The sequence below is a fragment of the Ammospiza nelsoni genome, chromosome 5 (genome assembly GCF_027579445.1).
Source record: "Ammospiza nelsoni isolate bAmmNel1 chromosome 5, bAmmNel1.pri, whole genome shotgun sequence".
Taxonomy (NCBI): domain Eukaryota; kingdom Metazoa; phylum Chordata; class Aves; order Passeriformes; family Passerellidae; genus Ammospiza; species Ammospiza nelsoni.
The window spans coordinates 49258054-49329854 of record NC_080637.1 but is presented as its reverse complement, the minus strand read 5'-3'; the positions used below and the strand labels follow the sequence as shown (position 1 = coordinate 49329854).

The 71801-nt window shown below is 40.7% G+C and overlaps 3 protein-coding genes across 3 annotated transcripts in view; 1 reads left to right on the top strand and 2 right to left on the bottom strand.

Moving 5' to 3' along the window:
* SLC25A17 (solute carrier family 25 member 17) overlaps positions 1-10722 on the bottom strand; it is a 16062-nt gene extending 5340 nt beyond the window's left edge. Inside the window, exons 1-6 of the mRNA XM_059472094.1 lie at positions 10546-10722; positions 6815-6875; positions 5763-5829; positions 3217-3368; positions 2090-2206; positions 1242-1387 (exon numbers count right to left, since the gene is read on the bottom strand). Of these exons, the coding sequence (XP_059328077.1) occupies positions 1242-1387; positions 2090-2206; positions 3217-3368; positions 5763-5829; positions 6815-6875; positions 10546-10719 (717 nt within the window). The 5' untranslated portion in view covers positions 10720-10722. The remainder of the gene's footprint in view (positions 1-1241; positions 1388-2089; positions 2207-3216; positions 3369-5762; positions 5830-6814; positions 6876-10545) is intronic.
* An 8428-nt stretch (positions 10723-19150) lies between these two features.
* Positions 19151-42194, bottom strand: ST13 (ST13 Hsp70 interacting protein). The gene is made up of 12 exons (XM_059471745.1): positions 42044-42194; positions 37406-37463; positions 36104-36173; positions 35929-35999; positions 35342-35408; positions 34692-34776; positions 32098-32208; positions 30762-30864; positions 27079-27195; positions 26277-26340; positions 25045-25139; positions 19151-20926 (listed from the first exon to the last, which is right to left on the bottom strand). Exons 1-12 carry the CDS (start codon positions 42151-42153, stop codon positions 20798-20800), a joined length of 1080 nt encoding a protein of 359 aa, XP_059327728.1. The 5' UTR covers positions 42154-42194; the 3' UTR covers positions 19151-20797.
* Positions 42195-42572: 378 nt separating this feature from the next.
* On the top strand, positions 42573-59295 carry XPNPEP3 (X-prolyl aminopeptidase 3). Its single transcript, XM_059472799.1, has 10 exons — positions 42573-42752; positions 44236-44352; positions 46856-47263; positions 48993-49195; positions 50039-50101; positions 51448-51561; positions 53846-53931; positions 54424-54607; positions 56041-56161; positions 56966-59295. The coding sequence occupies exons 1-10, from the start codon at positions 42692-42694 to the stop codon at positions 57130-57132; spliced, it is 1524 nt and encodes a 507-aa protein (XP_059328782.1). The 5' UTR covers positions 42573-42691; the 3' UTR covers positions 57133-59295.
* Positions 59296-71801: the final 12506 nt, after the last annotated feature.

The following is a 71801-nucleotide window of genomic DNA, read 5'->3' as shown; positions in this document are numbered from 1 at the left end:
TTACAGTGCATCTCAGTCTAACAGTGAGAATTAATCACTGAACGTAAGTAGATGCCCATATCAAAACAAGCTCAAAATATATTCTAAAATATATTGATTGCAATCAAAAATACACTTACACATGCACATTTTTAAAAAGGTCAACCTGCTATATTTAGGACAACCAGGAAACAAGCACATAGAAGAAAAATGTTTTTCAAAATAAAAATTACCATTTCGAGCTGGAAAAAAAATTATACCCCCTCTTCACTGATCACGGACAAAGAAATGTCCTAATTTAAGGTGGAACTAAGTAATTTAAAAGAAACACAAGAAATAAATACATAAATAAGTATGTTATTAGTCAACAAGAAAATAACAATGCAGATGGAAGCTAAGCTCATTGTTCAAAAATGTGCATAATGTAATGGAGTAGATCCATCAGGTACAAATAGGCTGCTACAGCTGCAGTATTAACTAAAGACAGTAAAAAACCCAAGCCTCATTGATGATGTAAAAATAATCTCACCATGTCTTGGGGGAAAACAAGATGGCTTGGTAACATACTGGTATAACCTAACATTCTAAAATCACTAATTAACAGCAAAGCATCTTAAAGATATAATATGACATTATCTGAAAATGTAATACAAATGCTTTCCAGTTTGTTGGAACATAAAAGGAACAGGAGTTCAGCTGAGATTCCGTATCTGATATAGACAAGGAAAAAGAAGAGCAGTATAAAGAAGGGACAGAAAAGCGATTGCACTTCTATTTAGAAAATCAGGAAGGAATGGTTGCAATGCTACATTTAATTCTAGTGTCCATTTCTAGAAAAATTACATTGAAAATGTAATTATTTTTGAGATCTTCAAGAAAAAAAGTAATTATTTGCTGCAAAAAGTGTTAAAAGCAGACTTCAAAACAGTCAGTATGTAAATACTTATAAAAGATACATTAGAATTGAAATCTCTACTTTTAATCAAGACCTGTGAATGTATGCAAGGAAATGTGGAGAAGAGGTTCAGTTCTATTTTACAGGTGGAAGAATTAATTACAGGAATCTCTTCCCTAGGGACATGAAAGATTCCCATATAATTTCATTATGCTGAACCCTTTTTAGACAAACTAATTCAAAAAACCACTTGAAAATACTAGAACCAAAACCAAACCCATTATTCTGAATTTGTTCAAATGATGCATATCAAAAATCCTGTCTTGTAACAGAGCACCTTCATCACCTGGCCTCAAAACATACTCACTTGCAGCTGCTTTTTCAAAAGCTTTCGTTTAAAGCCTTCATAAAACATAAACTGTATGGCAGGATTGAAGACCAGCAGCAAGGAGGGGAAAGTACCATTCCACAGAGCTAAGACTCCTTCATCTCGGACTATTTGATGAAAAGCATCTGAGACAAAAGGTGAGGAAAAAAATTATTAATATTTTGAGTACAAAACTCTGAATATAAAAGATATGAGAAGTTACTCTTAAAGCCTAATATTCCAAGTGTATAAAAATCCACTGCAGTCCTTTATGCAAGCATTTTAACTAAACTTTCATTTTAATCCAGAAATTAAGAGAAAGGTAGTGACAAAGGACGTTCTTGTTTGTACCACCATTAACATACACAAAACTAATCATCTGCTCAGGCAGCCCCCTCTATTTTTTTACAAGTGTGGAATCCACATTAAGGTCTTCCAAACCTTCTTCAAAATAACAGTAATGTTATTTGGTTGGTTGGTTTTAAAAGAAGGACAGCCTGAACATGTGATTAAGAGATTAAGGTGAGTGAAGTTTAATTTTCAGACTGTCTGTCCAAACTCAGACTCCCAGCTATCACTTCATGGAGCTCACTACTGCTCCATTATCTGTATGATAACATATCTGCCCCTGCAAAGGTCTTTTAGTTACAGGAGTGCACACCGCAAAATCTTAATTCCATCACAAACAGCCAAGTCTGGTTTCCTGTAAAACTCAATGACTGCAAAGTGACAGAGCAGCACAGAGATTACAGGGTGAAATCGTTCATAAAGAACAGAAGTCTTCAAAGTCCTTGATACATTTCACTTCATGAACTTCTCTTTGGTTGAAGACAACAACAGGTGCTTACCTATTATGCCTCTGTAATTGGTTGGTACAATGTCTTCATTTCTGAATTTTGCTCCCTGCAGCTTCAGGCGTGTGTTCACCACCCAGAGAGGGGTGGTCAGGAGTACATTCACTACTCCTAATGCAAAACACAGCACAAAGAAAATCAGCAGAGAATATTTCAAAACTTTTTTTAATCCCCTTTTCTTCCCCTGATTCACATGCTACTGAAATTTCTGGTAGGAAGAGGGAATAAAACCAACACAACATATGGGAAAAGTAAATGGTAATTCGTACCCTAATTCCTGTAGCCTTTGTTCCAAAATATATGGAATTTTACCACAGACATAGAGCCATCTTAAGAATTTCCTCCCTTACTTCCAGCAGCTATTCAGACAGTCACTATACCTACACTGAAAGTATAAGAAACTACCAACTCCTCCCCAACCCCCAAAAAATCCACAAACCCAGGGGTCTTTTTACAGGTTGTTTTTTTTAATCAGCTTGATTCTATGCATTTGCATGAGCAATAGTCCCTGAAGAATATCACTGGCAAACACAAAGCCCACAGTGGTAACTTTTCACACTGGGTGTGCTAGAAAAGTCACAAATGTTATCATCCCTTCAAAGAAGGCACTGCAGCATCCACATAAGAGGACAGAATAAAAGAGCATTTGGTCCCACTGGACCTGTATATAACTAGGAACTTCCTGTCACTTTCAGGTGACAACCCAAAACCAAGTCTGAAAACTGACACCCAAATTCTTACATTAAAATTTCTTACTGTAATTGAAATTAATTCAGAATTGGCATATATCTTTTCCTCTGGAAAAAACCCAACTATCACCTCTCCCTTTTCTTCAGCATCCTAGTGCTGAAGCTTAGATACCTGGTAAGCACCACATCAGACACAAATATCATGCTAAGCCACAAGACCACTGCTTTGTGCCAGAATTCACAACAGGAATGGTTTATACAATTCCTTAGGAGGCAGGGATGACACAGAGGAGCAATCACAAAGAAGCAGGTCTGCATACAGTGGGAGGGGTGAGCACTCAGAGTGGCCTCCAAAGGACTTCATAAAGAAAATCATTAGATAGAATATACCAAAAATACATTCTTGACAAAATGGAGATTTTAAAGTATTACCTGCAACAACCCCAAGAACCAAGTCTTTTCCAGTGGTTGAATGCTGACCTTTGACCCAGAGGGCTTTAAGACTATTAAATGTATAAAAATAAACAAAATTGGAGCAGCAAAGGCTGGAGATAACAGGAAACCATCCTCGATATGGTGCCAACCTAATGGAGAGCAAAAAGTCACAGTAAGAATCAGTGAAGTATTTATGTGGCTGATCTGGCTGATTTTGTGTGCTGGTGGAGGATCCCAGAGATACAAGGCTGGAAGTACTACCTAGATATGTCTTTATCAGCAATGGTAACAAACCATACTTAACTCCCGAGTAAGGAAAAAAATTATCTGGATTCTCACATTAAATTTAAAAATTGAAGATTAGTTACTGAAATCCATATACTCCTCCTAGGAGAGTTTGGCAAAGGATGCAACCTGGGGACAGAAGATACACAGGTGGGAAGAATTTCTAACAAATGCCTTACTGTAAAATCTAGGGCAAATCAGTCAGGTAAGTAAGAAAAAGACATTACCTAGCTAAATTTAACTAGATTAATCACAGTTGAAAAACTGAATTATCATCTAAACCTGTCTTGATTTAGGAATGATTTCGCAACATCTGCCTAACAAAGCTCTCTTCTCTAACAGGCCTGATGATCCTGAAAAACAGGGACACTTCAACAGCTGTCCTACATTCCCAACATGTTCTACAACACATCCAAAAAAGATATGGATACACACCTTCACTGGAGTTGCACAGAACAGGTAGAGAGCTGGTATCATGTTAAAAGCATAAAAAAATCACCCCAACAACAGTAACTATGGAGGCTCTTCAGAATTCATTAAATACTAGGAGTATGTAGAATTTAAGGATCTCCAACAAGACTGTAAAAGATGCAAGCCTGGTAAACACCACATCTGACTTTGCTTAAAATGTAAATGCTACTTTTTCATCTCAAATCCATGAGTGCTTCTCCCTCCCATGTAGCTGGGAATACATCTTACTGTTACAATTGCTTCTGAAGTTACAGGCTTAGCTAACCAGACAGTTACAAATTAACTGACTATGCAGTTATTCATAAGCCAAATTACAACAATTTTTACATTACCTATCTCTTCTGTGCTGGAAAAGAAAGAGAGAAACATCCTCTAGGGTTTATGCCCTCTAACTGAGTGTTAGTTTGGGCTTGATTGATTTATTAGGAATGACTTCTGATGATTTTCAAATGAAACATCTTGTAGTACAAAACATGAAACTAAAACAAACCCCATGAGTTTATTTTAATTACTTAAGTTGTCAGTAGCAGCATACATGATTCACTGCAAGAAAAACTTGGTGTACACTAGTGAACACCTTTCAGATCACTTAGAAAAGGATGGAAGAGCAGGGAAAAAGCTGTCTGAAACTTCTGCAGCAAGTCCTTCAGCTCAACCTATTTGCTTTATCTAGATGAGAAGAGCAGTCTCACAAAAGTATGGTAATGAGACATGACTCTACAAGCTAATGTGAACAAGATGTTTATGATCTCACATCATATTTCAGATTTGTTGCTGTTTGGACTTTTTTTTGTAACTTCAGACACTTCTCTAAATTAGAACCATTGCTTTGTCAGGCCTTCCCAATACCTTTGGAAGAAACAATGTTCCTCTCTTGCCAGAGCTCCTGATTTTTCTCTCTTACAGGCAAAGTAGGATGATCACTTTAGCAGTCTTTCCACCTTGGTTAATTACTTCATTTTTCTTTTTTACTTTTTTCTTTTTTTTTTTAATTGAAGTTTACTTGCCACCCTCATGTGACAGAGGTAATGTGGGAATGTGAACAAGAGAGATCAGCTGGCAGAGAACTCTTCATGCATACATCTGCCCAAGTTCAAAGGTGACACAGCATTATGGGCCAAGTTAAACTTTCATCAGCTTTAATGTCCTGCAAGCACCGGTCTACTTAGGAGTTCCAGAGATTCCGTTAGGAAAATACTTCTAACAAGGAAAGGCATAAAACTGTTTTTCCCAGCCAACTCAGCTCAGACTATGACAAATACTAAAGCACAGCACAGCTGAAAGTTAACTGTTTTTAGACAGATGTTAAATCCCACCAGCATAAAGTGTCATGTGTTGTTTACTTCTACATGCTTAGGAGAAAATAAAAACCTTCCAACTAGGAAACACGTCTGAGCTCTCTTGAAAGTGGCTCAGTTATCCAGGAGTTTCATCTTGGCCATTGAGAAATTGACACACCCAAGAATCCAGGCAGACAAAGCTGGTTGATCAGGTATATGAAGGTACATTTGCATTTCTGAGGAGGCACAGCTACCTCACTAATGAAGGCACAGTTACATCACTGAACAGATCAATTGCATAAGGTGCTCAAGAAAGTTAATCCTAGTTAGCTAAAGATGAACACATAAGATTATGCAAGTCATATCACACTTGTGTGGAGACATTTCAATCTGGAACAAAAATCTGTCCACACAGATACAGGCTAATTGTTTCACTTTAAAAGCACATTCAAATTAGTTTTAGAGCTTATCTCCATGAAGACAAACAGAAAATCAGTATCTACTCACAGGCCTTCCTCTTTGATTATTTCCAAAAGGACGGCCGGTGTTGTCTTTGACTTCCGTTTCTCATCAACTGGAAAGCAAAGCAATCAAACTTTTAGATTATTCAAAATTTTAGCACGCTTTTTCAAGTCCTTATCCTTGCAATTCTGAATATACCCTACAAGCACATGTTTCTTCTTCCTCATAAAGGACAGAAATACCCTATTTCTCCTAATTTTCATTTGCTAGGTAAGGCTAGTTCCTTTTTTTATTCTTCCTCAGACTGACAGGTTCTGTTGTGCTCCAGGGTATCTCTAATCACCAATTCCAGTAGTTGCAACATGAACTCAAACTAGGTTCCCCTTAGGTAGAGGGCTAGAATTGGGCCTGCCTAACTGCTCTCAAAATTATTCCTTGGACATCAGACCAGCACCAGTAGCAGAGCAATCTCCTATAGCTCATCTGCAAACAGCTAAGCCTCAGCAAAGCAGGCTCTTCCTGCACTGAAATCTATTCATTTCTCAACCCATACTTCTGACAACCTGGCTGATAATCTGCCTCCAGTTCTTAACAGAGCTTTAGTCATAGCTCTAAAATGCTTGCTGAGTCTGAGACTTTAGATTAGAAGATAGAGTTTCAGAACACAGTTCATATTCCAGTTGCATTTCTGTAAACATTAGATATTCCTAATCCCAATTCTAACCCTGGATTTTCCCTTTAAATCATCCTCTCAATAATTCTGTTTTTCATTATATTGCCCCTGCATTTCAAAGTGTTCTCAGCAGCCAAAAACAACAACACACAAATATAATCCTATGCAATCTTTCATCTCTGTTTTTGTCTTTGGTCTTAGATAATAATTTAAAAGCCACAGAGCACATAACCTTTTCAGCTAATTAAAATGTTGCCCAACTTTCAACAGGAAGAATTACCTTTACCTAGAAAAACAGTGTTAATGTGACACAAGTAAGACTCCTGTTCATGTAGACCACCCCCACTACAACCTCCCTTACAAATGCCCAGGCCAAGATGAACAGAAATGCCATTGTACAAAGAAACTAGATTTTGACACTTACCCTGAAGTCTAAGTCTAGCTGTATCCAAAGGAAAAAATACAGTCATTGCAGTCATACTGCCCTGAAAAACAAAATAAACTGGCTGCATAGTGTATCAGTTGCTTATACAGTGCCTGCTAGACTTTTGTAACTCTTTGCTTCTTGCCCCCAAATCAGTCTGCTGAGTAAGTTTAAAAAGGGGATAAACTCCACACATAACATATTTTTGTCCCATACTTACAAAAGAGGGTTATTTTTCTCTTGCATTAGATCAAGCTAAAATTAAAACCATTAAAAGCTTTTTGCCAAAAGAGAAAGTTTTTGAAGCCTGAAAGTTGATCTAGTGGCATCAGAAAATAAACATTGAACTTTCTCTACCTCCTATTAGCCTCAAAAAGGCCCTGGCTTGGTGGAAACCTGTTTCCCACACATCAGGTGGCTGCTAAAGCTGTGGAACCTCTTCTGTTAGCAGCCATGCCAACTGTTAAAATGGTGGGAAGGTCTGGGATACAGCAAGTCACTCAATGCTGCTTTTAAACTACAGTGCACAGTGTGACTCGAGCTTTTCTACAGCTATCTCATGCCATACATTTAAGAGAGCTCTGCCTCTGGAAATACCCCAGCTCCTCAGCAGGCTGCTTGCACCTAGCTCTACAATCAGCAACAGAGGATTCATTTTTCTGGTGATGTTTCCACGCTAAAACAATTCTGGGTTGAGTTAAATTTCTCCAGTTTTTTTAACACTAGGTAGCATATGTTAAGACTTGGCCACAATTACCTGGTTATTTTAACCCATTTAGCTTGGGCTCTTGCCAAAACAGTTCATTCTGCTCTCCCACGTACTTGTCCTGTGTTGTATCATTCTCACCTACCATGTACCCAGCTGGACAGCAAGTGGATTAACGAACCCATCTGACTGAATATTTCTAAAAAATATATCTTAGTTATAAGGTTAGTGCCAGCACAAAAAAAAAAAAAAAGTGCCAGAAAGAGCCATAATGCTGTTCCTAATGGGAGCTGCATTACTGCAACTTTGAAGACAGCCTCAGAATGCAGTTACACCTACACACAGAGCAAGGCTGCACAGTCACTACAACCTGCAGCCCTCCCCTGCTTCCATCCTCCAAAGTGAGATTTATCCTGGATCCCAGGCTCAATGCAAGGCACCACGCAGCACCAACACACACACACACCTGCACAGAATTAGAAATTGGAAATGAGGAAATAGCCAGGTAGTGTCACACAGGACACAATGGATGTGTGGCCACAAGACACAGCACAGTCTGTTTGGAAAGGATCTGCAATGATCACCTAGTCCTGCTGCCCCCACCCCACTTCAGGGCTGACCAACAGCTCAAGCACCTTAAGTGCATTTCCCAAATGCCTCAAACACTGCCAGGCAGGGGCACTGACCAACTCTCTCAGCAGCCTGTTCCAGTGCTTGACTTGTAATGAGACAACTACACTGACTTAGCAGATCATTGCACATAAAAAACAACTTGTACCCTCTCCCCTTCTTTTGCTAAATTGAGGGAAATAGAAAAGCCAAGTTACTTTTCTCTTGGGTTTACAAATGGAACAACTCAACTACATGATGAGTAGGCTGCCTGAAGCATCATAGGGAAGAGACAGGATTTCATGGCTAGAAGAAAGGAAAAGAGGGATAAACAGGACCAGTCCTTTCCCCAACAACAAAAGCCCTCAAGAGGGACTTAGATTCCTTGCTAAACTGCACTGAGACCAGCAGGTAAGATTATGCTAGTGAGTGCAGAACACACGCTGCCATGTGTTACCCTGCACTGCTGGAAGGGTGAGGCCTCACTGTCAGCCTTCCCCTCACGCCTGTCAGCACTGGATCTCGGGGCTTTGCCAATTCACATTACCACTGAATAATCACAGGGACAGGTACAGGCTGGTCCCTGTAATCCCAGCCTCTTGGTCAACTGTATTTGCATCCCTGCCTCCTCCAATCTGGTGGCATAACTTTCTGGGCACTACACAATGATGCAGACACAGAAACTAATCTGGCTGAAAACTACTTTTTCCACTGAGCTACTTCTTCAGGACATCAGTTCACTGGCCAGTCACAGCACCCAACAAACAACTGTGCAGTAGCCAAGAGGTGGCCAGAATAAATGGCCTGAGGTGATTGCTGCCAAAAAGATGTGTGCAGGACCACAGCCTGAAGCTTGGATTTATAAAAAATAGTAACAACAAAAAAATGTGAAACATATAAAAACGTTTCATTGCTATTTTTCAGCCACCATTTAGCTAATGAAGCAGCCTGACTGCTCTATAATACTCCCATGAAATTCTCACCCCTAAGCTTTGCAACAGGAAGATTATGTTGCAGCTACATGCAGAGTTAAAGAATACTTATGTAATTCAATTAAAGTTCACAGGAAATCAAGCACTGTTTTGTGTTGGTTATTTTTTTACTGTTCACAAAAATATTCCTTCATCTCAAATTTGACTAGGTTGCCTAGAAGGTATATCAGCTTTCAGTATATTAGACTACAAACAAAAGTTATCATGTTGTGGTCTCACATGTGCTCCTGATGCATTAGCTCAACACATTTCTGAGTCTATGACTGGATGTATAAGCTTGGTTCACACCACAAACTCTGTTCAGGGGCACAGCCTGACTACAGCAATCTGTATTTGAAGGGAGAAGCTAACAGCAAGGTCTAGAAAGTATCACTGACTTCTGCAGAAGCCAGCAAAAGGAAAATGGGTAGTATTTCAACAATGAGATCATTTGAGAAAGCTCCAGTTTTTTGAAAGTGGAAACAAAATCCCCACTGCCTTTGATGTTTAAGTAAGCAGACTTAAAACAATTTAAAGAGCAGACAAAAATCTTGCGTTTATTTATAATAAAACAAAAACATCCCTTAAAGCCTTGTTTTTCCTTTTAGAATCAGCCTTTATAACAGAAACACTGAATTGTCACGGTTGGAAGGAGCCCCTGGAGATGACCCAGTCTCACCCCCCCCCCGCATCAAAGCAGTGTCACCCAGAGCAGGTGACACAGGAATGCATCCAGGTGGGTTCTGAATGTCCCCAGAGAGGGAGACTCCATGACCTCCCCGAGCAGCCTGTTCCAGTGTTTGTCGTTCAATAACATTTAGCAACTTTCATCCTATAGGAGACACGAGGAGTTCTTTCTATCCATCAGTATGCCCAATCCAACATGCACTAAAATTCTTTATCTGTTGGAAGCAGAAGGCTGATTTACTTTTTAGAGCTAGCACTCTGAAAAGAAAAATTCAAGGGCTGGGCACACTAGGAAATCTACATAAACTAAATGCGACTTTTGAATTTACAAGCACCACATGAAAAATTAAATTCAGTGATGGACAGATACCTCCTCCGGCTGCACTGTGCCCGCTTTACATTTCGATCAGCACCCAAGAGCCGCCTCACCCTCCGCACTCCTGAGCTCGTACGAGGCCGCGGCAGGAGGGCGATGCTCGGGGCAGCTCTGCGATCGCACAGCTGAGGCGCTGCCCCTCTGATTGAGCTTACCGAAGGGATGCCCAGCTCGGGTGCGCCAACCCGGCTTTCTGAGGGGCAGCTCCCGCTGCCTCAGAGGTGCCTCCGGCTGCTCAGGCCCGGCCTCCAGCCCGGCCAAGCCCCGGCCCGTTCCCCGGCCCGTCCCGGCCGAACAAAGGCAGCGGGCGGCCCGCGCCCCCCGCCAGGCCGGCACGGCCGCTCCGCCCGCCGGGCCCCGCGCCCCCCGCCCGCTCGCTCACCACGGCGCCGGACACGGCGTGCACCAGGCTCTCGTAGGAGGCCACGGACGACATCGCGGCGGCTCTCGGCTGCTGTGGCTGTGGCTGCTGTGGCTGTGGTTGCTCGGCCCGGCCCGGCGGCCCCGCGGCCCCGGCCAGCTCTAGGCTGCCGCGCGCCGCCCCCGCGCCCGCCATGGCACCCGCCCTGTCACGTGCGCCCGCGGCCCCGCCCCGCGCCCGCCCCGGCCGGGGGAGCGGCGGGGGAGACCGGGATCGTTCGTTCGTGGGGATTTTCAGGAAAATACAGCACCGGGCCACCCGGGAAATGCGCTCCTGGTCCTTCCTCTGTGGCTACAATAGCGCCTTTTCTCTCCACCAGCAGCTTCGCTTCTCTTCGAGAAGAGGCCACCGAGAAGGCACCTCATCAGTGGCTGTCAGCTTCTGAAGGGAGGGCGGGGAGAGGAGGGATCCAGGCTCTTCTCTTCTCTTCTCTTCTCTTCTCTTCTCTTCTCTTCTCTTCTCTTCTCTTCTCTTCTCTTCTCTTCTCTTCTCTTCTCTTCTCTTCTCTTCTCTTCTCTTCTCTTCTCTTCTCTTCTCTTCTCTTCTCTTCTCTTCTCTTCTTCTCTCTTCTCTCTTCTCTCTTCTCTCTTCTCTCTTCTCTCTTCTCTTCTCTCAACGGGCAGAAGCTGATGCACATGAAGTTCCACATGAATATGAGGAAGAATTTCTTTACCATGAAGTCACCACACACTGGAACAGATTGACCAGACAGGTTGTGGAATCTCCCTCACTGAAGATGTTCAAGAACACTCTGGACACAATCCTGTGCCATATTTAATAGCAATAGTGCCGTTATTTACTCTTTTTTTATTTTTAGCAATTTCACTTGAGAGTCACAGAACAATCTGAGTTGAAAAGGACCCAGAAGCACCATCATGTGCTCTGGGATGACGCTGTTCAAACAGGGAGGCTGGACCAGATGACCACTGTGGTCCCTTTTCAACATGACTCCTTTTGTGAGTCTGTGATTCCCTTTCCCAAACATTAACATAAGCATTTAATTACAACGAGGAAGCAATACTAAACTTCACATTCTGATTCTGCTTTTTGCTAACTACAGTCCCTTCTACCTACTTAAAGTCTAGTATCTTCAAAGTATCGCTTTTTCAAGACAATAGTTTCTTCTTATTCCATATGGACCAATCGAGTCTGATACATTTTCAAACACCTGGAGAAAAGGACCCCGAGGGGATGTTCTTGCACTCTACACGTTAATGGATGTTGTAGCAAGGTGGGAGTCAGCCTCTTATCCTAGAAAAAAAAGCTTCAGGAAAGAGCAGCCTCAGTTCACCAGGAGAGGTTTATACTGGATATTAGGAAGAAATTTTTTTTAATGAAGGCATTAGCCAGCACTAGAACAGGCTGTCCAGGGAAGTGGTTGAGTCACTATCCTCAGAGGTATTTACAAGACATGTAGATTTTGCACTTGGGGACATGGTTTAGTGGTGGATGTGGCAGTGCTGGGTTTGTGGTTGGACTCAAACTAAGAGGTCTTTTCCAAGCTAAACAATTCTATTATTCTATTTTGTTTACTCCTTTTCCCAGTCTGCAAGCCCTTGCTCCTCCTTTGCTGTCATGCTGAGAGCCTGCAGCTGAAGCACAGCACTACAAACAGAACATCTCCTGTGGTAGCTGAGGCTGGAGTGAGAAGTCCCAGCAGGACAGCACAACAAGTAGCTGGCCAAAGCACAGGGGAGCTGTGGTTCACTGCACTTAGGGCACAGAGACAAAGCTATCACACACAGTTTGGGAAAATATCAATCATCCTACAGCCTCCTTTTCAACTTTTATGTAGGAGAGGTTCCACAAGTACGAAGGAGCTGAGGAAATTAAATGAGTTTGGACATGCCCCAATTCAGAGCAGTACTTGGGAGATGATCCCCATGTCTGCTCATATCCTGCTGGGTTTTTTGCCATTCTCATGTCTTATACTGGTTTCCAGATTGCTTCACGGTTTTGTCTGTGTTAATAATCACTACCCTTTTGTTAGTTTCACCTGTACTTCAGAAAAAGACTATAATTAAAGATACGAATTAATTTTAGCTTTGTATCATGTTACTTCTGGGCTCTTTGGTTTCTATTGTTAGAATCATATCTTGTTCTCTCTTTCTGAAAGAAAGAATGACTTCATAACTTTTTCTTCATAATTGCAATTCCTAGTCCTTCAGCCTCAACTCCCCAACTGCCTCTTGTTTGAACTGCAAGAGCTCCTAGTGCTTACATCTCTGGTAGGAATCACCATACCCTCCATTACTTAAACAAGGACAGGGCTGTTGTAACATTACCCTCTTCCCAAGAGTTTCTATCACACAATTGGGGTAAGCCATTCCCTTTTGAGAAGATATTCCTCCATCAGGTGGCTGTTAACAGATCCCTTGTCTCTACCCTTCTGTGAGGAAAATCCCACTATTTTCTCTGAGGGAGGGCAGGTATAAAGAACACAGGCTACTCTACCTAAACCAGGTGTTTCAGTTGGAGAAAAATAATTTTCCAGTGAAGTTCTCCAGCACATTCCTGTACTCAGACTTTAGATGCTGATACCAGCAACCTAAGAGACCACAATTCTTTTATACAATGTTGATACCACTGATAGACCCAATTTTTTTTTATAATGTAAGATCCCTGTGCTGGATGCACCCCTTCTGAGTGAGTGACAGTACTTTGGTTGACCAAAAGGAGACCTGACTGAAATCATCCCTGCAGTGCAAACCCTGAGAATCATCCTAAGCCATGTCTCATCCAGGAACAAAGAGTTCAGGCCTCTCTTATCAGGAGATCAGCACCAGCCTGAGCTGGAACTAGACAGAACTGAAACTGCTACAGCTGCACACCTGCACGTACACCAAAAGGGGCTCTGACTAGGAGTCTGACATTTTAACCTCAAAATAAATGTCTGCAGCCCCCATGAGCCCACTGGGGTCTCCTGTACAGCAGCAGGCTGCTCAGCAATGATGTCCCCTCAGACAGGGATGGCTCTTAAGGTTAATGCTTGAGGTTGAAAGAGCCCCTTACCAAACATCTGAGATCTATAATGAGCAGTGACATTTTACATTAATATAAATCTAGCTATAGCTGAATTATTAGATGTACAGTAAGTAGTAGTTTGACTAGAGTGTAAATTATTGTTTAAACAATAATTTAAAACATTGTTAAATCACTTTCATTACTGTTCAATTATTGATTAATAACAATTCTATCATCATTCCCTTTTCATTTAGGTGTCAATTAATTATCTTTGACCATCATTTAATCATTAATAAAATGGTTTTAGTTACACCCACATTGATACACTCTTACTAACTCACCTGTGACACACTCCTATGTATAAAAGACTCAGGCCTTAATTTAGAATTAAGGTGTACACAGGTCACTGGCTATCTCCTGTCACTAAAGCAGGCAGGAGCAGCTTTACAAATCCAAGGAACAAAAAGTGACCACACAATCAGGTCCATGAGCTTTTGGGAGGAATGCCTCCAACAGGACACAGACCCCCATTACTGCTGTTCTTTGGGGTTTTGTCCCTCTTGTGTGAAGGGAAGCTTTCACCAAAGAGTCAGTTCGTTCTGCAGACTGGAATTCCATCATAAACATGCACCCAAATAACTCCACCCTATTTCAACTGTATTTAGGAATATTCTTAATACAACACCATGCCCTGTGTATATTGCAAAACAGAGCATTAACAGGTAACACAACAGCTGCAATATTCTGAAAGCAACTTGCTTTATTGTTGGAACACACAGACCTAGTGAAGCTCTTCCAGAAATATGAGGGCACGCTACAGATTAAGTTAAACTTAATGCCTTGTATTCTACCGAGGGAAAACAAGAGGCACGTACCTAAAAACCTACATGAAAGGTTTCCTGAAGACATGGCCTTAAGGTCTTCACATAAATGCCCCAAATCCACCAAGTTTCCAGGCAAACACATAACATGCACAAGTGGGGTTTAAGGAGGGACAGGTGGCCCAAACCACCTACCTTTCCTCAAATCTGCCAATTCTACTGGAAAGCCTGGAAGAAGTGAACTAAATTAAGCAACTACAAGTACAAACATATTCTGTGTACATGAGCTACAGCTCTGTCATTTCTTGCTTGCGAAATTCTGTAGGTTCCCGTACAGGAAATTAATCAATCTTGAGAAACTTTACTCTTGATGGATTTTCTTTGGCTGACCTAAACTTTGTTTCTGATTCATGACAAGTAATGAGGATACTGTTGGTGACTCCAGAGGGCAAATTTACTGCCACTGCACTGTGTGCTACCTTTGCAAGTAAAGAATGAACTCTGAACTTAATCTACCCTAGTACTCTTCTTATTCTAACATTAAACAAAAATAGAAATACATATCTCCTTTATTTTTGCCCAGAAATTCAATTCATTAGAGAGTCCAAACATGTCAAGACAGAATGACAGATTTTAATTACTACTTTCAAAATTACCTTCTGAATCTGTTGTAAAACTTTATCTCTCAGAGAAGGTGGATAAACCGGATCATACTCCCAGTACATCACAGATAAAAGCAACTAGAAATTAACAAATGAGATTGCTTGTGCTGACAATTTGAGTTCATTAAATAGAGCAATTTGATCACACCATCTTGTCAAGATCAGGCTTAGGTATTAAGGCCAAGGTAAAAGAAGCCTCTTCCAAAAGCAAGCACTGTAATCATACACAGATTAAATAGCGCATGTGTGTTTGAACTCTGCATGAACCAGTTCTGACTGAGCCTCTACAATGAAGCAGAATGTTCCCTATGCACTTCATCTAGGTCCAGGGATATCAGAAAAGTTGAAAAATTTTTTTTTTTACTTACTTGCACTTGCCACTATTACATTTAATCTCCTATCATGGTACTTGCTCAACCTAACTAGACCAAATGTCCCTCAGCCACCCTTAGTTTTGCATAGACTAAGTAATTGTCAAACACAATTTTTTCTTGCCTTGATGTTGCTTTTTCCCTCAGACACTTGATAAATGTTTAACATCTGTTCTAAATGTACATTTTTCTGTTTGTTGTTTTTTTTTTTTTTTGTAAAGGCTACTAACTAATTCCAGTTCAGAATCTTGCTTTATCTAGTTTGTAAAGTTTTCACACAAGAGACTAGAGAAAAACTGTGCCAGATAAAAAATGGCTTCTGAAAAACCTTTTTTTTTTCAAGAACTTTTCTTCATTGTAGAATAACACAAAAGAAAGTGTGAGGGCAAATAATCTTATAGAACAGTTGTGTTAATTTTTCCTTATACACTCTTAGCAACAAGCCATATTTTAGACCAATTGTTAAAAAATCCGAAATAAGAAAGTACAGGAGGTTTTCTCTTCCAAATAAGAACTAGACACTAGTGGCTAAACATCAGAATGAATTTTCTCTAATGAGAGGCAGTGCAGCTGGCAGCAGCTCAGACATTTCACTCTCAATATAGTACTTTGATATTTTTCCATCTATTTTTGATGATTTCCTATGATGATGATCTTGTACCTTCAGCCCATTTAAAAGCTAATTTTATTGAACACAGATTTAAGCTATGATATTTTTCCTTCTGAAATGTGAAATGCAAATTCAACTCATTTCTAGAACTCTTACCCACCACTGAGACTGTTAGAAAACGAAATGTTTCAATAATAGAATTCAATTTACTATTACCTTTAGACCTCACTTCCTTGTTACTTACTTGACACTTGAGTAATAAGTACCTTGTTTTTCTGAACGCCTTTGCTCCATAAAAATTATGTGTACCATCTGGACTGCTGCAGCTGCTGTACTTCAGGAAGAAACTGTAAGATAAACTGCTAACCTAAACCCTGTAATACTTCACATTTCTTTACATACAGTAGCAACTCACATTCCTTGTAACCTCTGAAATAAATGTTTATACATTAAAAAAAATCTTGTGCAACAACAAAGGTGCCAAAGTTGTAACCCACTTAACAAAAAGAGATGTTAACACATTCTGCAAATACATTTATTTATTTATTGATAAGATCTCAGGCTTGTCTGAGATCATACATATAGGATACAGCTTTCAAAAGAGTGTTTGTAAGCAGACATATACAGTAGTAACACTTTGTTAGCAAAATTACAAATGAACATCTGGATTTGGTTATTTATCAAGATTCAGATTTACAGGAGAGTCTGAGCTATTTACATTCTCTGGGACCTCAGGACCTCCAGTCAGCAGGGACAAGGAAAGGTTTGTCTTACACAAGTTCCTGTTTGTGAGGGTCACATCAAGTGAGTATGATGTACCCAAGCTTTGATTCACAAACTGATCAGTGACTTGTTGCCCAGTTGCTTAAATTTATTTTTTTTCTTGCTCCATAGTTCAGATCTACCAGCAACCACCGGATCTGCTTCATTTATTTGCCACATTAAAACTGTTTCTGCTTCCTCTGTATTTGCATTTTGTTATAACACTACTGACCTATGATTTGTGTTGTGGTACAGAACATGGAGGTGTCTGCATTCAATTGGACACCACCATTTTTTACTCCACCTCAGCTCTATGGTAATCCAGAATTACTTTCTTACAGTGCTGCCCTCACTCCATCATGTGTGAAGCAAGGTTGAGGCCCACCTCTGCAGAGCTCTGCATATGTTTCACAGGACACCTTTCTCTAGGCATCAGAAGAAAACACTGCTACTGTTTTCCTAGTGAGCCACCCTCCAGCTCCAGGTTACCAACCATTGTCAGCACCAGTGACTGCCAGGTCAGACTGCCCTGGAGCAAACAACCCTGCAGCCTCTGCCTTGAACATCCCTCAGCCCACCTGCCCTGGGGGATTTCAGAGGCTCCAAACACTGCCAGTCAGCAGCATGCCATGATCCATGGGAACGTACAGCCAAGGCTAACCTGGCTCCAGCTCCCCCTGGCTATGTCCAGAGTCTCCCATCCCAATGGGTGAAGGATTCTGCTGGCACAGCAGGTGCCATGAGCTCCCATAACAATCTTATTTCCTCCTCCATTCCACAGAAGAGGGATGTACAGGCATACGCAAGAGTATGGCTTATATGAGCTTTATACAAAAGCCCTGAAAGTCACACACAAATAAAACAAGGCGGCATTTAAAGACAGGTATTTTAAACTACATATACTACTTGCAAAAAGCTGGTTCTGTAACATGGTTTTACCTTTATGTGGCTTTTTAATATTTATTGACCCATTCTCCTCTGACCTATCACTGCTCTACCTGGCTTTGTCCCATCTGCCTTCATCCAACTTTGAGACTCATCCAGTCATTGCCTTCCCACAAAGACAAAACAAGTCACCTCAACAAGTACCAACAATGAAGGGAGATAAAATTTCCAAAAATTTCTGGTAAAGGCACCAAGCTTTGCATTTTCCACATTACTATGCAAAAGGACTCCCTGTGAACTAGAGCAGCCTGGACGTGGCTACTGAGATGACACTTGCTTTCCCTTGGGACAGCAGCTGAACCAGAGAGGACACTCAAGTCACCAGGACTCACACAGGAACAAGGCTGTGAGCCTCTCTACCAGTCAGCTGCAGGTCATCACAGCACTCCTGGCTCATTGAATCTGGGCATGGCATCAACCAAACAGCTCAGTGCAGGACTTGTGCACAAGGCAGGAAGGCACACCTGAGCCAGGGGCAGGGCTGGCAGCACTCTGTCCCAGCTGACATGGATATGCTCTTGCAGCTTTCAGAGACAAACTGCCAGCAGAGCTGATTATTGCCACTGCACTTACAACAACCACCCCCACTCAATGCTCCCACAGAACAAATAACCTGAAGGATCTGCCAGTAAATACAGGAGCAACCAATGAAATTAACAACTTCCTCATTTAGCTACTTACGTCCCACATTTGAATTTCCTGTCTTTGCTCATCTCTTGTGCAGTTAGCTTTCTGCACTTGCACTTCTGTTCAAACCAGTTTAGCTGCTTAGATGTCCACACACCAACTCAGGGAACTGAGATGAGGTCCAGACAGTTCATCAATTTACTTGCTGAGTAACACTGAAAGCAAAAAAGCTCACACACAAAAGGAGTCACAGAATGTGTATTCTCAAGGAACAAGAATTCAGCTAAACTGCTAAAGCCAACATCAAAATGAGAGAATGCTTTTATAGAATCAGTCAACTCTCAGTAAGGGCAACTGATGTGTAAGCAAGCAGGCAGGACACAAATATGACCATTTCTATTAGGTAGGAGAAACTTCCTACTTTTGACTACTCATGGGAAGACAGATACAAACAGCCAAGCTGGAATAACAGGAAACTGTAGGGAATAAATCTCTATTCAAGATACTCTAATTTGTGCACAACACATGCACTAGCCTGAATGCAGAAGTCAAGATTTAGCCTATATTGAGGGGTGACCTACTTCAAATATCTCTTCTTGGGAATGGGAGATGAAGACTATGACCAAAAGCCATGCACACAGCAACACACAATTGTATTTTGAGTTCATTTGGTCATGAATATAAGCCCTTAGGCATTTTGTTCCAATTTAAAACACAAGTTATACATACAGTTTGAATAAAGCACTGCCACATTTAATTTAAGCAAAATAGTTTTTATCAGAAAGTTACACACACCCAAAAAGCTGTGTTTTTCAAAACCATACTTTATTTTTAAAGGCTAAGAGAAGTATTCAGAACTGTATTTCTTAAGCAAAAAGATTCACATTTCATTGTGCAGGGTCATTAGTAGGAGAAAAAGCATTTGGGGATTTACTTTTTTGCAACTGCTGCAGAGTTCCTACATCAAACCAGATTTGTTTAAAAATGGTAACATCAGTTATGGCTCAAGATACAGAATTACAAAAGGGTAACACAAACCTTGAAATTCAAGGGGTGAACAGGTAACTATGGTCATTTTTTCCACATAAAGATATTTTAGCCAAGACAAACAGAAGCAAAATTGTCTTTATTGTTAGCCAAATCCACTGAACATCATCAGGACAGACACTGCATCAAAGATAGCCGTGCTGATAAATGCACGTGTTAGAAGAATGTTCTGTCTGTTCCAATTACTTCATCTTTTCCTCTGTATCACAAGCCTCAAAACCATGGAGGTATGAAACCACAACAACAGATTTTTTTTCTTAAACAAGAGGCTACAAGAGAAGATGGAAGACTACAGAATGTGGTGAAGAACAAGTCATCACCCTACAGAGACAGCAGGACTTTGACCAAGAAATTTTAATCAGTGAGCATGTAAGAATCCAAAACGACTCAGAACCCAGAGCTGCAATTTTGTTGGGTGCTCTCCCCTTCACCAATGTGTAACTCTGCATGTACATGTTCTGGATGGCTTGCATTCAGTGGGACAGAGGTAGTGATGGGAACAAGATTCCTTCCCTAAAGTTTCCAAATAGATGCAACCTGGTAAGCATGGCCCCAAAGAAGGGTGAGTGCAGCCAGCAGAGGGCCTGCCAGCTGAGAAAGGACAAGAGTACAAGCACAGACAGGAAGCTGCTCTCCCATACCCAGACTGATAAATAAAATGTTACCTAAAGGTGCTGGACAAGAACCAAACAAGTAACAAAACATCTATGGCCTCAGCAATATGTACTCCATGCCAGGTTGTGCAAAGGGTAGAACTGTACCTTTGCTGCACAGTTGTGGTGATCAAAATGATATAGTATTTGCAGTACTGCCAGAAGTTCCAGTGTGTAACTAGCTAGCCTGATTATACTGATAATAGCTTTAAAAAGCCTATCACCCATTTAAAAAAAAAAAAAAAAAAAAAAAAAGTTGTATTTGTGGACAATTCCTTTATCCAGTTAATTCTTCAGACTTGTCCCACCTGCAAAGGGGGATTTTTCTGTCTATTTTTCTGTCCTAAGGGGATTAAGACAGATTCAGTCGTTCAAGTTCTTTCCCCTTTGCTCAGTGAGAGCAATAAAAAAAAAAAAAAGAAAATAGCATGTTTTTATCTTATACTCCTGGAATACTACAATTTGTTATAAGAACATTAATTCAGAGAAAACTGTCTGTAACACTTACAATGAAAGGTTGCAACTGTTGGACAAGAAGGGATGGTTGAAAACTAGGTCATCTGAATATAATTTGAGTTCTAGAAACCAGTAATTGAATAAAGTCAATACCTGGGGCGAGAGAGCAGTTCTCTTAGAACACCCCATTTCTCTTCTTAAGAAGATCAGAGGTAAAATGGTTTATTTTATTGCAACACTGGTTAGCCAAATCCAATCCTTGCCATTCAGGTATGATTTTTAAGAACCAGGGATTTTATGGTTTACTGCCAAATTTGGCAGACAATTTACTGATGAGATTCATGACCTTGGGATTGCTCTGGTACTTGGACATATTTGCTGGATTCTGGGCAACATCTTGGAATGCAACCATAACTTCTGGATCCTGCAGGACAAAAGAAGAAAAAAAAAAGAAAAAAAGGAAGAAAAATTAGGACATTTGTAAAACAACTCTTCAAAAGTGATTATGTAGTTCCACATGAATCCAGTCTTGCTCAGCTTTTACAGGACAAGACTACATTAGACTTCTGGCAAGAATTCTCTAAAGACAACCCAATAATACAGTGCATGCTGTTAAAACTGTGTCACTGAGTCATTACTGAACTTGTTACACTAATAGTTCAGTGTATGAGAAGGGGGATCAGATAAGACTTCTGTTTTCCCAGAACAGGAGCTATCAAACACAGCCACACCTACCTACTGTATTATTTCTGTTCAGGCATCTTTCACATGCATTTTGAAGGAGATAGGAGTTTGATGTGTTAGCATGCATGATAGGATAACTCTGCTCTGAGCAACAATTGATTCTCATCCTTTTCTCATTTTTTCATTCTAGCAGCAAAAGCCTGAGACTGTTGGGTTGTGAGCAGACAATGTGGCAATGTTTGGCTTTTAAAATCCATCTAATTCTCAGTCATTCCTCAACTCCACTGAGAATTCACACTTGGAAAAGAACCTTGTTGTCTCTCATCACACTACTCTGTTGCAGCTGATAAATACATCCACATATTCAATAAAGTCAGTGCCCAAAAAAATAGCTCCATCTTCTCCATTTAGTATGAGAGGTAAAAAGTATTAATGCTTTTTTCCCATACTTCTAGTATACCTTGGGGCTCCACCAAACTTGAACTGGTTTAACTTGTTTTACCTGTGTATGTTTTGAACATAATGACTCTGCATGTAACAATTTTACATCTCAGCCTGGAAAAATGTTTCCATTATAAGCAGTATCTACAAAAAATTCCAATTTTCTTTAATTCGACAAAGCAGTTTATTATGTTCAATATAATTCACAGATGTTAGCTGTAATTTCATCTGCTGTCCCTTCTAGGAGATTTAAGTGTTTTCACCAAAAGACACACTGCTTCCTAGACTTCCAACCCACTGCTACAGCAGGCATGTCCTTTGGAAATCATCACCACATAACCAGTGTGCTCAGAGCTGTCTGTGCTACAATAACATCATCCTGTATCTATTCTAGCATCAGACTCAGTCCAAAGCTGTTGAACAAGTCTGATCCTAAACTGCATCTGGTAGGTGTGGACTCTACTGAAAGCACCCACACACCTCAGTCATATTTTATACAAGTTGGGAACCAAGAGTCCAGTCTTATGGGAGGATTTACAAATGTGTTGTCTCCTTCACAAAAGATAATCTGCAAAGTATATGGAAAATAGAATGCTGAAGTTCAGAAAAGAGAGATTAGATATTCTCTCCACTTTACAGGATTCCCATGCAAAAAAAAAAAAAAAAAAAAAAAGGCAGACTTTCACAACCTCAGACTTCTTGAATTGATTTCAAAATAGGTATGATATATGATTGTAAAGATTGTCATGTTGTTAAGTCTGTGGTTTCATTATATATGAATCTGGAACAAAAAGCAAAGTAATCTTAGTCACTAGTTTGTGTCAAAGCACTCCTAAATGAATGTTAAATCTCCAGTTTTATGCTGTGTGTTTCACTTTCCTATAAATTCACAGCAAGTAAGTGATTCTGTACTTCTGTGACTCCTGGAAGCTCTCAACCTTAGAGAGTGCTTGTAACAGCCAAGGTTTGACAGTGATGAGCAATACTATCAAAATAAAGTGTAAGACTGAGGATATCAGCATTTCTGGAGGGAAATGTTTAGTGCATAAGGTGGAATGGTAGCCATTCTATTAATGGTACTAGGGAGACATTCAGTTTTCTACTGCTCTGGTCTTTAGTTGCAGAAGAAAAAATAATACTTCCAAAAAGAGTATTATTTTTTTTTTCCAACTTGACACATTTTGTTGGAAGATTGTGTCTAACATACGGCTACATGTCAAATAAGGAATCCATAGGTTCATCTTGCACATCATTCCTTATAAAAAGAACTTCTACTTGACTCCAAAATGCAAATGTCATGTGTCTAGAGAAAGCAGTTGTATATGCAAGATATGAAGTACTAGACAACCCTTCAGATATACAAACCAGTAAATTAAAACACTAAAATTTCACTCAATTCTTCTGGAGACTAGAAAGCTTAGGGGTAAATGAGCTAAAAAAGCATGCATTAGAAGCCACTGCAAAAAGTCACAACTTGCTACCATTAAGAAGCTGTAAAAAGAAATGCAAGAGTAGTTTTGATGCTTTCAGAAAAAAAAAAAAAAACAAAAAAACTGAAGAAATAAATCTGCATGTAATGGAACCAGAAATCTTCCTCAAGAAAGAAGTTTCTAGAGTGGTTTGCAGAGATCACAAAATCAGATAATTGTTAGGGTTGGAAGGGACCTCTGGAGATCATCTAGGCCAACACCCTGCCCAGGCAAGATTTATGCCAATGACAAGCAATAACTCCCCTAAACATGTCCACTGGTTCTTTGGTTGCTTCTATGGATGACAAGATGAAGTTAACAGTAAAATCAGTTTAATCTGGCTTGTCTTCAGGCACCCATGGTTGTCAGGTTTACTGAATTGCTACAAGATTCAGGCACATTTCAGTGTTACCTCAAAGAGAACAGTCTCCAAAATGATGAAATCACAGCAAGTCTGAAGAGACTGAGGTAGTGGCCTTTACTCTTAAAATACTCCCATTTTGGCACTAACTCCTCACTATGAAAAGCCTCTACAGTTACAAATCAATTTTGGAGTGACTTGTGTGATTCAGTATGTTCAGACTGTTTTGTTACCTCAGATAACAGACATAACAGCTGCCAGCTTACATTATCCATCAACATATTCCACAGCTGCACTGGGCAGATGCCAGGCAGTAGAAACTACTGTTTTTTCAAACTAGAGCTTACAGGGCCAATTCAGAAAAGACCAGAAAGCAGAGCTGGACATTTTAGGAAAAGGTGGCAGTGTAGACATAGATCAAGTTCTAATAAATCCTACCTAGATAGCTGTACATGCTAAAGCCTGCCTGTATTATCAGAAGACACTGTCAACACACATGTTTTCAAGAGTCCTACCCTATGCTGGGGCATATGTAATCAGCATGCAATGGAGTCTTCTTAAAGGCATGTGACAAGCACTTAATATTTAGCTGCACCTCAACACTGTTTTCAGGAACCTCTCATCACAAACTGCAGTGCTGCAGCAGGAAGTAGCCAGGAAGGAAGACAGCTACAATCAAGGGCCCTTTCTGCAGGGCTTGCATGCAAGCCAACACTGCTGACTGTGGCAGCCTAAGTAAAGGTGTGTTTTCCAACATCAGCAACCATTAAGGGAACAAACTCATTAACTTCTGCATGGAAAGTGATGATTTTTTGTGATTCCAGGGCATACTGAATAAGCTTCCTTTGTGATGCCTTTACTTCAATGAGCTGAGGACAATATGTAACTCTACTCACAGCAATCCAGAAAAAACAGTTTTGTACTTGATCATATTAGAATGCAAATTGAACTACACAGCTCTGACATTTTCTAGCCCACCTGCCCTTAAAATGGTGTTGTCAGACACGTTCCCTTTAATCTGTTGAAATACTTCTCTTGAGTAGAAGTAGTTATGACATTGAGCAATTAATCAAGCCCACCAGGGAAGTAAGCTTTCTCAATATGATTTCAGAAAATGCCAGATGAAGAACTATTCTAATAATACTTTGTCTCTGGCAAAACCTCAAACATTTAATCTCCTAAGAGAAAGGTAATTCTCATCACAATATTATTATAATATATCATGTAAGAAAAATATTATCAATTTTGTTTGTGCATAATTATCCCCCTACAAAGTGTGTGCATCCAAAAAATGAGCAAGTGAATTATAATGTGTGGAAAAGGACCATTGGAGACTCTTTCTGTATAGAACACACAGTTTTGCCTATCATAGATGGGGGGCAAGGTTTGTGTGCCATCTTTAATTAAGCTTCCATTAGTTTGCAAAACAGCTAACATTTAATCCAGACAGTCTGGTATCACACACATCAGGAAAGAATTTTACAACAGAAATAAGCAAGTACCCCATTGCCATCCAAAAGGTCATATCCTCCTTCCTCCCCTTAGGCTCATTCAGAAGGTGTAGCTTTGACTCTAACAAATACTCACCTGCATGGCTGCAAGAACCTCTGGATCACTGAGGATCTCATTGAGACCTGGCACACCTGCCATTCCTGGCATGCCTGCAGCCCCAGGAAAGCCACCTGAAAATCCAACACAAGATTTGTGATTCAACTCAGCCATACTGTAATTATGCTCACTAAGACCAAGACCTACTCCTCACCACATCACTACAGCCATGTCTTCCATATGGCTGCAGCTGGCCCACTCAATGGAAAGCAGGGTCTTCACTTTCTCTTTCTGATAACACCTACGTCTTATCTCATCTATGTTTTTAACCCAGTTGAATAGGATGCTTGTAATGAGTACAGTTCTTTTCCTGTTAACTAAAATGAGGTCTCAAGCACAGGAACATAAGGAGATTGAATGCCTGGGGTGAACAATTCAGGGCAGAAGCAGCTCAGTATTATGTCCCAGGCACATTCCATATTTGGCAGCAACTTTAGGTTTTGAAAAATTGTGCCACCAATGGGGAAAAACTCCAACAAAACCCCAAGAAAAACATCCCTGAAGCAAAATGCTTGAGGTTGTCTTATAGAATCCTTATTCTGCAGCTTCCCCAGCTGTGCTGAGCATGACACATATCTGGTCTCCATCTGTCTGCTGATCCAGTTGGAGCACACACACAGCCTATCTCAACTCTTAACTACATCTCAATCTTCAAGAGTATCAGTACTTCTGTTCCTCCCCAGTTCATTGTATAACATGGAAAACCTGATTTTTGTGAAGTTGCCAAGGATAACTTTTCTATAAGGTAATCTGCACTACATTCTTTAAAAAACTATTCTGTTAAAAATAGCTTGCAACCAGCACAAGATTTTTCTCATCTTCAATCCAAATTTTCAACTTTAAAACTATTGCTCTTAAATGGATTCAAGGCACCCTGAGTAATTTAGAAAGCATTTTAATACTCATTTTTAAACACATTATCAAGCAAATTCTGCTTCTTTTGTTTTCCCAGACCTAAATCCTTTCATTCTGTTATTAATTACTGACTTCTGTCTTCCCTCTACTTGCTACACAGCATCAACCCTCTTCAAGAGAAAGAATCCCATTCCTCTTACCACTAGTGCTCCAAGAGTTATTTGTATATGAGTTCTAAACTTCATAAGATTTTTCTCTGTCTTGAGAACAAATGCTATAAAAACTACAGTTATAATACTCCATATGGAAACAACAGCAACCTCTACCTCAAGTATTTGTGCTTAAAAATAAAATACCTGGGAAGCCACCTGGGAAGCCACCAAACTGAGCTCCTCCTGCCTGTCGTCTTGCTTCTTCCTCCTGCAGATGAAAGCACATCATTCCACACAAAACAATGGAAGTGCAGCCTGTTTTCTACTGCTCAACTGGGTTTAGGAGAAAAAAAAAACAGCTGAGACTGTTTCAGGCAGATTTGCCATCACAAGAAACAAAGCACTCTACTATCTTCAAAGCCACTGACAAGAAATTGCTCTGTCTATTCTTAATTTTGTACATGATTGCAGGTTAGTTATGCAGGGTATGCTTCTACTTAATACAAATACTTAATACTGTATGATTTGTTTTAGCTCCCCAACTGTATTTTTAGAACTCCCACCCCTCACATATTAAAATACATCATTAAAGCACAAAAAAAAAAAAAAAAAAAAAAAAAAAAAAAAAAAAAAAAAAAAAAAAAGTTAAGCTATGCCAGGAATTGAGGAAGAGAAGCAAAGTATTATTCTGAATTTAAAACCTCCCACTTTGGGACACATAAGTACTTTAAGTGAAACCTATTCTGGAACAGTCACACAATAACTGACTTCTTGAAATACAGGATTAGTAGAGATCCCAGAGACTGTTTTTGTCACAAGCAAAAAAACCAGATGAATTGAAATGCCTTCTTCTCCAAACTTCATTATTGGTTAAGTAACCAAGACAGAAACCAACTCTCTAAAATTTAAAACTTATATTTAAAGTATTTTTTTTCCTCTGTAATTAATTTTAACCAAAATTAACACTCTCCAAATTATTAAGAAATATTAAAGCCTGAATATTCACCCTTTGTGCTTTCTCATGCTCCTCCCGTGCCTTCTTCACTCTTTCCAATCTTTCCTTGATTTCCTTTTCTTCACGCTTCCGCTCATACTTCCGTCGATGCTCTGCAATTTTCTGAGCCTGTCAATGGAATACCAGGAGTTCCTATGCATTTCTAGCATCTCACACAATGTATTTCAGTACAAAACACATGGAAGTATAACCAACCCATCCTACCAGTTGTTAAAACTAAGATATGATTTTGCATCCTAAAAACCTCTTTGTTTTAGGAGCCATTTGCTATTTCCTTCCCATTGCAGTCAGTCATTCATGTCTACTCAACCCTGACTGGATTCACCAGAACATGCACTCTGAACTTTTTTTTGCAGTAGTTTTGGGACTTGCATCATTGTTAGAACTTGAACATCTCATGTCCCTTATCCCATGTCCCTTTATGCTTTTATGCTGAAATATTAATTTCTCTGGGGCTAAAACCAGCAACTGTCCCGGAAAAAGGCACAATAGGAAGTATAATTCCCACTGCACACACACACACTCTAGATAGTGTTATCACTGTTTCAGATGCCTCTACAGTATGTACAGACCAACACAAGCAGACCAAATAATTCCTCAACCAACCCAAGAAAGGGCTGGTGGGGAGGAAGTTTGCTTCCTTTTACTAACTTTTTCCCCAAATGTATTAAATCTATAGACCAAGTGAAAGAAGAATTCACAATGCTTCCCAAGCCTCCTCACTCAGGACTTTTAATATCAACAGAATTAATGGCAGCACTGGTTTCCCAAAACAGAAGGTATCCTTAAAAATAATAACCTTATAAAAAATGTTTCATGATTTCAGAAACAGTGAATGATGGTTACTCTGTAACATTCCTGTAACTGAAAAACGCACAGCAAAATCTGTTTGCAAGAACAAAGATACTACTTAGACAATGGATACTCTTGTATTCTTTTAGAGAAATACTCTTATTCTGTAAAGGAAAAAATTGCTTTTTAAATAGAAGAGATTTGATACAACTTATTTTAGTTAGGAGATACTCCTTCCATACTACATTATTCCTGAAGTGCATCTGCCAGAGAAAGCACACTGGAGGCAGTGTCACCATGATATTTTCTGAAAAATCCTCTTTGCCCAGGATTTTCTCTTGGGAAGCTGAGAAGCCTCAGAGAGGAATGAAAACAATAATTATCTGATTGCTGCTCCTGTGTTTGCTGCTTTGGAATGTGGTCTGGACATTGTTTGCCAACAGGTGAATATTTGACTGGTTCCATGTGAATTGTTTTTTCTTAATGGCCAATAACATCCAGCTGTGTCAGACTCTCTAAGTCAGTCACAAGTTTTCATTATCGTTCTTGCTAAGCCATCTGAAGTATCCTTTCTTTTAGTATAGCACTCATATAATATCATATCATAAAATAATAAATCAGCCCGCTGAGAACATGGAATCAAATTCTCATCTCTCACCTCGTCCTGGGAACCCTCAGAAACACCACAGAAGCAGCAGGAATGATAGGGAGTGAATGCAGTACCTGCTATCAGATCCTGACATCACTGACATTTAATGGCTCATTAAGAGAAAGGTAAGTGTTGTTTTCTTTTTACTGAAGTATAAACAGTTTCCAAATTTTAGATTTTTGTTATTTTTAAGTATTTCTCAAAATGAACGAAATGTTTTTAGAATTTCACTTAGGATTTTAGCTGAAAGTACTACAAAGTAAAAAATTCTAGGGAAGCTTGAAGTGAATAAATCAGATGAACACATCATTTTGAAAATCGCTCATGGGAAGAGCCTATGTTTCTCCAAGAGCTACATACACAAATTCCCATGCAGTTAGCAACTACACATCAATGTACCACATGTATTCATTCTGCTCTTTCTGTGCTCAGGCAGATTAACTGGGAAAGAAAAGGCTCCCCCCTCAGCCAAGCACTAAGCATTACTTCTTATGAAAACCAGTTGAGACCTAAGACCTAATTAAATTAACCACAGATCAATAGTCTCCAAAACAGAAGACTAATAGGTTGTAAAATGGTTTCCATTGTCATTTTGCTGGAGACAGCAAAGACATGATAGAAAAGCTGAAAGCTGAAGTTCGTAGACACAGGAATGTTTATGCATGTGGGGGTTTAAGCTTGGCTGGCTGCCAGATGCTCACTAAGCCACTCTCTCACTCCCCCCTCCTCAACAGGACAGGAAGAGAAAAATAAGATGGAGCAGCTCTTGGCTTGAGATGAAGACAAGATCACTCTCCCACTACCATCACGGGCAAAACAGACCCAACCTGGGGAGGATTCACTTAATTTATTGCCCGTTAAAAATGGAGCAGGATGATGGGAAACAAGGACAAAACTAAAGCAACCTTCTTCCCAAAGCTCAGTTTTACTGCTTCATTCCCTTCTCTTCCACCCTGAAGAGCACAGAGGGATGGGGGCCACCATCAGTTCACAACACTGTATTTCTGCCACTCCTCCCTTTTTCCTGCCCCACAGCACACAGCTCTTCACAAACTGCTCCAGTGTACCCACAGGGTACATTGCCTTAACAACAGACTGATCCACCATGGGATCTGCAGCTCCTGCCACAAAACCAGCTCTGTGTAGGCTTCTCTCCACAGGCTGCAGCTTCTGCCAGGAGCCTGCTCCAGAAGACTCTCCATGAGCTGCAGCTTTCCTCAAGGCAGATCCACTTCCTCTCTCATGGGATCCTCCATGGGCTGCAGGGCAGATTTGCCCCATGTGGATCTCCATGGGCTCAAGAAGGACAACCTGCTCAACCTTCTCCACTGGCTGCAGGGAAATCTCTGCTCCCATGCCTAGCACACCTCCTCCTACTTCCTTCTTCACTGATCTTGGTGTCTCTGGAGGGGTTGCTTCTCTCATGTTTTTCTTCTTTACTGCCCTCCCTCTCACAGCTGTTACACTGTATTTTTTAACCCTTTGTTAAATATCTTTTCACAGAAGCACCACTGGCATCACTGACTCGCTGGGCTTTGGCACCAGCTGGAATTGGCTCCAGGTCTCTCCTTACAAGAGGCCAGTCCTGCAGGCTCCACCTTCCCCCAGACTCCCTATGTAAATCCAATACAATGCAACAGCTGCCATCTGTGGTGTGTCAATCACTTCAAAGGAACAGCAAAAACATGAAAAAGAAAGCTGCTATCAATAGTGTTACAGAAGTTTCTCCTTAGAAGATTGCTGGGGTCAGCCAGGGGAGAACAGCTGAAAACCAGTTGTGCAGAGCTGAGGCTGCCCTCATGGGGCGGGCTAATGAAAGTACAAACCACAGCAAAATGCTTCTTTTGGAAAACGTGCTTAAGGTCAAAGCTTTGATCAACTCAGAAATATCTTGTGGAAAAAATCAATTATCAGCTATCTCTGCTTTTCAGAAGGTTTTTAGTCTAGATTCTAAAATACCTGGCAAACTTCAACTGCTTCAGATTCTTTTTTTAAAAATTGAAAAAGTAACATATTTCATATTTCTGTTACATGCCCAGCCCCACACATTCGATTTCTCTACACACAGCCACAAACAGCTGTTACTAAAGACAGAAGTATTTATAAACTCAGTCTGAAGTGCTGGAACACATACAAACACATTTCTTCCACACAATGCCTGTTGAAGAATATGAAGGCAGCTGTTTCACTCAGACAAATGCAGGAAAGACCTCCAACATTCTTCCCCACTTACCCTTGGCTGCACCTCCTTCAGCATGGCACTTGCATCTTCATCATAATCCAGTTTACATGCCAATGCAAGATCATGAGCAGCCTCCTCCCAGTGACCAAGAAGTCTAGAATTCAGAAGACACCAAGAGTCAGAAGGGAAAACTGAACACTTGCAGCTCTTCAAAGCATTTGACCATGCATTTGTCAGAAATTTTACCTAGAGCTACAAGGAGTTTAAGAACCATGGTGATTCCTCTAAGCTGCACACTACAATACTGTTAGAGGACACTTGTTTGCTTCATACCCTTATGGTAACTTTTGTTTGAAGAAACAATAAGTAAAAAACCCTCCATGAGATCATGTCATTGTCTGCTATAAAGAATGATCTAACAGGGAGAAGGGTACCCTAGCTAAACACATGAAGCACTACTACCACCAGGCTTAAGTGGACCCCCTTACTCAGCACTCAAACCTCATGACTGGATGCACCACATCTTAATTAAGGCAGTCAGGTAAGCCTCTGTGCACACTTCTTTACTATTAATTTATACATACTCTTGACAAATAAAAATTTAAGCAAATGGTGGTATTGCTAAATGGTGAAAGCACTTCTGCTCACAGACAGAGGTATTAATTAAAACTGTTCTCCTGTCTTCCCACTCTGAGGCTTTACATTGTAAATTAAAACTGCAGACACTAACAAACTGCTCTCTAAACACTGTCTAAGATGTTTTATACAAGTTATATTAGCATTTACTTCTTCCACTTTTATATTAGCCATAAGAATTGTCACCTTTTTTCTTGATTTATTGCTGTTTAAAAAAAAAAGCTTCACTATAGTGAAGCCTAACACCATTTAAAATAAGTACATTCTTTGCAACAAATGGTTCCCTAATAACCAGGCACTTCAATTTGCTATGTAAAAGAGCTCCAGGGTCTAAAGGAAAAGGACAGTAGAGAAATGTTCAAGAATTATAGGTCAGTAAAAAAACTCCAACAAACTAAGTGAAAACAAAAGACCTCCAAACAAATAAAACAAGCAGTCCTAGATCTCACTATCTTACCAAATAATTACAAAATGTTATTCAGAAAAGCAGTAAGCCATTAGAAGATGAGAGAGGAAGGGTGAGTGGAGGGGAAACAGCACCAGGAGAACTACTCATAAATTGCCATCTGTAAGTGACCATCCTTTCTATTCTCTAAGCCACATACTCAGCACAATGGTTTCTTGGCTCACAGCTAACAAACAGGTCTCAGGTACAAGACAAACAGTTCAGAGGCACAGAGAAGGAGAGAATGTGTGAACAAAACTATTCCCCCAAGTAAAGATAATAGCAAGTACAGGTGCAGCTCATTACCTGTGTGCTTTCCCCCTCCATTTATAGGTCTGTGCTGAGTCAGGATTAATCTTGATGGCTCTGTCACAATCTCTAATGGCAGCATTTGGCTTCTGTAGTTTCACAAAAACACTGTGGGAACAAGAACATTTATCATACATATTGAAATACCAAGTTACTAACTTAAGCTGGAAATAATTTTGGATGACTAACAGGCAAGCTAGTGAGATAATGCATTTGAAGAGCTGAGTTCAAAAAGATTTCATAGTAACATAGATAGCAAAGTCACTAAAATTTAGTCTCACCCTCCCAGCACTGTAGGTGAGTCATGAGCAAGAACTGAAAGCATTCATTGTTCAGATTCAAGCCTTGCCAGCAAGAACTTCAGTGCAGAATGAGAGGACACAGAAATGCAAAGGACAGTCCCATGGTGGTTGGGGTCTATGGCCAATGGCAACTAGCAATTTAAACAAAACAACAACAATATTCTGCATACCACATTGCATAGTCCTTAACACAGTAACACAAAGAAAGCACAAGGAGTTACACAGGCTACAAGGATCAACAGCTAGAGTCATGAGGAAAAGGAGGTAGGACATGAGTCATCAAAATCAAAAGCAGCAAAACAAACACAAACTCAGCAAGAAGCCCCAATCCCTTATCAGTTAAATGTAAAAATTGAAAATTTTACACCACCCAAGCATCTCAGACTAACTAGTAGACTGGTACTTTAGGAGGTTCAAGTAATTAAAATTAAAAATCTCTTAAGGAAACACTAAAAAACATTCCTGAATTGACAAAAGTCTTCAATATTCAACATATTCCATGCCAGAACTTCTACATCTACATCTAATTCTACATCTTCCTTTTACATGTATTTAAAAACAGTTTGTCAACAATTGCTGTAAGTAACTTCATTATTAAAGCGTATAAAGCAAGCACAAAGTCACACATTGTCTTCTAGGAACAAACGGGGGACAGGGTGTCAGGGAAGTGTCCCAAAGCTACACCTCATCAATGAGAGCCATTCCAATGGTGCTGGCTCCACAAAGCCCCATGTCTCTCAAACACACAAACCCCTCACAACCAGAGCTATGGATTACTCCTAGCACTTGATCAGCATGGCAAGTTTTACAATATCCCAATTTCTTTCTACAACAGACCAAATAGAGGGGACTTTTAAACTTCTCCTAACATTCTTATTTTCCATTGCTACACCCAGTCCTGAGAAGACAGGACACTGAAAGAGATTTTAAACAAACTGTTATGATGGCAACAGCAACAGTGTATTAAGGGTACACAAGTGGTGTTGCATGCAAAAACTTTTATATGGAAAGGGAAAAAAAGCAAGGCAAGTACCAGTCAAGATGTATTACAATGGAACAGTATTTTGTATTACAAAGAACACTAATTAATCTTAAGAAAGTTTATGTTCTCTTTGAACAAAATTGCTATGGGAAAGATCCACTAAATTATCATATCATCCATGGTTAGTGGTCCTTTGTGTAAGAACAGAAAAAAAAATCTCCTTCTGCCACCCATACCTGTCAAGCCTTCCTGAAGAATCAGGAAGATAAAGATGTTTGTTCATTATGAATTTTCAAAGTTCCCAAAGCCTCATCTGGAGTCTGGTAGATGTAAGTAGCAGTAAGGGGGGGTGAAGAATGGGCTGAGATAGAGATGTTCAAACATATCACTGTTGACCAGAACCTGTTCTACTAACAAATTCATTTAGTAGGTACAACAGGGAGAGAATTCACAGGATTCTTAACTAAGTTTGCATCTAAACAGTGTCACTTCAATCATCATCTTAATCCTACAACACACTTCAGATTTTAGAAGTGTTTGTAACCCAGCATTATTCTACCTCAACATACCAAAAGCACTATTGTTGAGGAATACTTTCAGTGCAGGAATATTCCATGTGCAACTGCAGTGTCAGCTGAAGACTGGACTCCAGGTGGTGAAAGCCCCAGGCAAGAACTGGTGTCAACCTTTGCACAAGGACCTGTGGCCCAGCCAGGAGACTGGACACTCAGACACAGCAGGAGCCCATGACCTCAGACCTTCACAAGCATAGACTGTGAAGGTATAAAAGCCCAGGGCTTTCTTTCTATGGAATCCCTCCTCAGAGGCACCAGCTCGAGCTGTTAATTTGTTATTGCACCATGATTAAATTATTTTAAGAATCCAGATGTCTGAGAGTCTGCTGGGAAACCCAGGGTCAAGACAGTAAAGAAACCTGATGTGACTGTGAGTGTGGGGGATGTAGCTGCAAAGGTGCTTCAGTTCTAACTCAGGCAGCGCAAGCATGACTGCCAGGGTGCCTCTTGCAAAGTGCCTTTAATGTTACCACAATGCATTTTGGAGCACCATTCTGTTATTTACTCTCTCACCAAGATTCTTTATATGGCTGCTTCATCTTACCAAGATTCTTTATATGGCTGCTTCAGCAAATTTGGTGAATCAAATAGAAGAGAAACTGCATGAAATGAACACTTTTCTTTCCCTCCTGTGGTTGAAGTGTACACAGATCCTCAAGTTGCCTTATAGCCAGGCTCCTTAAGGAGAATAACAGAACAGGCAGAGACATAAATCACTAGGTTATGACTCACCTTGCCCTCTTGGCATACAAGATGGCCAAACAAGGATTCAGCTTGATAGCCTCTGTGAATAAGTCAACAGCCTTCTGAAGGTCCCCTAAATACAAGTACCAGTGAAGTTTCAAAGATTATGTAATAACATCTGAATTCCCAGACCTGCCTTACACAGTGTTATGTGCCTAAACATTTCTTAGATAGAAGACTAGCAACAAAGAAAAATCACTTTCTCCATCTTGCTATGTTACAGAAGTATGAACGCCTAAATTAATGCTTGAGGAGAAGAGATATTTTCCCAGTTAAATTTGTATATTTAACTTTGAATGCAATCAAACAGAATGTTACATCTTTACACCTTTTCACTGCATTAAGACAAGCCACTAGAGACACTAAACATAATATGGAGGGAATTACTATAATGATCAATTTGTAATTAAGATGCTGTAGTACCTCCTTCCCCCTTCCACCTTTCCCAAACTATGGCTACATTGGAAAAACAGAACTTGAAGAAGCTTTCAAGTTCTAGGTAATTTTGGGTATCCAACAAGAAGTATGTTTCCTCCTCCTCAAAAGCATCATAATGGCCCAAGATATTCACCTTCTTTTTTGTAAGAGGAAAACCAAATCAAGTGTCCCTGAATAAATACTAAAAAACAATTTATCACCTTCACCGAGAGCATTTATTGCTTCCATCTTCTTTTCATTAGCTTGATCCGCCATCTCTTCAGTTACCTAACAAAATAAAATGAAAAACATACACACAAACCCCAAAAGCTGTAGAGTCCAGGCCAAAATTACCACACTAAGACCTTGCCGATGGAGAAAGTGCTTCAGCTGTCCAATTCCAGAACCTTCATTTTAATTTGCATTGAAATCATAGGTCAAAAAAACCCACAAAACCTTTGTTTTCAGCTTGAAGGCATTAGCTGCAACATCATTTTTAGCTATAAAAGACTTGAAAGCTAAGTTGAATAATGGTAGAATTCTTACATATCTAGTTTGCATGGGTATTTTGATAAACTTCTTTAGCATTTTCTGACCTGATCATCCACAAGGAACTTTTTGATTGACTCTAACCTTGAAAAGGAAAGGAATGTGATTTTAAGCCAGTTAGTTTTCTGTTTAGAAGAAAATGAGGCAAAACAACAGCTGGTTCCACAGATAATAAAGTATTCATCCTCCCTCAGCTGCTATCCTTGATTACACTCAAAGCCTCCTATCTTTCCTACTGCTGCACTGAAAATTTGCTTACCTCCACATTTTCATCTCCCATTTCTTGAGGGTCATCGTTGTCTGGTTCAATCACTCCCTCATTATCAATTTCTGGGGGAAGAACAAAAAGCAAGACTAAGCTCCATCTACAGAGACAAGATTTTCAGAATCATTTTCAGATTGGCAAAATGCAATCATGTCACGGTTTTTCCCACCTAAGTCACTCTCTTCACTTTCTGGTTCAGGTGGTTCAACGGGCTCCTCTGGGTGTTCCCCTGCTTTGCCCTGAGAGAGACAAAGATTTATAAGCACACATTATTTCTGACCAATGCTCTATTTCCACTCTCATCAATAACAATGTATTAGAAAAATCAGATTGTGGTACAGCTGAACTATTTTATTTTTAAGATACGAATCTCCTTTTCCCTCCTCTCAGATTAAGCTTATCATGTATGCAAACATTTCAGAGCCCAAATCTGGACTCATGAGCTTCTATTATTGGTAAAGCTGGTCCTTCATATTTTTTAATTCAATAACCAAAACCAAATAATCCAAATAACATCCAATTCAAATCCAGTTTTGCAGTGATTACTAACCAACCCTTCCAATCTCCCTGCCTTCCCTCACACATTCTCTGGATCATAAATTCTCTCAATTTAATACCATTAAGCTAATGTCCTTTAGAAGGGAACAATAAGCTGATGACACTGATTTAAATATTGTTCTCATTTGCCAAGGTCTGAGATTATTGCCATAGAACATGGCACTATTTTACACATAATATTTTTTCAAAAATTTCAAATGTTTTATCGACTTCTAACTAAATTTCATCTGAACTCCATAACTTAACATAACCTGTTTATTATCACATATCCAAACTGCTTGTCTTTATACTTCTCTTGTCACAGACTATATTCAGTACATACACCCAATCCCTTCATATTGCTCTGACCAGTTATTCCAGCATCCAATGTCTCATTAAAAAAATTAAAAAACATCTTTTTTCCAAAAGCATTTCAAACTTGAAAAAAAATTCTGATATAAATATCTACAAGGCAAATTTATTTTCTTCCTTAAAATGAATCAAGAAATGCCAACATCTTCCACAATACTGCCTTAAAAAATTGACAGTTCTACTGATCCCTTCATTACTTATCATGCTTGTTAATACTTCTTCTCATGAAAAGATTATAATATAATCCACTAATGACTAAAGAAATTGTTTCTAAACAGACAAGAGAAAACAAACAAAAAAAGAAATCAAGACTCTGTATAGCATTTGCATTACAGAGAACATCAGGCATTCAGGATTAGGGAAATGGAGCATGATAACACTTGAAATTAACTAGGAAGCCATCTGAAACAAGTCGCCTAAAACACACAATGAGCAGGCTTCAGACTGAACTCTCACAATTCACCCCCCCTGTCTGACTGAAAACTGACAGCAAATTTTCCCCTTCTGCTTCTCAGTAATTTTGCCAGCATCATTTTTCAGTTTCAAATTCTTCATATCTCACCTTACTTGCCTCCTCCGTGGAGGCATTGGCTGGAGCAGGTGGTATTGTGCCTCCCATACTTTTCAGCAAAACAGAGAAAAGACAAAAGAAAACAGCAAGATTGTTAAAATAGTGCAATGTATTTTATTGATTCAAATCCTGATAATGTCAGCTTTTTGTTATAACACAAAACATGATGATTCATTTCACTGTCAAAGCAGTAAACAGAGTACACATCCCCCACACTTTTCTCAGTGTAGTCCAATGCACACTGTTGTACAACTCCTTTGAGACTTGCACTCACTTGCATCACCCTTCACCCACCCACCCTTTCTCACAAGGAAAAGCTGCCTCTTGGCTCAAATGGATTTTCTCCTTTAAATGTAACTTACGTTTGATTCAAAACTAGATACTATGATTACAGATATTATTAAAATTAGATTTTTTTAACAGAGGTCAAACAATTAAAGAGAACAACCTAAAATGTCTATGCAATTTAAAAAACCCTGCTGCCTAGAAAAAAAATAATTTCTCTTACACATTGTAATATTCCTGCCTCTCCTTCACCACAGTCAAGGAGCAATCTTGGTGGAGACAGAATTCTGTCAATACAGAATAAACTTCCACATGCTATTGACTTTGATTAGCAGCCAGGAATAAGCAGATGCTGGATTCTCCAGCTCTTAGATGGAACATCTAATCATACCTATGACAGCACACCACAAGGAATAGCATTCCAAGCCATCCCCTGGCCCACATTTCCACCTACAGATGGTTTTCAATAAAAATGTTCCCATGAACTCCACAACCAATTCCTTGGAGCCCCACAGAGGTGGTTGGATGGGAGAGAAGGGAGAGGAGGAGGTGACTAAACAGGGCTGGGCAGGAGGAACTGGAAGGATGTAGGACTATGTACTTTCAGGAATTAGTGCAACACAAAACTGTATCACAAGAATGAGAAGTTAGAACTTTTTAAGTCAAGCTACTGCAGGTCATTCTCCCCTCTTTCCTCCCTCATCTCAGCAGCACCTCAGAGTCAGGCCTCAAACTGGCTGAAAACAAACCTGAATGAAGCAGAACAGGACAGGGATAGGGATGAGCTGGGGGAGAAAGGGTAAAAGGAGTTGGAGAAGGAGTTGACAGGATTGACAGGTCCTGGCACAAGGCCCTGCAGCAAAAGGAATGCAAACAGCATAGAACTGCTTCTCATTACAAGGAAAAACTGTCAAAAAACCCCAAAACCAACCATTCAACCAACAAAACCCCAACAAGTGACTAACACCAGCATGTTCTGAAGCTATTGCAACAATCTCTGTGTCCCTGGGATGTTGACATTACCTAATCAAAGTTATACTGCAAGGACTAAACAACTGCAGTCTGAGAAATCATTATCCAGCAGGCAGAAAACACTGAACATGGACTAACTAAATTCCTAAGTTCCTCCTAAATTTTTGCACATGTAGGCTGACAACAGAACACATAACTCTATCAGTCTCTAGAAACCAAGGAGAGGACTACAGGGACCATCCAGTGAAGCCTTGGAACTTTTCTTCTGCATAAAGAAAACCACAAATTACAAAGCATCTTAACAGAGTTAATAGCTAACATGCATGGTATTAGCTGGTTGTAAGGCTGAAACCTTAAATCACCTCAAGACTGAAACAACTGAGTCAGTCTCCTCTGCTCTCTTCATATCCCTCCAAAAATACCCAAGTTTAGCTCAGTTTGAGAAACGTTTACTAATATACATGCATGTTTTATAATATGCTATTTCATGAACTGCCAAGGCTAAACAGTTTCACTCCGAGTACATGAAATTATTCTTGCTATCCAGGTGATCTCTATTTAAACTACAGTTATAATCCCAGAATAACTCAAAAGCAAGTTACTCTAAAATCTCTTAACCCAGTATTTGATAACAATGATTGAATGCACAGCAGGATATATGCAAAGTTTGCAATGTATTGAACCTCAGCAGTGCATGGAAACACAAGACACTCCTGTAGGGAAAGGCAGGTACTGAGCTGTAGAAAAAGCACAGACACACACAGGGCACACAAAGAGTTCAGTGTGTGATGCCAGGAACAACTGGGAGTTGTCAGGACTCCACTGCAACAGTGACTGCACATTTCCACTCATCAGGGCCATGGAAACTGTCACGTTTATGACTTGTTGGAAGAACTGCAAATGTGATTTCTGCAACCACTTTCATTATTGACAGCAAAATTATCTTCAGAGAGAAACTGGATTACTGTGAATTCAAAAGGGTAAAAACCTATTTGAACAAAACAACAAAAAAAGGCAAAAAGCCTTATTCATCAATTAGGGATTCTGTGGCTTATTTTTAAAGATTGCTATTGTTTCTTTGTTCAGTTGCAGGGTTTTGAAATGTGTTTCCTTTAATGACTCATTTCATAATAATTCAAGTTAAACATTTGTATTTTCATGCAATTATGAAAAATGAGCTTGATAAAAGGAATGTCAAAACACCTTCCAAACACACTCATACACTACCCTATGCTTTCTCTACAAAGAGGATCAATACAGGAGTTAAATACAACAGCTAGGCAGAATAAGGGCTAGAAAACAACAAGTGAATGAAAACAGGTAAGACCTAAGGTTACTGATGCAAAATTAACAGCTAATAAGAAACAAAGCATCCCATTCTGGTTTCATGAGTAGTTAGCAAAATTTAAATTAGAATCACTAGGTTTAAGGAAAAAAATAAATCAAAGCAATTAGCAGAACTTTAGTCAAAAAATTTAATGATGGATCTTAGTATAATAGAGTCATTATTCTAATAACTCTTAACACTACCTAAGTAAACAAACTTATGTCTTTCAGGTTAAGACAGGTAAGCCAGACAGAGATATAAGAATTATCAGTTTATTCCCACCTGAAGGCAGGCCATGCTGTATGAAGCAGTTTCCAAAGAATGATCAGTCCTTATAATGCACTTAACAGTTCTACTGCACACAAAACTAATATGTAAAGGCAGAGGGAACCCCACCAGAATTCCAGACAGTTTTGTATGGTAAGTAATTTGGGCACCACTTCCACCATCCAAGTGTATTACTTAGGCAAGTATCTAACTTAAATATATTAAGAAAACCAGAAAACTTGAGAGATTTGTTGAAGGTTCTGCTCTGAAGTATTTTTAAACTTTTGAGATAAAAACATTTTATGAAGATTTTAGATGTAAAAAACATTCCATGGCTCTAAATGTAATTACTGTATTTATAAGACAAGCACCAAGTACAAATTCTAACAATTAATCTGGAAATTAAAGCCCTTCCCATTAACATGGAGAAAATCAGATGGTCATCTTTCCATTCCCTAACACTTTCTTAGGTAAAAAAGAAGTCAGTGTTCTTCCTCTTTCCTCTCCCTCTTCAAGCAGCCTGTCCACACCTTCAGACTTACCCAACAGAAGCACTGGAAGAAGCCTAGGGTAAGGCACTATTTTATGCAATAGCAAAAGGAATAGAAGACCTGCAGTAGGATGAGACAGACATCCATCTCCTTCCTAGGCAGAGGTATGTCTACTGTCAGTGCTGCAAAGCCAAGTTCAGTCAAATACCAGTGGTTTTACAAACACAGTATTATTCAGATGCAGAAAAACTTTAAATATCACCGAAAAGCCCCACAAATAAACACTTTATTGTAGCCATTTTCATTATAGGACATACTGTGAAATGCCAGTGTTTATCTCTCTGTATGTACATATATATACATCTACACACACAAAATCCTGCTGTTTAAGATTAACACGAATTTTCTAAAACAAATCCCAGCTTGTCACTAGATAAAAATGTTTAAAATTCTTTGCTTAATATGTGCACCTGAAAGTATATCCCTCACTTCCCAAGAGTTCTTTAGCACAGCAGCCGTAAAAGCCAAGCAGAGGCACCGTAGCTGAACACAGGGGTTCTGTGGGCCCTCTGCCAGCAGCACAGAATCCCAACCCTTCCAGCCTCGCGCTTCAGGGCGCTCAGGGTGGAACCCAAAGGGAATTTTTATTTGGGAAGCATCTGCTCCGGCAGGCCCCGCTCACACAGAGTATGTGCAGCGCTAACAGCAGGCACCTGAATGGTTCACAGGGAGCGGAGAATTCGACTGCCTTTGAGACATTAAACTTCAAAGAGCAAACCACGTTTCGGACAGGAACTGTAGCTGCCAGGTATTTTGTGCTTTTGGGTACCAGGATGTAAACGAACGTCACTCAGCTCCCCACAAACTCGGCTCCTTTTTAAGACAGGCTAGCCAACTCTGCTGCGTAATGCGAGAATTAGCTCAGTAAGTATCACTCGGGGGCTTTCCAGCCTGGAAAGCTCAGCCACTGAGATGGCCGGGGGGCAGGCTTTTTGCGACGCGAATAGCCAGAGTTAACGAAACAAAACGAAAAATGAACAAGTCTTTTTAAGGCGCCAGGATTAATCCCAGCGGGAAGGGGAGGAGAGGGCGGGAAGGCCGCAGGGCGGACGGGACCGAGCGGACCCGCGAGGGGAACACTGCGCGCCCCCGGCCCAGCCACGCGGCGCGCCCGCGCGCCGGCACGCGCTCGGGAGACACGCCCCCCCTCCCCTCACCGCGTCCCGGGCCACAACACCCCTCCCCCCTCGCCCCTCACGGCGCCTCCTTCCGCGGCCCGGGACCGACCTCTCCACCCATTCGCGGAGGAAAGCGAGCTCCGGGGTGTGCAGCACGCCGGGGTTCTGCTTGCACAGCCGGACGAAGGCCCGCAGCTCACTCAGCTTACGCGAGTCCATGGCGGCACGGCAGCTGCCCAGACGCGCTCGTTCCCCCGCCCACCCGCCGCGGAACCTTCCAGCCCGCCCCGCCCGCCAGAAGCCACGCCCACAACCGATCTGGTCCCGCCCATAACTGATCTGGTCCCGCCCACCACCAATGCCCCCGCCCATGCCAAACGGGGTCCCGCCCATAAACTCCATGAATGCGCCCACAAACGTTGCGTGGCGCCGTGGAACCTTCCAGCCCGCCCCGCCCACGGGATCATTGCCCCGAGGCCCCGCCCACGCCGATCATTGCCCCGCGGCGTGGGAGGGAAACGTTCTGGAAGCGGCAGCCGTGGCCGGGCAGTTGCGCTCCGCCCCGTGCGGCGCCGCTCCCCTGTTGCCGTTGCCGCGGGCTCCCCCTCGCGGGCGCGGCAGGCGGCCCCGGCAGGCGGCCCCGGGCGCTCTCGAGCCGGCGGGCGCCGCTCATTGGCGGCGGGCCGCGCGCCGGGATGGTGTCAGCGCGCGGCGCCACGGCGCAGGGAGGCCCCGCCATGCGCCGGGCGGCCCGGCCATGTCGCGCCTGCCGCAGCGGGGCCTTATCCTGGCGGCCCGGGCCTGGCGCGGCGCCGCAGGTCAGACACCCCTCCTCCCCCACACCCCGCACGGCCCGCGGCTCCGGTAGCGACACCCGGCTGTCGCCGCTTACAGCCCCGCTTGCGCTTCTCGGGTCGCGGGAAAGCAGCTCTGGCCGGCGGCGCAGTGGCAGCCCCGGTCAGGGCTGAATCCTAGGGAAGAACAGGCAGCAACTTGAATAATAAAGCAACGGTAGAAAGCTCCTCGCTGCCTTCAAGGTGTTGCTTTATTTAATGCCCGCTGTGTTCGTCTGGCTGCGAGCTGTCCCGTTTGTCTGCTGTGTATGTGGAGAAACACCAATTTAAACTAGGCTGCACAAAAACCTGCAGTTACATTTCACCGCCCGGGTCTCCAGTCAAGCATCACACAGGGAACGCTTCGTGTTATGACTATTGGTTGTCACGCGTAAATGATCTTCAATTAGAGGCTAATGATACTGGCTCCCACAGCACATCCACGGTCTGAGTGTTTTGCTGTAAGCCTCGGAGTCTCAGCTACCTGAAAGGCAGAACTTTTCTTGTGTTATCCTTGCTTATGCTGGTGAAGGGCTAAAAGTATTTGTTCTAAGAATGGCAGCACAAATTGGTTTTCTAGTAGGCAAAAAGAGCAACCATTTTCCAAAACATCAAATAGAATTTACCTTCTGGCTACCCTCTCATTCCTACAGGTCTGGATAATTTGTTTTCAGGCACAAGCGCTTCTTCAGCTGCAAAAGGCTGTGATTAAGAATTCTAAAGTTTCTGACAATTAATTTTTAATTTTAGATTTTGTCTTATCGTTCCCCTTCCCAGATCACAAATGCATACTTGTAGTTGTTTTTAAAACTCACCTGCTTTGGCTGTGTGTGGTTTGGAAGTGGGATTCATAATTGCTCAGTTTGGCCAATGCTGCTGCCATGGAAGGTCAATACACAAACAGGGACTCTCGGGTATCCCCCAGACAGGAGAAGAAAATCACATTACTGTGTAAACCTGTATTATTTGATGGCTTGTTTGCAGCATTATTAGTAAAATACAGAAGTGGAAAAGCCTTGAAAACTGTATAATTGTTCCAGATGAGTGAAAATTTTTGAAGACATAGTTGAGAAGAGACTATATAGAGATGTCATGCTTGGAGCCCTGTGGTGTTTGAGGGAAGTAAGGGAGGGATAGTGCTGAGTGCCTCAGGAACACCATTTGTATGAATTGGGATGTGCAAACCAACAGAGCTTCCTGGGTTTTGTTGCTGGGTTGTCAGGTTAATCGTATATTTGTTTATTTCTATCTGTTCCATGAGTATTTGATTGTCAGTTGAGTTGTATGCACATTGTTTCATAAACTTGTGATGCACAGCAAATGGAGAAGTTAAGGAGGTATATTTATGTTGTATAAGTGAAGGAATGCTCCTGAGAGTCTGATGACTAGCCCACAGTTCTGCAGTTTCCTAACTGGAAAGTTTTAGTTTGTTTTTTTACCTTGACATGGTGCATTTCTTTTCCTCTAGTTTGCAAGTCATGTGCTCTCCGAAGATTTTCCATCCAGCCTGCCCAGCAGAAAAAGATTCCAAACCGGTATTTGGGGCAGCCCAGCCCCTTCACACACCCACATCTGCTCAAACCAGGTGAGGCTTGGGCCCTGCATGAGCCAGTCATTGATATTTTCTTGTCTCTGTTTTTCTGAGTATATAGATTTGCTGGGTCATTGAGTTGTCTGTGGCTTCAGGTGTTTATGACTGCCTTCATTAGCCAGTAATTATATTTAGTAGCTAATTTCCTTGTCTGAGATGGTACTGGTTCCAAAAATAGGCTTCACATGTGATGGCTTTGATAGTTTCTTTCTTTTTTCTCATGATGTACTCAGGGTTGTTTCCTTGGGTGCTGCAGACTTTTTGTGGCTGTGGCATTTTGTGGACTCATTGTCCTGCAAATAAATATGGGTTTTATTAAGAGGGAGTTTTTTGTGCAAGCTGAAGTGTCAGAATGGTTCATATCCCATGTCTTGTGAGTCACAAAACAAAAGTGCAGTTCACCAAAGGTGAATGGGGAGGGACATGGATAAATGGAAAGCACTTGTCTAAAGAATGTGCCCTGTTTACAGGAGTATTCAATATGAGGAGAAGGACAAAAAGAAGCTTGTGACTATGAAGTTAGACAGTAGAGATAGAAGCTGGGGCTGTACATTTTTTTGAGATGCATGAAAATGAACATGTAGGCATAAGATCACCACACTTAATCTAAAAAAAAACAACAAACAAAAAATTGCAGCATGAATATATTCAGGAATATGTCTAGGAAAACATTCTGTGTTCTTCCATAGGTGGCTATAAAAAGAGAACAGATGAATATTGTGTGTGTGTGTGTATAAATATATATATGTATTTATTTATTTATATATATATATATATAGACCCTTGTATTTAATTGTAGAATAATTCAGGTGAGAAGGAACCTCACACAGTTAACAGGTTTTTAAATTATGCTCAAGGCTGGGCTAACTTCAGCATTAGATCAGGTTGCTTAGGGCACTCATTGACAGCTCACAGTAAGCAAGGCTGACTCCTTAAAGTGCAGCCAAAGCACTGGGAGTGAATTCTAGCTATCCAAAGTATTTTTTCATTTAATAAAGTAGAGGTGGTTTCCTTAAAATTATATGACATTGTTTTATTGCAATTATTGTTTTAAAAAGCAAATGCCTTTGATGCAAAGAGAATTTCCAGGCCTCACAGCTGGAAGGCAGCTGGGATCCCCATGTTTCACCCCATTGCAGCTTCTGAAATTCACTGGACTGTGGCAGTTTAACAGCTGACTGGAATGCAGTGGAACATAGGAAATTTGCAGTATAACATTGTGGAATTGTGAGGCCAGATTGCATTAAAACAGTTTCTGTGTTCTCTGTCGTTTCTACATTCACAGAGTAAAACAAGTGTGGTCGGTTTGGGTTTGTTTGGTTCTTTTTAAAGACTATTACATGTAATAGGTATTGAGCATATAATCGAAAAAGTGTAAAAATTAATGCAAATAGAACTTCCCCTCCTACTGCACTCATGCAAGAATCTACTTGCAGTACAAGTCAAATGTCAATTTTTGTTCTAAAATTGCCACTGTGTAATACATGAAAGAGGAAGAAAAGATTATGAAAGTGGAAAGTTAACAAACAGTATCAAAATTCAACCTACATTAAGATAGGGTACTAGCCAAAGATACTAATTGAGGCTCTTATATTAATTTAGATCATAAATAGGGAGTCTCACAATTTTAAAAATACATACTTCAGTTGTTGCTGGTTGTCCTTTGAACTTCAGTCCTGTTTTGGTGAGTATCTTGATTGCTGTACTTCATGTCTTTTGTGACTGGAGCAGTTGAAACAGTGCCTTCGTCTGAGAGATCATTTGCTTAGTTAGTGTTATTAGAAATACAGCATTTAACTTTGGAAAAATCTGAATTGTTAAATATTGACAAAAGCTACATATGCCCTGAAGAAGATCCCTTCCCTTAACAGGAGTCTGATGGCAGCCTGCAGTCGTCTGTGGTTTGTTTCTACCTGGAATCGTGACTGGTTAGACTCTGCAACCTCTGTGCTTCTGCTTGATCCCCCAGAATCTCTGACACCCAATCTGGCCCCTGTGGTTTAGAAATAGTCACTTTATGAGTTGACTTAGTGTGTACTTGAACAAACATTCTAGCTTTATCTGAGGAAATTAATGCTCAGCCTCAGGAGGCAAACTTCTGTTCAATGTCCGTGCTGTAAAACCCATCAGTTTTTAGCAGTCAAAGTTCAGTTTGCCTTGCCCCCTCCTCTTTTTTTTTTTACACATTCTCTGCAAACATGTGGATGTTTGTTTAAATCTACCAGGTTTTGGGATTTCTACCTTTGCACAGAAATATGTAACACAGCGTCCAGTTGGTTAAAACCAATGTCTGCCTTTGCATGATGGAGAAGCAGCCTGAATGAGGATGTGCTGTAGGAATGGAAGCTGAAGAGGAGCAAGGGAAAAGGCTTGTGAGGGGTTACAAAGAAGCCATGCACGTGTAAGGCATCAGGGAGTAGGCAGGAATCAGGCATGTGGCTAGTAAAATACCCTTAGTGCCTTGAATTTCTGCATCTGATTTGTTTTGTATTCACAGGAGAGGTAACCCCAGGATTGTCACAGGTGGAATATGCTCTTCGCCGACACAAACTGATGGTGTCAATCCAGAAGGAAGCCCAAGGCTGCGACGGTTTGGACCACACAGTGATTCTGCTGTCCAACCCCACGTACTACATGAGCAATGACATCCCCTATATTTTCCACCAGGACACTAATTTCCTGTACCTCTGTGGGTTTCAGGAGCCTGACAGCATCCTGGTGCTGCAGAGCATTCCTGGCAAAGCGCTGCCATCTCACAAATCCATACTTTTTGTGCCCCGGAGGGATCCAAATCGAGAGCTGTGGGATGGGCCCAGATCAGGCCCGGATGGGGCAATTGCTCTCACAGGAGTAGATGAAGCTTACACCATTGAGGAGTTCAGGCACTTGGTGGCCAAGCTGAAAGGTAACAAAAAATAGAGGGAATGAGATGAGGATGGTTTGCAAAGTCTGAATGGTTCAAGTTTGGGAAGGGGTCTGTGACATCACTTTGAAACTAAAATGAACTTGAGGAATGACAAGGGGTATGGCTGTGGCAAAGGCAGTTGGAAGTTCGTGTTAGCTCTTTGAGGGTCACCAATGGATATGTAGTTTTGAAAATTTCTGACTTTCTTGTGTATCCATGTGAATGCTAGTCTGCATATCTTTGAAATATTAAGGAACACGATAAGCAAGACCATGTTTCTGTTTTAGTCATATCTGTTTGCTGACAGAGTCAGGACCAGATGACATACAGGAAACTTGAACACTTTTTATTCATAGTAGACTTGGAAAATGATCCACACAGGGAGCTTGTTAGTCCACTCACATTTAGCTAGATGATTACTTGCCCATGAAATACAAACATTGCTGTCCTTTAGAAATATTCTTTTGCATCTCCCGTCACCACTTAGCCTCAATACCTATCGTCCAGGAAGAACTTAAATGCAGTATAAAATAAAGCTGAAGAAGGCTCATGACAATATAATAAGGGCAAGTGTGACTTTGGAGGGGTCACACAACTAGAGGGAGAGAAATTTTGAGTATTAAATACCATATTGGAATCAGTTATTTTGTTCAAAAAATGATGTCTTGAAAATAGGTAAGCCACAGGGCAAAGGATGATCAAAGAAAGCATGAAATGTGTGTGAGATACAGGCTGAACAAACCTACTCAGCTTGAAAAAGAAAACAAGGCAAGATATGAGATGTGTATAGTTGGGGAAAACACAGAGGATGACTATGATCATTAATTTCTGGTTTTCTTAATTTAAAAACAAATGGGAACACTGAATTCACATGGCATGGTTTGGCACCTCTCAAGTTATAGATCATTCATGGAAGTTTGGAATATCAAAATTAAAATGGAGTCAGAAGTTTGTAATTCTGTTGGGGAGAGGTCCATGAAAAGCAGTAAATCAGCTAAGGGCAATACTCTTTAATGAATGCCCAGTTTCTTAGATACTTTGTGTAAGCAACTGCTCATGGTTATTTTCACCAAAGAAGGAGGGTCATGGTGGACATCAACAGTGACTCACCATGGCTTTTATACTCCTTTGCATTTAAAATGTTCCATGAGGAGAACGTTGATTTTAACTGATGTTCTGAATAAATTTCCACTGTGAGTGTGTCTGTTCTCAGTAAGCTCATTTTCTTTGAATGGCTGAAATAAGCAGTTGTTTCCCCAAGTGTCTTGAGGTGTTGCTGGTAATGATCTTGATTCCATGCAAAAAGGTGAATTGCTTTCCATGGTCAGTGTGGACAGGTAGACGGATTCAGGACAGGGAGAAGGATTCCGAAAGTGCACTGTGATGTGATGGCTGCTTGGCTTACACAAGTGCAACTTTGACAGGTGAACTCTGAATGGATTTGAGCCAGATACATATAATCAAAGTGATGGTTGTAAGCCCCATTATTTGCCCAGAAGTGGGGAGTTGTCCAGTCTATACGCTATGAATTGGTAATCTTCCAAATTTAGAAGAGATTGCTGGTATTCCGTGACACTGAAAGTGTCTATATAGTCTGTCAGTGTAGATTCAGAGAAAATTCTTTTTCTCAAATACAGCAACAGATGTCATTTAGGAGGAGTGAGTTAGTTTCTTATGTGGAGAACATGTCTGCATTTATTTGAGTGTCAACTTTTGTTTTGCCTTCCAGGTGAGTCCAACGTGGTTTGGTATGACTTGAGAAAACCAGTGCATGCAGAGCTGCACTCTGACTACATGCAGCCCCTGGCTGAGGTAAAAGCTCGGAGCAAAAACCGCATCCAGGCCGTTCGACATCTCGTGCAGAACCTTCGGCTGATCAAATCCCCGGCAGAGATTGAGAGGATGAAGATAGCTGGCCGGGTGACAGCAGAGGTAATGGGGCTGTGTGTTCCTCTAACGAACCAGTGCATTCCCTTGGTGAGGTGACATGAGCTGGAAGGAGAGCTTTGGTCTAATCTGTTACTGAACTGCTGTGTCTCAGCCACTGGCTGGGCTTGGCTTCCTCCACAGGACAAGGGGAAACTGGAAGACTGCTTGGTCTACCAGATTCTCTCAATTAGCACAACTCTAGTGAAGAAAAGCCAGCAGCTGTTAGACTTTATTTAAAAGCAAAGGCTAATCTTTTCACTGCGTTCCCAGCTTCCTCTCTGCTTTCCAAAATATTTTTCTTTCCCATTCTATTATTTTTATTTTGAGGAAAACAGGATTTTTATGAAGATGTTTCCTATTAATGTGTCTGCATTCCCCCTTCACCCTCAAGTACCTTTTGAACTCATTGACCACTTTTAAACAAATCTGACAGATACCTCAAATGCAGTTAATGTTTCGTAAATGTTATTAAAATAAATAGCCAAGTAGAAAAGGCAAGTACAGGTTGTCCTTCTCTGAAGGAAAAGCTGCATAAGGCAATCCTGTTATACCTGAGGGAATCCACAGGTGAGACAACTTCTAAAATGCCAAACCATGGGATCAGCCTCAATCATCTAATTTATTTTCTTTTTTTACAAAAACTAGAGTCAGTCATCCCCTAAATACAGTTTCACAGGGAGGAATACATTTTAACTGGTTCTAGTCTTGACAGCATTTTCACCAAAGAAAATGGTGAAACCCTCTGGTTCTGGGCCAGCTGATTTTGTGCCCTCCTCAAGAGACAACAGGTGAAAAAAAAAACAGTTCAGGCTCCTTTGCTAACTGAAAGTCCCTTGTTTTTCATAGGCTTTCACAGAGACTATGTTTGCCAGTAAAACCCCTGTGGATGAAGCCTTTCTGTATGCAAAGGTGAGTAGTTTGTAGCTGGAAGTGAGATGGAAGGGCTGCATGTTGGTTATCCTTCCAGGAAACCAGAAATGTCAGGTCTCTTTATCACATTTCTCCCACTGTAGCACATTTATTCACCCAAACCTTGTGGTTACTTGGACATACAGAAGTGTCCATGTGAGGAATTCTTCAGCTTTACTTCCTGTACTCTTATTTAAGGAGTGTAGCATTTGTCTAAGTTTCCTTCTATTGATGTCTTTTTGTACTATATTGAAATGCAAAACCTGCTAAACAATTGGAAGTAAAGTTTTCACCTTATTTTATAATACAAGTCCATTGTACAAAATTTAAGTAGTTGTAACACCTGTTTGTAAAGCCTGCTTCTCTTGCCTCTAGCCCCTTACTACATCAGATTACCACAGCCATTTTGAAGCAGTTTAGGTGCCTCTCAGTTACAAAATAAGGACTAATTGGCCTGCACATTTGGTAAGGAACTTTGTAAGGAATTGCAGTGAGATGCCAGTTCAAGAAACATGAGCAGGATTTCACCCTCTGTTACTACATGGATGGGCCTGTGCTGACATGGCACTGGCAGTACTGAGTTGAAAACACTACTTTAATTAAAATGTATTTTACAGGTCAGTTTTCCAGTCCAGACCAGGATCATAAAACCTTTGCTCCATGTAGGCATCCTGGAGTGTTCTGTCCCATGTGATTTTGGTAACCATAGAAGAGATATGCTATTAACATGTTGAGGGTCTTTATGGATGTAAATTTATTAATTTCCATGCTTTCATCAGCTTCATGATTCAAGAAAGGTAAAGATCTTGAGGCTTATGGTGCTTTTTTCTTCTATCCTCTCAGACATCAAGGTAGTGTATGCTTTCAAACCTTCTTAGTTTAACAGTCATGAAAAATAGATACTGCTGTAAATATACTTTGCAATTTTAAAAGACAGAAGCAAACCGTGAATGTTGTCATGCTGACATATAGGATCTTTCAAAATTCACGAAGTTGTGTGCCAAGTAAGGGCATTATTTTATATAAGAACAAATCCCCACCTGGGTATATGCCAATGTAGTGAATGTTTGAGACAGTATTGAATGGCTTGTACCAGAAAAAGCTTCCTGGAGATCCAGTAAAGACTTGAAAAATGCTTGAAAAAGTGGATGGTTCTGTATTTTTTTTCTCCAGAGTCCTTGAAAAATATTAAAGACTGCTTTCATTTAGTCAACTCACTTTCCAGTTTCACTTTGTATTGTTCAAATTAGGAAAACAGTTGTAGGACAAGAATTATTGTGGTTCTAGGGCAGTTAATCACCTGAATCAGCACTAATGGTTTCCTCTTCTCTGTATTGTTCCTCCAGTTTGAATTCGAGTGCCGGGCTCGTGGTGCTGACATCTTGGCATACCCCCCTGTTGTTGCTGGTGGCAACAGATCGAACACTTTGCACTATGTGAAGAATAATCAGCTCATTAAGGTAACCCTTGTGCTGTCCAGTAACTTGAAATGCAGTGCTGTGGTACAAATCTAAGTTTCCTAGCTGCTCCTTGTTTTGACTGAACAGATCAAAGCACTTCAATACATATTTTTTAAGTGAGCGAGAGAAAGGAATCCTGCCTTGCTTAATTTTACCTTGGTCAATGACAGATTCAGCTTGTCTTTCTTGCCTGTCAGTTCTTGCTGCAGCATTTTCTGAACAGTGCAAGGACTTGCAAACAGGGTTGCTGATAATTTAGTGCACGTCTGCTCTCACAGCAGCTTGCAGTGCTGGGGGCCTCACAAAATAGGGGAGCCACTGTCACAGGTAGGACAAAGGCCCAGGGGATCTTCTGCTGTCACTTGCATTCCTTGGCCTTCCTTTGCAATATAAGGGCAAAGTGCATTCCTGCTCTGCTGAAGCTGAAAAGCATTTTGGTTCCATGTAGCCCAACAAAGCAGGGAAGGGGAACAAGTAGGGAACAGATCAGCATTAAATGTCAAGAGGTGGAAGAGGAACATGTTTTGTCTTATTTTGAAGATTCTTGTTGAATTGAACTCTCCAGCTTTCCTCACAATAGTTCTTTCGATTCAGAGAAGCATTTTCAGGGGCAGTATTCCCTCACTGCCGTGCTCACTATTTACTTTTCAGAGGAGCATATTTTTCCTCTGTCTTAATGCAGAAAGAAACTTTCCCCCTAGCATTGTCTTTTCTTGAAGCTGGGATGCTAGCAGACCTTGAAATGATCTGCCGAGACAAATGTACAAAAGATATGACAGACTGCTTTTGGCAGGAAGAAGCTTCCTTTGTTGTTCTGTCATCCAAGGTCAGGCTGCTGCTGTAACTCCAGTTGCTTCTGTTAAAGTTGTTCAGTTAGATGACTGTCTCTTGTTTTTTTCCAAAACTATTAGGTAGAATATTAAACCCATAAACTTGATACTTCCTTTGTGTGCTGCTTCTTACAGATCATGTTTCCAAATAGGCTAACAAAGTGTCTAATTTGGGAGGTATCTGAATGTTTCATTTAGGCTTTTACTTAGCGGGCTCTGCCTTAAAGAAAGAGGACAAGCGCAGTATAAGGCATTTACTGGACAATCAAACTGCAGGCTGAATTCCCTTAGTCAGTAAATTGTTACTTAGCTTGTTTAATTGCTTGGAAGATGGCAGGTGCTGTAATTTCAGATTTGCCTTAAAGAATTCAACTAGCTATTCTGAAAAATTTAAAAAGTACAATATAAAAGGATAGTTAATGGCCCGCCTATTCAGTGGGATAGTGAGGTCTGCTCCCTGCTGGTTTATCTGCTGTGTCTATGTCACTTAACTGTACACAATGATAGCACTGGAAGTAACACTAACAGTGAAATTTTGCTGCTTTAATCTTTTCCTTAACATGCTGCAGTTATGTCTGGTTGTTCCACATCATGTCTGCTGGCACAGTCATGGATCTGTGGAATGAATCTCTACCTGTGTAAATCTGTAGAGAATTTACTCCAAACTTTTAAAACATCTTACTGCTGTATTTGTTGTTAGACCCTTTAAGGCAGTGGTTTTGTTCCTGACCCTTTGTCTTTCTTCTGTGTGACTTTTTGGGAGATATGTAGTCATTGATCTGGAACAGCTTTGCTGAATTGAATTGGATATTCACATCTCCAAAAATTTTTCTTCATCACCAGATCAATCCAGAAAGACGTTAAAACAGTCAAGGAAGTCCTAGAAGAGAAAGGGAAGGTTGTACAAACTATTCACCAATGCATTTACAGCAGTGATACACTCTTAGATTTTGTGATACAAAGTGATTTTGCTGGGTCTTCGTATCCTATGACAAGGGTAAATTTGTAGCTGTTGGTGATCCTGTGGGGAGCTCAGAAATCCTATGCTTTGGTTGCAAATCCCCTGTGTCTCAGTCACTATAGCTGAGAACTTCTAGTGAAAGGAGTCATGGGCAGAACTTGCTGGAGTAAGTGATCCAGGTGTAAATAGCACTTGTCTCAGAGAGCAGAATAATTCAAGGCAAATGCCTTTTTCTTACTCCAAAATCTTCATCTTAAAAGTTCAGACAGTAAATAAGCATAACAGTCAGAGACTACCTTACAGAGCAACAATCCAACTGGAATAGCCTATTTATAAACAGTAGTACCTGGGGTATTACTCTGCAAAAGGAATTCACTTTTCTGCAGCTACATTGTGAAAACAGCAGCATAACCTCCTTTCCTGCAGTCAGACAAAAAAATCAACATTAATAGCCGGACTGACCCACAGAGCATTCTTTCCTGTTATTCTCCAGGATGGTGAACTGGTCTTGCTAGATGGTGGATGTGAATTTTCCTGCTATGTGAGTGACATCACACGTACCTGGCCTGTCAATGGAAGGTATGCTGCAGTGAGTTTTTTTGAAGAATTTTGATAAGTTCTTAAATGATTGATGGATTGAATGTGTGTTTAATCATAGTTTTACCATGTCCCATTCTGTGCTGCTTCAGAGTAATCAAATTATATAAAGTAATCATTCAGCTGTATTCCCCACTGCCTCATTAATTACTGCATGAATATATGTGATTATTGCTATTTTCAGCTATTACAGCATGCTTAATGTGCAGAGAGGGCTTTTGTACGTTCAGCTGTGGCTGACTCCAGTTGTGTGTAAGAGAACAGAAGTTTCAGTTGGTGTGTACATAGCTCTGCCAGTTGTGAATTTGCTGATGTAGCCTTTCATACAAGGAGACAGTTGCTCTGCTTTCTGGTTTTCCCCTGCTCCATCCTTGAACTGAATCTGTACCCAGAATAGGTTCTGGGGACAAAACCTCTTTTCTCTTGGAAACAGAGATTTTATTGTGTGATATTCCTTTACTCAATGGCCTTCAGGTTCACCAAACCCCAAGCAGAACTGTATCAAGCTGTCCTGGATATCCAGAAGTCCTGCTTGAGCCTCTGCTCTCCTGGCATGAGTCTGGAAAATATCTACAGCCTCATGCTGAGCCTTATTGGACAGAAACTGAAAGACTTGGGTGTCCTGGACAGCAGCATCACTGACAGCCATTTCTTCAAGGTACTTCAATTTTTTTACTCTAGTTTACCCGTTTACTCTAGTTTACTCCTATTAATCCTGATTGTTTTATCCTTGGGTAGTTTTAGGGCTCTAATTTGGGTTAGGAATGTGGTTTCAGGATGTCTCTTCTGTTTGCTGCTACATGGTGCTTTAGTTCATGTTGTGGGCTGGTCTTAGCACAAGAATGAATTTCTCTGAGACAGGGCTAAACTGCAAGATGTGATTCAACCATTTGGTGCACAATTTGGTCTGAAGTAATCCCCAGTCTTATATGCACATAGTGTGAATATTTGTTCCTTGGCTCTTGCTGTTTCACTCTGCAGATCCATTCCCATTGCTCTGCATTACTTGCCAGCACAGAAGCAGCTTTAGAGCACGGTCTCAAGGGAGCTATGGGCACTAACACAAGATTCTGGGTCCAGGCTTGACTGCAGGCAGTTATTCATATTTTTGTGGTCTGTTTAACATCACATAAATCTGCAGTGTCACCAAAAGGTGCATCCTATTCTCAGTCATTCCACCTGCTGCCCCTTCTGCACCATTTTGTGTCAGTACTGGGACTCACAGAGCTACCTGGTGAACAAGACTGGGAAACTGGTCTGCCTTAGAGCTGAACCTGCAGATAAACAGGATGGGTTTTCAGTTAGAGAAGTTTACCCGCTCACTCTCACTGCAGAGCTGCACGAGTGCTGATGCCAGTACTGCAAAGATGGCGGAACCAGGTGACGGCACTACGGCTTTTGGCAGCCGGACAGGTTCCTGCCGGATTTAGTTGTGCGCCGTGCCGGTGCCATGGCAGCCCGGGCGGACGGGGGTGTCGTGCCGGATCCTTCCGACAGGTGGAAGCACAGCCAGTGCTTCCCTGGGAGTGAGGAGAGTGGAGCAGGGAGGCGTTGTGGCTGATTCCTGCTTTAGAGGGAGGGAGATCAGGATGGTGGGAGGGGAGAGGCGGTGTCCGTGCCTTGTAGAGGTGGATTAAAATCATGCTGTATCTACTGAATGAAATCGGCACAGCATTTGCTCTGTTGTGCATAGGAGGCCACTTTCACAGCCTGGAGCAGCTGCACTTGCTGCAGCCAGTTGTGAAGGTCTGCTGATGGGAGTTGTGCAGGGCTTGGATATTTAAGGGGTGGGAAGGGTTAGGCAGCAAAGCCCAGCGATTTGAAGGTTGACACCATGCTGAGATGGTGATGGGTTTGGGCTGCTCTTGTCAGTGCAGGGGAAAGGCAATCTGCAATGTGCTCATAATAGATACCTGGTGGGCTTTAAGGGCCATCCAGTTCTAGTACATGGAAGGCAGGCCCTGGTGGCCTGGGCGTGGCAGTAAGACTGCTAGTTAATTACATAACTATTCTGTCTCTTTTCCCTTTTGTATTGGAACAAGTTGGGCTGTGTTTAACTGCCTCTGTGACACTTGTTCTGTCTTCTCTTAGGCTGTTCGAAAATACTGCCCTCATCATGTGGGCCATTACTTGGGCATGGATGTTCACGACACCCCAGATATATCCCGATCAATCCCGTTCCAGCCAGGCATGGTGATAACCATTGAACCAGGTAAAAAGCAGTCAGTGGTGGACACAAACATGCAACACGGAGGGTAACAGTATTGCCTTTCAATAATTAGCTGGTCCTGCAGACCAAAGCGTTCACATCCTTTCTGGTGAAGCTGGAAACTATAGCATTATTGAAAAGCCTTAAGTCATTCCCCTCCCAAAGTCATTACAGTATTAGAAAACCCTATTTCCTTCCCAAACATAGCCAAAGTAGCACATAGTGGGAGTAAACTCAGGAAGCAGAGTAGTGTAGAGCTCAGGCTGTGCAGCACAGGTGAACTGCAGTGCAGAAATCAGGGTCTTTTGCTGTGTTCGTGCCACTGAACTTCTGCCAGTCACTGGTAGTGTCTCAAGCATTGCAATTTGCAATTTACAGGGATTCACAACTTAGCTTTGCAAATTAGGCATCCTGTGAGGAATCTTTCTTTCTCCTTGTCACTAGATTTGGAGCTGTCAGCTGGAAACTTATATTTAATGCTTGTCTCTTCTCTCTCTCTATTCAGAACATTGTTAAAATCATCACTGTGAATGTAACACTGAGAGCAAGAAGTGTGAAAAGGCCAGGTGTAGCTATGGAAGTTTTTATTAATGTGCTGATATCTTTAGGCACAGAGGGACACTTTCCTTTCTTTGCCCACCAACAGTGAGTTGGTGAGAGGAAAGAGAGTAACTTGCCATATTAAAAATTCTCAGGATCAAACACGTTATGTTGCTGAAAGTCGAACCTCACTCTCCTGGTGGTGCAGAAAGGGAAAGGTGGTGTTCTGGAGAGTGTTGTGTGTTTTAATTCCCTTTCTTCTTTCAGGCATTTATATCCCTGAGGATGATGTGAGTGCTCCAGAGAAGTTCCGTGGCATTGGTGTGCGCATTGAGGATGATGTGGTGATAACAGAGGATGCACCTCTTGTCCTGTCTGCTGACTGTCCCAAGGACATCTACCACCTTGAGCAGATCTGTGGCCACAGCTCATGATGTCCCTTCTCTGCCCCTTTCATCCTCCTTGGGGGACACAGCCCCTCAGGGATGCAGATCCCTTAGCTGGCTGTAATTGCCACGTGATGGAAGGCATGGACAGTTGATGGCTGTTTCCAACCAAGATTGGGACTGGGCAGTGGAATGCAAAAGGCTTGGGTACTGAGGGATGAAAAAACAAAGTAACCTTCTCTGTGTGCAGTTTTCTTCTGATTTGTGCTGATGTGAGACTGTTGTATGATGTGAAAGTGGATTCATCCCTCTGCTGCTGTGTGGATCCATGTGTTCTGGGGCCCTTGGGGGGGTTGAATTTTGTCAGTGCCACCAGATGCATAGGTACAACAGCTGAGACCAATGACCCCTTTTTTCCCCCTTAGCAGCAGTTTCACAGCAGTCAGATTTTTAAAAGGAGGCTTTTATAAATGCTGGTTTTGGATGAAAAAGTGTCAGCTTGAATTTTGTAGAACCATGTAAGGAGAGAGTCTGGTAATCAGGGAGGTGGGTTTGGTGGAGAGGTGGTTGTATCTGAAGCCAGTGGAGAATTCTTTTAGTATTTTAAAGATAAGGATGTGTTTAGGCCTTGTTCAGACACATGCAAAATAGGCCTGCAGCAGGGAAAAACAGCTTGTCTTTCAGCTTTTTGGAGTGTTTGGTAATTTCAAAAAGTACAAATAGGGCTCAGAAGGGTAGACATACCTATTCTTGCTGTCTTCCACATTCCCTTCCTTTTGTCCCAAAGGTCCATTCCTTTTTCCTGCTCTGAGTCTCTCTCTACCCTAGGAAGCAGGGCCATGTTGATTATGCTGGACTGCGCTGGTGAGCTGTTGGTTGTCTCCCAGATGTGAGGTGTCCAGTTCTGGGGCAGTCACAGCACCTTTCTGGCCTCTGCTTGCTGTGTGCTGCAAGTGCCAGTGACTTCAGCAGTGGAGTTTTGAAGAGTCTGCCCTATGGCGAGTGTCAAGTCTTAACATGGCTTTTATATGGAATTAATTGGAATTAAAATAATTCTTCTTTTCTGCACTCTGAGGGCATGATGAGAGCTGATTTTTGGTTTTTTCCCAAAGTGGTCTGATAATATTTTTGAAGCAGCTGCAAATGTTACTGGGGCTGGATGAGGAGTAAAGAGAAGAGTTTTCTACCCTGACCATGAGCCTACCATCCAGGCCATAGTAAATACACCCACTAGAGGCAAGCATCTGGGTATTTACTGAAAATGCTTAGACAATCAGCTATTTAACATGTGTGAAAAATGCCTCTCATCACAGCATCTCCTGTTATTTACACTTGCTGTTGCATCACCTTACTTCCTTTCTTACAGTAGCTTTCAGTGCTCTTCATCTGTTACTCTAAATTTTCTTTCTCTTCTCTTCTCTACCTGGATTGTCTATTTCCACTATGTCACTGCTTCCTAATCCATTGTACTTTCTTATCAACATCACTGCCTTGTCCCCAGTTTGGCCTAATTCCCCATAGTGAATGTAGCCAGAAGCATGTGAGGAAGGTGGTCAGGGTTCTGGAGTTTGACCTCTGCCGCTGTGTAATCTCTAGCAAAATCTGCACTTTTTTCTCTTTTTTCCCCCTCCTCTTTTTGTTTTTTTTTGTTTCACTTAGTGAAGGCCAAGTGGGCAGTGTCTTGCATCTCATTGCATTCAATGTGAGCTGGGTGCATGCACTGGGGTTTGAATTTTGACACCTGAAAGGCAGCCAAGGCATGCCATATTTTTGTTTTCTAAACTTGACCAAAAAAATGCTTTTTCAGGGTTTAGTGTATCAAATTTCACCTATTTAAGGGAATCTGCTAATCTCTGATGGCAGCGCTTGTTAAAATACTCCTGTGTTTCAGTGACAGCTACAGCCTAAAATGTTAGAAGGGAGGCTTCCTAAGGATGAACACAGACCTGATGAGTATTTTTGATGATGTTCTGATCTCTGATACATTTGTACCAATTACACCTGTTAGAACCAAATCAACTGGGCCAAATCTTGGGGATTTTGGAACTGTGTAAGCAGCTTAAAATAACATTAATCTGAGAGATACATGTGTGAGCTGATCTGCACATCCACCCACACATCTAACAGAGTTAATAATGGTACTTAATGTAAATAGGCCTTTAAAATGCATATACAAATTATTTTTAAAATAAAACAATTTGTAGAAAATAATTTCTCAGGCCATCAATTTGCATGCTGTTGAATAGATACCTGCACCTCCAAAAACAGCATTATTTTTCAGGGAGATTTATTAATTGTGTGTGACCTGTCTTGGACTTGAAATAACATTGTCAAATGTAGGCACATGCTAATTCCTACTTCTCTCAGGAAAATCCTGGAACTTGTAAACACCAATAGGTCTTAGGAATGCTGCACATGAATGTTACTGTTAGTAAAGAAGTCTCTGTGACTGCTGAGTGGAAAGTAATGGATCTGCCATGGCTGCTGTGTCTGATTTAGGCCATGCACATTCTGTAATTCTTCCACTGTGTTCAGCCATTTTTTCAGCATAAACTGCTGTTTTGAATCTCTTGTTCCATGTAAAGGGTGCATTTCACAGAAGGTATTAAATCTGCATCCTATGAACCTCAGTTTTTGAAGGCTTTTTCTCACTTGTTGCAGAGATGAATAATCTGTGACCTACACACATGCTGCAGTGTCCATTGCAAACACCCAAATCCTTGAACACTTTATACAGCCTTCATCAAGAAACCCCAAAGAGCTGGGTTCTCTGGCTGCTGGCATGGCACATACCTGTGGTGCTCCTCCCCTGGCACTGATCCCATCCTGCCAGACTGTCTGCTCCTGCCACAGAAGAGATTCCCCACTGCAGCCACTTGGGTGCAGGAGCAGCTCTCAGTGGTGCCACAAGTCGACAGCTGCTTGATGAGGGCGTTAGTGGGATCACAGGGGGTGAAAGAGAAATTGAGGTATGCACAAGTTCATATGGGGAGAGATTTGATTTCATGTGGCACACGTCTTAAGGACATCAGAGTATGAGAAAATGAGAGCCAGCCATCCCTATGGAGAAGCTGCTTTACTTCCAGAGGAACCCTGAGAGGCTTTTGGCTTTTCCACTTCACCTTTGCCAGGGCACTGCTTTGCCTTGCAGAGAACTAATAAAGTCCTGTTGTTAAATACAGTCTGAGCAGAAGCACCAATTTGCAGATTTGCTTCTGTCATTGAAGTGGAAAGAAATTTGACATTTAACACGATTTGGCATTCTACCTCTATGTGGAAAAATACCGTATGTCTTTCCTAAAATTGCATTCATTATTTTGAGAGGGAAACTGGTGGAGGAAGTAGCAAACTGAGGTAGCCCAGTAAAGAGAATGGAGATGGAGAGTTTTGGGCCTGTGCAATGCATTAAGAGAAGAATCAGGAGAAGGTTGTGATTTAGAGCTGCAGGGATGTGTGCCAGGGGGATGGGAGAGCAAGGAGAGAACAACGGGGCATAAACTGGCTATTCAGTACGTTGTCAGAATGGTGCAATAGCTCCAGAAAACTGGTTATGCTGTCTCCTAACCCTGATTGATTTGTCTACTCAGTAGGGAGGAACAAAAGAGTCAGATTGTATTGATGAACTTGGTCTTAACAGTTAGTTTAATTATTTCTTTTAAAAATCAATAGAATTATCATATGAGAAAGTTTTATGCAGTTTCAGGTTATTGATTATGTGTCATATCTCAAATAATGGGAAGAGAAAAAAGTATGTTTCTAGGCAAAATCTTCCATAATGATAGGGGGAGCATGAGGTTACATGCTCTTATGGTATCCAAATTATTGCTGTGGAAATTGAGTAATTACTCCAAGGAGAATTACCATAAGGTGAAAAGAGTTAGGGTTAAACTTAGAAAAAAATCTGTATTAGATAAATGACAAAAATGTTTTAAATGTGATATCTAATACTTTATGTAATTGGATAGCAAAACTCTGCGCTGACATAAATTGATGGCTTTAAATTTCTTTTAAATGAGTTGTCCAGAAGCCTGTACAGGTATCTCTTCATTTGTATGCAGATTTAAAGTGCATTTAAGCTTATAATTCTGACATCATTACAGCACATCTGTTAAATATTCCCCCTACATGTGTGCACAGCCTCCACTTAATTAAAAATCATCATTTGGACACTGTCATGGTGCTGGCTCTAGGACTGAGTCTATAAAAGTCACTGTATTTAAGAGATATAACAATAAATTACATTTTAAAGCAGTATTTATAATTGAAACAGACAGCGAGGCACCATGGGCTCAATGACGCTCAATTTCAGCTCCTTTCTCCTTCTCAGTTTGTCTTGCTGGCTGAATTGCCTGGCAGCTCTGAGCCTTCTTCCCTGGCAAGTGGAGCAATGAACCCCTATCTTCCTGGGACAGTTTATGCCTCAGCCTACCTGGTTGTTTCTCTGAAGCACCACCCAATATTTGGCTAACCAAAACCAGGCTTTTCAGAAGATGGCCAGAAAGGAACAAGGAAGAACTTCCAGCTCCTCCATGTGTGTGTTACCTTCACCTGCTGACTCATATCACGTATGCCTTTTTAACAACCATGACAGAGTTATCCATTAACGATGGCAAAGGAAAAAAAAATCTTGTCTGGGTAAGTCTGACAATGAGACTTTTGAACAAAGAAAAAGTTAACAAGGAAGCTGGTTTTAGACTCAGAAGTGAGAATGTCTACTCTAGGCTTCAATATATTCCTTCCACAGGGATGCTGGGCAAACAGGTAGCACTGCAGGAGCAATGTGCAGTGTTTGTTTGGGAGCTCTTTAGATGCTGGTCTCAGACATGCTGTGGGGGGGGTAGAACTGACAGTGGTTAAAGCTCTGTGTTGGGTTTCTTCCTCCCAGGGCCATAAAGAGCCTGTGGCTTTTTAAAGGATTCTCAGTTTTTCATAATTTAGGCAGAAATATAATGGCAGCACAGGCTGAGAACTCTCAGCCTGTGGTTCAACTAGGAGTTCTTGGCATTCCAGTGAAAACTTTCAGAAATGCAGTTCTTTCCAGGGAAATAGCTCACTGCAGTCTTTTTTTGTGAGTAAACTAGGCCAATATGAACAATATTTTGTGAGAGGGTAAGAGGTTCGGCTTCTTTTTATTCCCAGCAGAGCAAGGCTTTGTCTCTGTGTGCCTTTAGGATATTAATGCAAAATAGGATTGGCCACTGATCCAAGTTCAGATTACATGGTCTGACTCTTGTACCAGGAAATAGTTAGCAGAAGTCAGGTAAACTCTTATCATGTGAATATTTTACTCAGGTAGTGCTTAAGTTTGTGGTTAATATACTTTGCTCTTTCAGTCTAAGAGAGTGTAACATACAACATCTGTTTTGCCTACAGGAGCTACAACCAGCCCCTCTGTAATTAATAGTATTACATCTCTGCCATGAGCACCCAGGAAATTATTAGAGTCATTCAGAGAAAGCACAGCTGCTAATGGCACAGCAAGGTGTTGGGTTTGAGCTTTCTCTCAAATCTTGTTCCAGTCTACAAAATCTGGTGTTCCTGGTACTACCTATGAACATTCTTTCTTAGCACCTCTTGGCAGAATGACCATTTCTATTGGGTGGCCTCTGTGAAGTTTGTGGTGGCATTTCTGTGCTGTTGTCCTAATTTGTCATCATGACCTGCTTAACAATGTTAACATTGCTTCTTGGATAGACAAGGTTTGATCCAACATCCACAGTTCTGCTGTGGAGCTGGGTCTGGCTGGCTGCTCTCAAGCTGTGCCCATGGTCCATCAGCCCCAGTTGTTCATGTCTTCCTGTGCTCAGCAGGACAGAGAGGCATGGATGGCCCTACTGACAGCTCAGGAATGTCCTCACATCCCCATGCACCTGCTCCTGTCACAGAGGCTTTAATCTCCAAATGTCCTTCTAACTCTTCCCCCCCTGGATTTGCAGAGGTACCAGTCTGGAGGCAGAAGCTGTAGCCTCTGGTGTGCTTGTTGCACTCCCAGTTGTCAGGCTCCGTGTGGTGCCACTGACACTCCTGTGATGCATTGCAGTATCTGGTATGTATATTGCTTTCTAATTTATGCTTTTTCCTCTTCTGTTTTCCAGAAGATGAGCTGTTTAACAGCTACATGGGTGTTACTGTGGTGACTGTAACCAAGCAAAACCATGCAGTTTGTACTGAGATAGTTCTACATTTGTGGACTGGGAGATGATTAAGAAATTTTTAAGGGCTTGTTGTGGTTTTTTTGGTTTTCCCTGCAGAAGAAAGAGAGGTTTCTCATGAACTCTCAGTTCCACACCTTGAAGTAGAAAGGTATCATTCATCTTCAACTGTGCAAGTGCATTCATATCTATACACAAACATCATATATTAGGCAAACAAGTGTTGTGACTTCTAGCTAGTTAGAGATTTAAAAAATGTTTTCTCAAACCATAATTAAGATTGTTTAGATATTTGACTCTTCATTTCTTTGTACTTTGTTTGGATTTCTTGTGACATTTAATTTTACCCTGGAGTTCCAAGGTTTATAATTCTCTGTGTTTGAATTAATGCATCATCTCTCTAATGTATTTTACTGTAAGTCACTGCTGTATAGCCTTAGTTTTCTTCCATCTTCAGACGGTTTTCTTCACTTTTATAATATAATTTTGTGCAGTATGAGGCTTTTTTGGGAGACAGCATTCTGTGATTCTCACCTGAGGAGTGCCTTGGTGAGAATGAGGTGAGAATGTGCTATCTGAAAGATGTGATTATTACTCTTGCAGCTTAAAATTGTAAACTGTGTGAGTTTTTAACCCAAATGTACCATTCTAACTTAGGTTTTTAGGGATATAAGATTGAACAAGTATAGCAATTAATGGAAATTATGATTGTAGTACAAACTTAAATTCCTAATAAACTGATAACTGTAAATTATTCTCAGCAATTAGACATAAAAGCTATTTTCCTCTAGTGTGCAACTCTTTGAAATTTGACTAAACTTTAATAATAAATTAGGAGACTGATAAACTGTTTCTCTAAGCTCATTTGAGACAAGTATTGCACCAAATGCCATATTTCTGAAGGATTCAATTTTTAAATGATTGATAAGCTAATAGAGGACTGAGTTGAAATCCTCCACAATATTGCCTATATTCTGTTAATACCCTGAATGAAAGGGTAGGAGGGAGATTTTTCATCAAGTACTTTGAGCACCTTTCTTTTACAGCCATTGCATTTCACCTCCTCAATTTACCTGAGCCTGGTAGTTTGTGTGTGACAGCAACAGACCCCTCAGTAAGGCACCAAGCCTTGATCAGAAGGCTTGTGGAGGGAGAAGGTGGAGAATGGCTTCTTTCAGTCATCTGCTCCTGCTGTTAACCACCCCATCATCAAAAATTATGCACTTTTTTCCCCACCCCCTATAATGCCTGAACAGGCATTACAGGGAGGATGAGGAGCAGCTTTATCTGTTTAATGAACCTGCTCTGGGTTGAGTGTAGCCTTGACAGTGGAACTGTGACTGTACTTCTGTGAAAATGTCTACAACTGTGAAATTCATTCACATTTGAGTCCACAGAGTTGCACAACAGGGCCATTCACAGTTTAGCAAGAAGGACAAAGAACCAGAGAGGAAAGAAAGAAAATGAGCAGTGAAGAGATATATGTGTTGCATGATTCTCTTCTCTGATCTTGGATGTGTACAAACACGAGAAAGAAAATCAAGTCTTGTGGTAAATAGTGCCATCTCTTTTTTTCTTTTTCCTTGTGTACTTAACATAATCTTGGTGTGTTTAAAAAATTAAGTGTAATGATACAAAAGGGGCTGCAAAGTGACTCCTCTGGACCTGGATCCATACTACACTGGGACCTGCCCTGCCTGCCCCTCTTTTTGACATCATGTTTGTTCCCTTAAAATAAGCAACTATACAAGACACAAGCATTGTCCAGACATTATCTAAGTATCCCCTTTACTCCCTGAATCATCTGGCTTTGATCACAGACTACTCATGCCAATACAAAGTCAAAGAAAACTCCAAACCTGAAGAGTAAATAGAAAGGAGAGAACTAAGTAATTCTGTGAATTGATGCTGCTTTTTGGGTGACATTCTGCATTCAGGATCTGGTGTTTCAGGAAAGGCCTATCCTTGTGTGTGTTCTGTTACTTTTGATCACCTTAATCACCTCAATGGCCTCCTTAAAATCCTCATTGTTTGTTGCTCTTGCTTTACATTTGGAATCTAACAGGCAGGATACAAACTTGGTGTGCTTCCAACTTTCCCCATGCCACCTGCATTGATCTGGCTACAGTAGATTTAACAGATAGGAGATATAATGTGGCAGAAATATTTTCTTCCCATCACCTGGTATTTTCAGAACATTTCCATTGGAAAGCTTGCTCTAGATTGTATGCTGGAAGATGTGAATGCCACTGAATGTAGTTAAAAGGAGGGATGACCTTTTACAGAACCCATAATCTGGATTTGCCCTGGAAAAATTTTTGGGGAAGGTCTGATGTGGGCATCTTGTCCCAACCCTAAACACTAACCAGGAGGATGTCTCTGTGAAACATTATTCCACCCCTGAAGGAGAAGGATTGTGAGCCTACATACACACACCATGTGCTTTTCAGCACACTTATCTTTTCAATTCAAACAGGGGGAAGCAGGTACACCCTTACATTCCTTTCTTCAGTAATTAATTCAAGAGAAGTGCCTAAATCACAGAGCAATTGCAAACTGAGCACTCAGTGATGGATAATTTCTATTGCTTGTTTATTTTCTATTAACTTTAATTTCTATTGCTTCATTATTTTCTCTATCTTCTCAAGCCAGTCATGTCATTATTTCACTCTCTTTTCAGGCTTTTCCATTCAGCCTCTTGTAACCTGCTTGCACACAAATCATTATTTCATTGTATCTGGAGGTGGCTGGACTGATGATAATATTTAATCCATTTCAGGAAGTATTAGAGGTCATCACCATCAAGGAACAACAATTTCCCTTTGCTTCTTTATTTAATGTGTTATTTTTTCATTAAAGTATTCTTTTACCACAAAATAGAAGCATTCTTGACATTTATACGTGTTGCAGATATCATATCCTCTTCCATCAACTTTGAATTACTTACATAAACCAGAAGATTAAAACCATTTTTTATGACAAAAATCTGGGCAAGGAAGATGTAAATTCTTTACTTCTATGTTTTTATGCAATAAAGAGATTTTTTAAAAGAGTAACATTTTAGGCAGAAGATGGCTGATTAGCAAAAGTTAACAATATGAATTGCAATTAACTTTGTAACTGTTTAATATATAACAGTTTAAAGCATCCTTTTCATTGCTCTCAGGTATAAAATCTCCCAAGTAAAGAGCTGAGATTAGACTAGTCTAGAACTGGCATGTTCAGTGGAAGTGTGCTTTGTGTTCACGCTGCTGGTATGTATCATACCCTCAGCTGGTCTTCATAGAAAGGCCAGCTGAAGTATTGCTGAGCCTGTGGAAATAGCAACAAGTGTTTCCAGTGTTATCCCAGCAATGTTTTAGCTGTTAGCAAAGGACTTTTGCTCCCATGAATTCCAGTCTTGATGGAAGTGACTGATGTTCTCTGTCATACTCCAATGAGTATTCGAAACATTAAGAATTAATGATGCATTCAAATAATGGAAAAAATGTCTCCCAGCTGATGTGGCTGCCCCTTCACTGGAAGGCTCACTCTCCATGTGAGGGTGGCTGTGGCTGTGCTGGTAGGGTGTGATGGGCAACAGGCTCCCTATGAGCTTTTGCATGAGGGGCAGGAGGAAATGTCCATTCTGTGAGAATGCAAGGACCTTCCTGCACATCTCTAGGAATGTTCTACTGCTAATGGCAGAAGCCACAATTCCCTTTCTAATTAAAATGCTCAATGTTACAATAAAAAGATGCTTTCTTCATTTATTCTGCAATTTTAGTTAAAATAAACTAGTGCAATGGGTTTAGCCTAAAGCATGCAGTAGTCATGGAGAAACACTTCATCCCTTTGTTATATGGGCAGTTTGTATCTTCTTGGGAAAAAAAGAAAGATTTGACAGCTTTCCATCTGTTTTCTGTGCCTCATAGTAAATTAAAAAATAATAATAAAAAAGAAATAATAATAAAAAATGTTGCCTTTTTATATACTCTTTCCCTGATCATTCAGAATTTGAAATGTCCCCAATGTAAATTCCAAGCCAGCACACAGATATGTACTCTGCCTTGCACACCTACTCTTTTCCATGTAATATGAATAAAGCATGCAAAATACTGCCACAATCATCTGTTAAAGAATAATACTGCTCACAGCCATTCTATAGAAGTCCTTCAGAAGTGTGAGCAGTCCACTGCCTAGCCAGTGTTTGGAGGATGGAATGCCATTAGTACTACCCATGTTCAGGTTCCCTGAATTTAAATTCAGAGGCAGTTTTTATCAGGTGAGACAGAGGACTCACTTCATCTCAGAGAAATGTATCTTTGAAAATTACATGTATACCTTGGTGGCATATGCTTGTGAATCATAAAGAGAGAAAAAAAAAAACTCTGCAAATTTGTATGCATGTATTATTTCTGGTCCTGGAAATAATTTGATGGTTTTTTCCATATACTTTTGAATTTGCAGAGGGATGGTTTCTACAGAGTTCCCTGATGTAAGTTACATTAGCAATTTATAGGCTGGCCATGTAAATTCTTGAGCTTTTATGGCTCTCATTATTAGTTTTTAATAGAGCACAGTTCATACTGGCCCTTACTGCTGTCTAATTTTGGTTGAATATTTTATGTGGCTCCTCAGCTGCAAAGAATGGGGCCTACACTTGTTTGAAACTTGTCTTGTCAGTGTAAACCTGCTATTGGTGTCCTTTTTTTTCCCTTGCCTATTGTAACACTCTAAGAATTTAATTTGCTTGTATTTGTCATGAAGGTCAATTATTCTTGATAGCAAACCCAGATCTCATACTACAGATAGAATTTTTAGATGACAAATGGAAGTCTCTTCTACCTTTGTACCATTATTTTGATTGTTCCACAGATATGGAAATCCACAGCTGAACTGACTAAATAAATTATTTTAGTAAATAGTGCTCCTTATTCAAAGAACACATGCAAATAATTCCCAGTCAAATGTTAGTTATTGAATTTTAAGTTTAGGTGCTTTTTGAATTGATCCCAGTATCACTCTTCTCTTTTGGGCACCAGAAATTGTTTAAAGCAACATGTGGTTTCTCACCTTTCTGTAAGAAAAAGGTAATTTCTACATAGAGTGAAGAAAAACATAATTTAAATTAAAGTGTGGTTTATTTTGGATACTAGTGTCTATAGCAGCAGCTGTCCTAAAGAGAGAGAAAACCTTTTCTATCTAAAAAGACCTTCTTAATAGTTATTCTTGTTACATTTCTATAGATAATTCAGATAGCTTTACAAGATACTGAGAGGAGCAAAGCTTATGATTTCACAAGTCTTAGGAGGAAAGGATGTTCTCTCTTGTGCATTAATTTGTTTCATCAGAATTCCTGGGAATCTGTCCAGCTATACATAGTAAATATTTCACATACCAATAAAGCGATTCCTCAGCAATTCAACCACTCAGCACAAATGAGGCTTAATTTATGATGGATATCTGCACCTGTTAAACAGTGAAATAGGCTCCTGACATAAGTGATTCTTTCATGCTGTTATTTCTCTAATTTTTTAAGAGATAATATCTATCTAGATTCACCCCAAGACACTTTTCATGATCATGATTTCAAAAACATATCCACATTTTGAAATTTCATATTGAAGAAGGAATATATGTGATTTTGAGCTAAAGTGTATATATGAAGGGTTTAGACCAAAACCATTAAAGGTAGGCATAAAACATGCCTATTACTGAATTAGGCACTTGTTTTGTGTATCTAATGATAAAATCAATATGAGGCTCTGTCAGAGGAGAGCTCCATTAGCCTCCATCTTGCTAGCATTCAATCAAGAGATTGAATTTGCAAAATTCAAGGGGGAGAAATGTTTCTCCATTTTTTGACAATCCATATTACACTAATTCAGACAGCTTTTACACAGAGCTGCACCAGTTTACTCAAGCATTGCTTTCAATATAATTTCATTAAATCAATGCAAAAGGTTGTGTTGACCTTTTAAGTACATATTTAAATCTGATCAGTGGAGCTTAAATCGATTGGGAACTGATTTTAGACAACTCTTAAGGCAAATAAGTGTGTCCACATGGGGTTCCTCAGCTGTTCAAGAATTGATGTGAAATCCAATTTAAATTAAGCAACTGCAAACAAACCTCTGTTGTGTTGTAGGTGAATCCCAAATGTGCCCTACAAGTTCTTCAAGAACTTTCTTTTTAACTTGAACAGCTAACCCAAGGGAGATACAGTTAATGCAGTGAAAGCTGATCATCCCTTTCAGGAAAGCTGTAAAAAGCTTCCAAACAAACATCCAGGGTTCTGCCAAAAGCTGTGTTTGTAAACCTCTTCCCTATTGTTTTTTACTCTTTTCTCTTGGCAGCTGTAACTGTAGTGAACAAGGCAGAAATCCCATCACTCACAGATTGTGGCAGGAGGAAGCTTCCTCCATATCTCACAGGTTTAAAAGATCCAAAGTGAGTTTAAAGGAAATCCCCTCTAGTTCATGTTTGCTAGGGATTGGGATACCCAAGGTTTTCAACCTTCAGTTTGCCTTTGGTGTTTTCGTAGTGTAGATTATTCCAAGCTCCTAAAACATCACTGAAGATCTTTGCAGAACTGCAGAGAAGCCTCTTGATCTTCACAGCCCTTAAGTCTACAGGGAGATTTCAAAGATTTTGCTCTTAGAGCAAAGAAATGGGAGCTGCAAAATGAACTTCATTCCATATTGATTGGTAATGCAAATCAGATGGAATAAAATGGGTATTTGTAAAAGGGAAAGATTACCCAATAATTTCTACCTTTCAACAAACCTGTAACCTGGGTTTTAATGACTGAGTTTAAAAACACCAACCATCATAGGATCACACAATAAAATGGGCCATGAGAGAAAGCAGGGGTGAAAGCAGTAAATAGGAGGAAATACTAGAGTAAATTGAGGGAAAACTGGTTTAGTATAAGCAACTACCTGAATTACTAATACAATAACAAGGGAATGAAAGTTGCACTCCTGAACTTCTGGGAGCAATTGGTCCTTCAACCTCTCCCACCCACTCTTATTCATCTAAATTATCATCTGCTCCATTTGCCCCTGTCCTAGAAGTGAGGAAAGTAAGTGAACAACTTTCTTTATATTCTCCAAAATGTTTTAATTATTTGAGTTTTGCTGTTTAAAAGAGGGAGTTTTAAGGGCTCTTCCTCAGTTTCACACCCTGTTCTAAGAGCAGGTGGCTCTTTGATAGGCATTTTAGAGCTCTCTTTGGCAGCCCAAACCCCAGCAGGAGAGAAGTAAATGCAAAGGTAGGTTCTTGTATGAACAAAGGCAGGTAAGAAAAGGGACCTTTGTTTTGACTCCTCCATGGAGTCAAAAGGGTCTGGTGGTTACTGCTAATAGTTTGGGTTAGATTTCTGGCCTCTTTCCAGCTTTCCTCAAAATTACTGACAATATTCCCATTCAAAGTTGTGCAATTGATTATCTTGAATGGTTGCAGACTCTCAAAAGGTTAGGGGATGTGAGTGAACTTGAACATAAGGATCTTCCCTGATAAACTCATGAGTGTTTCTATATATTCAGGTAAAGGAATTAACTCCATGGCACTAAGTGGAGTAAACTCAGAACTTTCTATGTATCTTGCTGAAACTTCCCCAAAGCTGTTGCATCTTGTTCTATTCTTTAATTTTTTAAAGTCTTGTGGACTGCAGGTGAGTGGGAGTGTGTTCCTAGTGCTGGATGTGGCTCTTTCTCCTAGCACAGGTCAGTGAATCCTTAAACTGGGTTGAGAATTTATGAATGTGGTGAGCAGAAGAGAAAAGAAAAAAACACAAAACTCCCACCATGACTGGAGGGGACAGAAGAAGGGACTATGTCACTTTGCAGTGGTAAATTACCAAAAGCAAAAACTACCAAAAGTAAAAATTACCAAAGCAGTAGACTCTGCACTTACACTTGCTTCTCTGCTTGCTGCTATTTTCTGCATTTCCTGCAGCTGTCAGAATTGGGAGCTCCTGTGTTGTGATCAGTGAAAGCTTGCTGCCTCAAATGGCCTTCCCTCAACTGATGTTCTGGAGATCCAGTTGTGCTGAGTTTGGAAATTAAAGGAAACAGTGTTTAACACAGCAAGATACATTCAAAGTATGTTCAGTATAGAACTGGCAGAGACACCATCTCTCGTGAGATTTGCTGACCTAGATGCTGTCATGAACTCCCAGTGAAGTCCAGAGCAAGGCCGGCATCAGTATATTGTCTTTATCTAGGCATTCATAACAGAAAGTGATTAAATGCCAGAAGCATTTTCAATCCTGCCTTCTGAGGACTATCTGAGTGAGGTACTACAACTTTTTGTTTCTTCTGGTATGGGAGGTAGAGGATTGATGGCTCCCTCACTCTTGACTCCTTTTGTAATATCCATGTAGTTTTTGTACTAGAAATTGCCATGTCTGTGGGCCACCTATTTTTTCCCATTCCTTTGTGTCTTTCTAAGAAGAAATTATATAAAATTATGTGGGGTTTTTTTGCCCTGAAATCACATCTGAACTCACTTCAACATCTCCCCTGCCTAAAACCAAACAAAACCAACAGTAACAACAAAAGTGACAGAAAAACTTGGATC

Excerpts from the sequence above, each read along its gene's own strand:
- XPNPEP3 (XM_059472799.1), top strand. The coding sequence starts at position 42,692 with ATGTCGCGCCTGCCGCAGCGGGGCCTTATCCTGGCGGCCCGGGCCTGG. Across the intron at positions 49,196-50,038 it reads CTGGCCGGGTGACAGCAGAG|GCTTTCACAGAGACTATGTT; the intron begins GTAATGGGGCTG and ends TGTTTTTCATAG. Across the intron at positions 53,932-54,423 it reads ACCTGGCCTGTCAATGGAAG|GTTCACCAAACCCCAAGCAG; the intron begins GTATGCTGCAGT and ends AATGGCCTTCAG.
- ST13 (XM_059471745.1), bottom strand. The coding sequence starts at position 42,153 with ATGGACTCGCGTAAGCTGAGTGAGCTGCGGGCCTTCGTCCGGCTGTGC. Across the intron at positions 30,865-32,097 it reads TGGAGGGGGAAAGCACACAG|ACTTCTTGGTCACTGGGAGG; the intron begins GTAATGAGCTGC and ends TCTGAATTCTAG. Across the intron at positions 20,927-25,044 it reads AGGTTCTTGCAGCCATGCAG|GATCCAGAAGTTATGGTTGC; the intron begins GTGAGTATTTGT and ends TTTGTCCTGCAG.